This window comes from Dromaius novaehollandiae, chromosome 7 (genome assembly GCF_036370855.1).
Source record: "Dromaius novaehollandiae isolate bDroNov1 chromosome 7, bDroNov1.hap1, whole genome shotgun sequence".
NCBI lineage: Eukaryota > Metazoa > Chordata > Aves > Casuariiformes > Dromaiidae > Dromaius > Dromaius novaehollandiae.
This window is the reverse complement of record NC_088104.1, coordinates 45,081,914-45,135,830: the sequence shown is the minus strand read 5'-3', so window position 1 is coordinate 45,135,830 and position 53,917 is coordinate 45,081,914. Positions and strand designations below refer to the sequence as shown.

At 44.9% G+C, this 53,917-nt stretch overlaps 1 protein-coding gene across 2 annotated transcripts; it reads left to right on the top strand.

Annotated features, from left to right (window-relative positions):
* Positions 1–19,847: 19,847 nt before the first annotated feature.
* On the top strand, positions 19,848–53,711 carry COL6A2 (collagen type VI alpha 2 chain). 2 transcript variants are annotated; one of them, XM_026107434.2, is made up of 28 exons: positions 19,848–20,307; positions 25,400–25,531; positions 26,450–27,048; positions 27,918–27,938; positions 28,717–28,782; positions 29,389–29,442; positions 29,555–29,599; positions 30,162–30,188; positions 30,878–30,904; positions 31,005–31,049; positions 32,375–32,428; positions 32,820–32,882; positions 33,156–33,218; positions 33,453–33,542; positions 34,705–34,767; positions 35,209–35,271; positions 35,729–35,791; positions 36,355–36,417; positions 36,855–36,905; positions 37,791–37,826; positions 38,833–38,895; positions 39,443–39,505; positions 39,812–39,847; positions 40,289–40,334; positions 41,224–41,376; positions 41,658–42,110; positions 42,451–42,489; positions 46,061–47,689. In XM_026107434.2, the coding sequence occupies exons 2-28, from the start codon at positions 25,429–25,431 to the stop codon at positions 46,354–46,356; spliced, it is 2,745 nt and encodes a 914-aa protein (XP_025963219.1). In that variant the 5' UTR covers positions 19,848–20,307; positions 25,400–25,428; the 3' UTR covers positions 46,357–47,689. The 2 variants fall into 2 exon arrangements, with proteins under 2 accessions (XP_025963219.1, XP_025963218.2); XM_026107433.2 differs by lacking the exon at positions 46,061–47,689 and adding an exon at positions 52,072–53,711 and having other exon boundaries at positions 19,871–20,307.
* Positions 53,712–53,917: the final 206 nt, after the last annotated feature.

Genomic DNA, 53,917 nt, shown 5'->3' with positions numbered 1-53,917 from the left:
ACCTTGTGGTTTGCACCACACATGGACGTTCATAGGAAAGTGATCTGTGATGTGCAGCTGTATCTGCCTGCTGCAGCATCACACGGGGATGGAAGAGCACAAAGGCCAGGGGTGAAACGCAATCACTTGCAGTGGAATTTGTGCTCCTGGTCACTTAAATAATTTCAAAAACTGCCAGACTAATGTTTCAGCTTTGCAATTACTAGTGTCTCCCTACTTTTACTTTCCCGCCCATCAAGGCAGGGGGTCTCATACTGTGGCTGTGTCTTGTGGGGAAAGGACCAAAGGCTGCTACAGCATGGAGCATCACTGCCAATGGCCCCAAAAGCCTCTGCAAAGAGGAGGAACTCTGCATGATATGGAACAAAATATACGTATCTAAAACAGCTTTAACACTGGCATGTGAGAGCCCCCATAGCCTCACAGGCACTTACCAGGACCTGGCCCTCCTAAGCACTCAGATTTATACTCTGATCCCTCAGGGAGACATGGCAAATAAAAAAAGAATGCTGGCTCTATATAAGGAGGTCCAAAGCAGACATATGCATTTCATATAGAGGGTTTCTTCATAGTTTTTCTTTTTTGCTTTTTTCTTTTTTTTTTTTTTTTTTTTTTTTGTTAATACCTCCTTGCCCTACATGTGGGGGTAATGGCTCTTTGATGTTCCTTTAGCTTTCCAGAAACAAGCTATTCCTGTGATAAAACTGAGGGATTAACTCCTACTGGAGCCTTAAACCCCAGATGCTGCTGTAAACCAGAAAGGAATTTCTGCAATTGCACAAATGCATTCCCTGATTTCTTGCAGTCAGCTTGAACCACACTTTTTAAAATCAGAGTACAAACGGCTCGCCCCATATTGTGTGGCCTGCTGCCTTGTACCATGTTCAATGCATGTCCAGGGCAGATGCTGGCTAGCTCTGGCAACAGGAGATCTTTGCCCACAGAAGTCAGCCAGCAGTTTCAAAATATGGCTTGCAATAGGAATTGCAGGCAGGCAAGGAGCCTGCACCCCGGCTTTTTGTGTGTTGCCACGGCGTCTGTCCTAGCCTGACAAAGCCAATGGGGAGAGGCTGTGGCAGGACAGGCTGCGGGCAGTGTTGGTACCCCGTTGTTCTGGAGCACCCCATTTTTAAAAGGAGGGTTTTCCACATGGCACAAACCTGGTGTAACATGATCTAAAGCTTGCTCCTGAAGTTTTCCTCTAGCTCTCTTCCTTTCACTGTGACAACCAAATCCAGTACACCTCAACTAGTATTTTTCCTGGCTTAAGAGAAAGCAAACACTGCAAGAATGAGCATGCAAGTTCAGTACCTAGAACCCACAGTTTCTCATTGCTCCTAAGTTTGGAGAAAGGACGCCTCTGTCAGATCCTGGCTGGTGTTTCTTTCCTGGCCCAGTTCTAGAAAGCAGTTCAGACCTTCATAAACATGGACATTAGCTCAAAGTGCTTCTGAAATCCCTGCAAATCCCTCTCTTGCACTAAAGATCCCAAACCCTCAAGAGCATCAAAGCAGCTGCTCCTTCATCTGAATTGTGCTTATTTCTATATAAATGGGAGAGCTTGGCTCGGTGTGTTTCTGAGGATTCTGGATTTCTGATATGAACTCTGGCTATAAAATTCTCTCTGCATCTAAAATTAGACAATGGTTAATGTAAGAGCTAAACACAATTATATATGTCATTTTCCACGGGATCGAAAGTACTTGAGATTTTCAAAGGCAGCCTGTAAAAACAGCATGTTGCTTTTCTGATTTTCTAGGGCAAGCATGTCCCAGGTAAAGATCAGGACATTTGTAGCAGACTGCCGCTCCTCTGCTTCTGAGGGCCTAGTGTGGAAGTGCTGGACACATATTTAACAAGAGACAGCTGACGGCCGCTGGATGAGTCCCATCTGGAACTCCACAGCCTCTCTGAAAAGTGTGTCAAAAAGTGTCTGGCATTCAGAGGAAATGAGAACATGTGGCAGCTTATTGCATTCAAAACCAGCCTTCCTAAGAGCATCCTGGTATGCTAACCTAACTCCATCTCCCAGGACACAGTGGGGTCCTGCTGAAATTGTCATTTACTATGCAAAACTGGCAAACCAAGCAGTGTATTTGACTGAATGGTTCCTACCCGAAGTGTTGCACATGCCTTATGCCCAGCATAGCCCATCCCCTTTCCCTCTTGCCTGCACAGTCCAAGAGCATTGAATATCATTTAACCCAATAAAATGACCAACTTCTCCCTCAAACCACTCTCCAGGTGCAGAGAGTTAATAACACCATGCTAGCTTGCACAGGAAATTGCTACTGATTTTAATAGCCTTGAGAATAAGGATGGAGATCCCAATGCAAAGCAAGGTAGGTTGCAGACTAGTCCTGCGTAATTTCTCTCTGCGACAACCTTGGGTCTTACAGGTCCCTTCCTATGCCAGGAAGACCTTTTCTGGATATTGGAAGGCCATGTGCTCTGCCAGTGCAGGAGGAGGGCTGTGTGTAATGAGGGCAGTATTGCTCTGAGGCCTTGTGTGCTTCAGAGCTTATGTACCTGAAGGTTACATGTAGCTCCTATCTAGCAGCATTAACTTACTGCTTATGCTTACTTAAAGAGGTGCTGGGGAAAAGTGGGAAGATTTTCCATTTAGCAGAGATGAAAGATCAGCAGGAGTTTGTGTGATTTGGCTGAGAGTCTCAGGATCCCTGCAGTTCCCAGTTTCAGCTGATACCTTATGATCTAGCCCATGCTATCCCACATACTATGCAAGCTAGCTATCTTGCTGGCTCATTTGCAAGCACATGGGAGCTGAGAATTCAATGCTATCAAACCCAGCTGGATCTGCTCCACTCTTCATAGTCACATGGGATTTGGGCTTTTCTGAAAATTCAGGGTCCCTTGGGCTCAAAATGTTTTACGTATGTTGGGTCTGGGAAGCCCCTGATGGATGTGGCAAGGCAAGGCATAGCCAAGAAATACCATTCTAATATATGCCGTGCAAATGAGTAGCCATTCAGTTATACGTGACCATGGTATTCTTTATGCAGAATATAGGCACCACCACATCTCAAGAGCTGTGTTGTTCAGGCCGATGCAGTGAAAACAAGCTTCCCAGCTGATGATAGGCTGCTGGCTGGGGGCTCTGGTAGACTCAGTCTGGCTGATAAACACACTATATTTGAGTTATCACTCAAACATCCATGGCAGAAATTGTGCTAACTAGACAGCTTTTCTGTATCCTCTTTGGACTAGGGAAGGGAATTCATAAGCGAAGGCAATCTGGTATGAAAAACTGTATTATATCAGTGTATGGCCTGCATAATAAGGACAGAAACAACCATGTCAGAAGTCTCAAAACTCAAGACTGTCTGTGGGGTCAGGGAGGCATCACACAATTCAGACACTCCTGCTTTAAAATCAGAAAATCAGTTTTTGGATCGTATTGTGCCTGGCCTCTATGTAATGCCAGAGGATACTGAAAACAATGTGGTTAACAAAGATGTCTGTATAATACTTATTGCTTATGATGGATGGTGGGTTATTGTGTAAGGAAAAGAGGTAGAAAAATATTATGGGAGCTATTGTGCAGGTGGGGAATTGCAGAACAAAGAAACGGAGTTTGTTCAAGACCATGCCTCAAGGCTGTGGGAGAGGTAGGAAGTGAACCTTTCCCTCTCATGCAAGAGACTCTGGGAAAAATGCCCTGAGCAGCAGGGAACATAGGCCAAAGGCAGTAATGCATTACAAAGTCAAGCATTTCTGGAATGAAATTAACTGGAGCCTCATCCAACATGCTAGAGGGTGACACATTGGTCCCTATAAGGCCCATTTCTCTGTGCTAGTTATAAATGAGGTTGTAGTGACTGTCTCAGAAGTGCATGGTTATATTACAGACATATTCCCAAGAGCAGACACTACCCCGCAGCTCTTGTAAAGTGTTACTCTGTATTTTTGTCTTATGGCTGGATTTCCCATGAGCTCAGATAGTTGAATCAAGCCTGCAACTGCTATGTCTCCACTTTCTTGCACTCTGTTGGTTTTGATAGCCAAATTAAAAGCACATGTTCACTGTAAAGTTGTGAAATTGGAATTAAAGTGCTCAGCTGACCCACAAACACTATTTTCCTATTGATCGTAAACTAGCAATTGTTTGTTATCCACTGGAAAGGATATATGTGTTGCATTAGTAAAAATGATGTGTTACATTGGACATCTTCTCCAGGAAATTTGCATTAAAACAATCAAAAATTTTTTTTATTCTATTAAAACATTTGAAATGGGGTCTCATATGTAAAAAAGTCATTCAATGAGTAGGTGCCTAATAGTTTTTACTGATGTATTATGAGAAACTTAGTAAACAAGTGATTTTAATAGGATATTGTAAGAAACAGCGTGCCGATTTGCAAACTGTTTTCCAGTCTGTACATTTTTGTTCAACAACATTCTAAACCTGCATTGTTTACTGCCAGAATTAGGCCTATGTCATGAAGTTGACATCAGTTCTGGCTTTAAATTTGACCAACCTGATGTCATAAGTTCTGATTCGTAGATACTTCCAATTGATATATTTGATAACATTGTATTTTACTGATTTCAGTAAAAATTGACTTATTAGTACTCTATACTGCAGCAGGACCTAGGAGTCTTCATTGTGGACTGGAGTCCCCTTTTGGTAGCAGCTGTACATGCCTCCTGAACAAAAGGGAGCATCTGAAAATCTGACCAGTAGGTAACAGAGGCTGGAATTATGGACTACCTGAAATCAGCCTCTTGGCACTGATGGAGATGGTACAGATAGAAAGGGATAAGCTAGGGAAGCACTATGGAAAGGAAAGTAGGTAGAGGATGAAGACCAGTGGTAAGATGCAAGAAAAGAGGTACCAAAGCTAAAGTGTCAGGTTCACTGCAGCAGTGTTCTAGGTGGATATAAACAAGTCAAGACTAAGTGTAGCCAGGCCGAAGAAGCTGATTTTTCAGAAAATGAAATCCAAGGCAACGAGAACCAAGTGAGAGTTTGAAACAGAACATTCCTAGATATTACACCTTATCATTTCCATGCATGGAACAAGAGTTCCCACTAAAGCTGTTCCCACGAGACACAAATTATATTTGCTGCCTTGTGTCAGTGTGAAGGCCAAGAGTAGCCAGTCCCCATTTCAGCCAGGCCCAACAGAAAGCCATCTGCTCTGCTTCCCCCCAGGTCTTTGGGCTAATCGTAATTTCAGAGGAAAGCATTCTGCAGTCACGAGAGACACTACATGACAAAGAGTAAATTAAGAGGGACACTTTCCCCTCTTTATTGCATCCTATCACTTTGGCTCAGAAGGGACTCAGAAAGTTAGAGAAAGCTCTGGGAAATGTTTGTAATTTCTGAAATGATTCCTGTCTTCTTATTCCAAGATAATCATGCTAGATTTGGGACCACCCCTGCTGCAGAGCACCAACAGTCTGATATAAGGAGCCATGCACCCCACCGCTCACAAGCTCCGAGTGTCTTTGTGATCCCGACCAACATGCTGTAGTTAAGGATGATGAAGGAGTAGAATGGAGCTGCATGTTTTTTGTCTATGCGAAACAGCAGCAGCTTACAGAAAGTACAATATCGTGTGCTGCTTTTGCTGCTTAGTCATACTGCAGTAACTGTAACTTGGCAGTTGATCTTACCCCATTCCTTGAAAATGTTTCCATTTATGGCTGGGATTTTTACTTCCCTTTGCCTCCCATCTCTACACAGATGGAAAGTATCCAAAAGGGGAGGCCAAAGATTCACACCAGAAGAAACCAGCTCTGTATATTCATATTATGTATTTCAAATGTCTCTCACTGGAGCACACTACCCAGGATACTCAAGGGAATCATTAGGGGTCATTTTGGCCAGAAGCGGGTACTCTGACTATCTGGTGACGAGAGCACAGATGTCATTGTGGCTATCAATATTTTCCCTGCCCAGGGCTGGGTAAATCACTGTGAAGGAGAGCGTGGCAGCCATTTGATCTGCTGGTATCAACTACCAGCTCACAGCAACTGAGCACTAGGCCTGATCCCTCTGGAAGGCACAGAGAAGAGAATGCCAGCGAGCAGTGCTGGAGCACCCTCACGGCTGTGTGCACCACCAAAGCGAGAGAGGTGCATGTGTCGCAGGGACTGCAGCTACAACACCAAGAAGAGGAAATACTGAATACTCCTTGCTGGCCTCCAGGAAGAAAGGATCTAGTTACAGAGAAACACAACATGTGGGATCCACATTCCCTCCATGTGATACAGATGTGCAGGTTTACAATATTGTGTGTTCAAGCAAGCCTATGGAAAAAGTTTTCCTGCCTTATGAAGAGCTTTAGGGCAGATGAAGTGGTGTCACGGTCTGAGCTGGAAAAGGGTTGTGCCTGCTGCTAGTTTACTGCATTGGCTAGGTTTGGAGTCCCCAGAGGAATAGCACTAGCATGTGACACCCTGTCTCTTGCTCTAACGCCTAGCTCAGTCTCCTTGCAGCTCTGTCTCACTTGCCTGTGCTGTTCCCTGGCTACCATGGATTAGCTGGGTTAAGGATAATTGAGTACAGGGAAAGTCTTTTTGATCACCCAGAGCACTGGATTGGAAAAATAACTGGCCTTTCTGTTAAGCCCAGAATTCAGCAAGGCACTGAAAAGCCAGTGCTTTTTGCTTCGGCTCCACGTGCTTCGGTGGAAATGAAGCACATGCTTAAACGAAACTGGGATTGAACTGCCAGGTGGTGGTTTCACACGAAAGCTGAGCTCCCTTTTCACTGCCCCTGGGAAGATAGCTTAAGAAAGGGAACAGGAATTTAATGAACTGATGGGAAGCAGCTTGTGAAGTCCTGCTCACAAAGGACCAAGTTCACTTGCCATGTTAATGTTATCAAACCAGCCTTTCCTGGGAGTGAGAAATTCACAAGCCTCATTCTGCCTGAAGGCCTGGTACTTTGCAGCCCCTCTACTGATGTCACTGCCAGCTGAGAGCCTAAGCTGAGCTAGGAATCTTTATCAAATGTATATTGGTAGGACCTAAAAGTTGTAGATATGGACCCTCACTACTGCACAAACCCCAACTGAACGGCTGGAGCCTGACCTAAACAATGTGTAGTGAAGACCAGAGGAGGCACATGGTTGTGAGCAGACTGGGGAAGAATGAGATAAAAGCAGAGGGTCTTTTGATCAACATGATAAGCAATCATCTCAGCAGATCAGCAGGATACTGTCAGGTTTTGGCAAGCATCTACCAAAAGAGTTTTTAAGAAAAAACTCCAGGAGGAAAACAAAGCACCTGCTGGGCTCCTTTCATGGATGAGGAATAGGGAAGGGCTTCCACACTGCTTTCTGAAAGAGGGTGTTGGCAGGCAAATGAGCCATTCAGAAGCCCATCAGTCTTTTAGCTCTGAAGGAGATGAGAAAAGGTAAATGGCTCATGTTTGCTGTAATCTACTCGCAGAAGTATCGAAAGGGTGCAAAGATCATGCAGCTGGACTGAAGCATTAAGTTGACACTGCTTTCCCCTGCTCTTCTGCAGTGTATAGATAATGTCTCCATTGTTGAAATTTTTTGCTTTAAATGTTTGTCTCACTTCTGGGTGTTCTGTAGAAAAGAAGATTTCTGTAGAAGCTTTTTGAAAGCAGTGCATTGCTTTTTTCCAGCCAAAGAGTGTAATCTTTGCTGGAGCTGTTTTCTCTATAATCAGAGGATTCAGTTCCTATGACCAGAAGAGTTCTGACTGTGGACAAAACCACCGTGTGAAGAATAAATGTGTTATTATTGCCTGGACCTGCTGATAAAGTCCTGTCTACAGCTCTTGGCTTTTTGGACTATGTTACGACAATGATTCCAGAAAAGAAGGTGGAAACCATTTAAAATCAGCACGTCATGATGTAGCATCACTCAGCCCATGTCTCAGGATGCAAAAATTACGTGCTTCCTATTCTCAAGAATTCAAGCCTGATCCAGTTCTTACTGAAGACAGTGAAATCTTTCTTCTGATCTCAGGAGTTGGATTAGACTGTTTTCCAACCGGAGGGGCATTTCATGCTGGTATAGTTCCTTATTGTGTTGCACATAACACTCCAATATCAGAGCTGGGACATCCAGGAGAGTGGAAAATCTGAGGTAATAGAGTTAGCACTGGAGGCAATGGTGAGGATAATGAAGGGGCACCAGTGGTTTTGGTCTGAGACAGCCTGGGTTCAGCCAGGCTTTACCTTCAGCTGACTGCCAAGTTTGTTGGACATATAAACTGATGTTTTCAGTGCCACTTGGACATTTCTGTCCATCACACTGGGTTCCCATGGAACATATAAGCTTGAACTTTGGGTGGTGAGAAAGCAGCTACTGAAAGTAGGATCCCCAGACTAGCATGATACTGAAAGTGGGACTTAAGCTGTTCACTGACCTTAGCAGCTCAGACTTGCAGAACCTGAGCTTTGATCTTTATTGGCGTTTCTGGTTCAGGTTTCCTCTGATACGCTTGTGCTCCGTAACAGCTAGCTCTAACCATTATTCTCACTGTTGACAGACAAGGAGCATGTACTAGTTTTCTGAGGCAGCTGCAACGTCTACACCAGCCAAAGGCTGCATAGTGGCAAACATAGGCCTTGTGCTTCCTATACTGCCTCAGCTTCTTCCCAAGGATTTCAAAAGCAAAGCCTTGGGCCAGAGAAAAGCTTGCCATTTGTTCATAGAGAAAAAAACATGAGAGAGGTTTTACCAAAACCAAAACCATTTTCTCTCTGCTCCCTGCTGTCTCCTGTTGCCCAATGCTGCCAGGCCTCGGCCCTTTCCCTGAAGAGACTTCTATTCACCACCAGCCAAAGCAGTGGTCTGTCAATAGGATCCATGTGTTCTTGATGAGAGGCCTGAAGATTTTATTCATCCCTGGTCTGGGTTTTTCTATCAAGTACTCCTACAGTCTGCAATTATCTGGATTCCCCAAAAGGAGTGTGGGAGGCTGACTTCCCCACAGGGCTTCCAGTGGCTCTTACAAGTTCTTCTTTCTACATTTCCCTTTTCTCGCCCCTTTTCCACCTTCCAGCCTTTCTAATTGTACTTGTCCTTGAGCCTCTATGCAGGTAGTCTATGGTATATTCTATCTTGATCTCAGGAATGTCTTTTATCTCCATATGTCTTACAGACATGTGTTGAGTAGATAAGCTGACGATTCTGCTTTCATGAGGCAGGGAAGTATGCAAATATAGGCATTTCCCTTTTAAGGATGCTCATGTTTGCCTTTTAAACCTTGAATTTTTCCTGCAGAGAGACTGATGAACATACCATAAGTACCATGATTTTAGGATAGGAACAAACAATGTATCTTGTGACTTACCTAGGATTTGGACAGGGGTTGTGTAGATGGCAGGGCACATTTTTAATACAGTTATACTAGCTATACTGCAGTGCAAAGAGGCACTCAAGGAAGTGACATCAGGCACTTCAGGACCCTTTAGACTGCCAGAGCAATGTAGGAGAAATCCTAATGTGAAGTGAGAATCTGCCGCATGTGTCCAAGAAGATTATTTTCTAAAGAAACAAATAATGCAGGTTTATTTGCTCATTTCTGCTTCTCTCTTTATATTCTCTCTTTGTAGGTGGAGGCTGTTACAGCGTCTGGCTAGATAAGGGGCAGATGAGGAGGTAAAGAACTGTACATAAAAGACAGTGAGTGCAAGCCTGCATTTTCACCTCCCAAAGTTTATTTTATGCTTATCACACACTGAAGCTGGAAAATCTCAAGACTGTTTGGACTGGAGATAAGCACTGAAGTTCCACTGTCAGTCTTCAGGAGATTTAGTTTGAACACAAGATGTTATTTATTGTTTCATATCATGTTGAAGGCTGGACTCACATTAATACTCAGATGAAAAGCACAGGCATTTTGTTATACTGGTAAAAAGATATACCTCGTTTCTGGAAAAAGTCATTGTAACTCCTTTGTGACCCTGATCTCTTGGAGAGGTTTAAACTAGCATCAAAAACAAGAAACCAAAGAAGGATGGAGTATTGCTCTCCTTTTGTACCTGTACATTGCTGATTTCCTCTGCAGAGTATTTGCTTGTTTTGTCTCAGAGGAATATAAGTTACTAATGCAAAGTATTAATTTTACTTTTTAGAAGCACCTTTGAAAACAGTTCACATAAGAATCTTGATACAATTAGATATTAATTATACTACTAATTATATATGCATATAAGAAATCTAATATAATCACATAAAACTCCTATTTAAGTTTTTATGACACTCGTTCAAATGCCATTTTCCTTATCAGCACAGGGGAGCTCTACTGGGATGTTGGATTTGGCTTGAAGGATTCTTTGATACAGAAATACAAATTTCTTCAGAATAAATATACAGCTGCAAATGAAGCAAGGGCCTAAAATATTTTGTGTTAGAGGAAAAAAAATCAGTATGTGGGTAGGGGAAGAGGACGTGATAAGTGTCACGCGAAAAGTACACAAGTAGGACTCTGCTGTACATGACCTGGAGAGCCAAGCCTGAATAGTCAGGAGCTGAAATGCTGTAGAGGGTTCCCTGGATGCACATCAAAAATGTGAAAAGTAACAACCATTAAGCAGTGGAAAAGTTCCGTAGTACTAGCAACAGCAGCTGGGTGGTTGCCCTGGCAGTTCTTCATGCTCCCCTGGCCAGGTGGTGTTCAGAGAGCAGGGCAGCTCCCTGTAGTCAACTACCCAGGCAGACACAAAGAAAAGTTAGTCCCTTGAGGGTTGAAGACGTGCCACATTTTAGCTTCGTGAGTTGGTTGCTGAGGTGAGCTGAGATTTGAGAGGTCAGTATTATTTTGGTTTTGAGGCACATCTCCTGACATAATTGTGGCACCCACTATTAACAAGACTTGAATTAGCTGCAAAATATATTATTAATTTAACCTGTCATAAATTTGGCCTTATTCAGGTCAGGAATTGGGTCATGATGGAAGCCCCTGTTCCAGGACAGCACTCATCATCCAGGGAGTTCAGGAGGGCAATGTTGATATTGAGTAGCTAGAAATAGTTCCTTAATGCTGTAGGAACTCAAGAACATACTACTATTCCATTTTAGTAGTTGCTGTCATTAACCTATGCATTGTCTTTTGCCCCTCTAGTGATGCAAATACAAATAGTGGCTTATCTTGGAGCTTGCTGTCAAGCTTAGGCAGCAGAATAAATGCACAGACTTCTGGTTCATTCCGTATTTTCTGTCTGAAAGCACTAGTGTGTTTCTGTGGGTGCTAGCAAATCAGCAACAGTAAACCTCACTTATTCAAAGGCAACAGAAGACTTGTAAATCTTCGTATTTGTTCTCTTCACCAGGGGATAAACCCTCTACAATGGCTACATCTCTATTACTTTTGCAGTGATTCTCACAGTGGATCCCAGGGGGGTTTTTTGGTCTGTTTGCTTTTGTTGGTGGTACATTGACACTCCAAGGTAGCTGCTGTTCTAAAAGCATACAATATGAAGTATACAGGGAGAGATCCAATAAATCCATTTCATTCTAGTTAGTGCAGCTGGTTCCAATTCGCAGCAGAGAACAAAAGAAAAGCATGGGATCTATTGATCAATGCACGTATCAATCAGATCCTCTTCTAGGCCTTTGCCTTCTTGCTGTCTGCATCCACAATGTCCAATGTTTTTGGGAGAGTTTATATTTCCCTATAACTTCTTAAAGAAAAAAAAAGTAAGCTTACAGCACAGACAGGGAGATACTCAAGAGAAGACTTTTCTGTTGCTTTGTGCACGTAACTGGCCCAGCTGCTCACGGAAGGCAAGCCTCTCTAAGGCAGTGTTGGAGGTATTGCCATGGCTGCACCCGCATGTTGTTGCACCAGACAAACCTTGCCTGCTGCATTCAGTATTGAACTGGGTTCCTATTTGACTGCTCCATTATTGTACTCTTATGTGAAAACAGCCTAGATGGGGTCAGCCAAGCTCAATTCCCAAGACCATCCCACCTCCTGGGGGATTGGTAGGGCCTTTCTGGGTGCTAAAATTAATACCTTGTCTTGCTGAGTGTCTTTAATTACAAGTTGCAACCTTGAAATCACAGACTTTCTCTTAGGACCTGCCTCAAAAGTCCCTAAAGCGCACAGAAAGCATCCCATTGGCTTCAAGGGGGTTTTGTGTATTTCCTCTTTAATTCGTTTTTACCAGCCTACTTGAAATAGGAATTACAGATAATCTGTCCCAAGGACTTGGCTCCATAGAAGTGCTGATACTGAAAACATCCATTTAAGACCCTGGGGCAGCAGAGCAGTGTGGTTACCGAGGAACAAAGCTGGGATTAAAGACAAGACTAGCACTTCAAATAAATCAGCTCAATTGCTGAGCCCTAACATGTCTTTGCCAGGCGACCAGACTCCTGAGGGAAGTCACTCCAATCAGAACGAATCTATTCCCAGCCCAACAGGCCACTCTGTGGTACCCCCACATTAACAGGAAAGGCTTTTTTTTTATCTAATACCTTACTTTCAGCCCCCTCTTTTCCCAGGCAAATGCACTAATTAATTCCTTTCCTTTCTATTTATACCCATTAGTCACTGCAAAACAGTGGCCCCCAGTAGATTTATGGTTAAATTTACTGAATATGTCTTGAGGGAATATTATTCATACAATTAGCTGAAGTCTAACAGCAAAAGTCTATATTATATTTGTAACCCTAGCCGGAGTCATTATTTCATAGGGAGGCGGTACCACCAGGCTCCAGCAGTTAAAAGAAAGCAAATGTTTAGATAGTTCATAGGCAGAAAAGAAGGAAACTGAAATCTCTTTTTCTTAGGTCTGTACATGGAATTAAAGACCTTGGGTGGGGCGGGAAGTGACTAAGTTCAAAAATGTACATTTTTTGAACCATCACTGGGAAAAGGCTGGGGAGGGGAATGAGGTTTCCTCTATAAACTGTGTGCCTTTTTTCTCGTAATTTCATGGAAACACTACTGCAAGATTTTCCTTCTCGTTTCTCTGGAGACAAGAAAATAAAACAAATGCAGCTGGGTCATTCTGCTCTCGCTGTCTTTCACCGACACAAAATGCTTATTTTAACGCTTTTGCTGCCCTGACCTATGAAACTGAAGATAGTCTGAAGCCTCTGCAAAGTTCAGGATTATCCAACATATGCTGCGAATCAGGGAGGCATCACCCACCTCCCTGTGGTCTTGACTTGCCAACAATCTGAAATGCAATTGCCTCACTAAGCAAAGCTCTTCCTACTGATTCGGTAAGGTTTGGGACTCAAGAATCTTGACTGGCTTTATGGAAAAAATGTGCTGCAAGAGATGAAAGCATCTAAAAGCATGGGATTGTGAAACTGGTAAAAGGGAAAATATTCTGAAACACAGGGTTTCAGTCTTTCCTCCCTCTGCGCTGAGTCTGTTCTCTATCCAGCCAGTCTTTTACTTATGGATTGACATATAATTTTGTGTTGCTACTATCTGACACCTCTGGGAGAATCCCAGGCTCCTCAACTTACCGTAATATTGAAAGGGTTGAGCTCAATGCATTCTGATAGAGGAAGGGAAGGTTAGGTGGGAATTTGCTCAGAGTCCCTAAGTACCTTTGCATACAAGGACATAGTTACGTGGGGATTCAGTAATTCATAAATGTTCAGCCAGAAACTGTGAACTCAAGCTGGAGTCTCTAGGGAGGTTGTCCAGCTTATGAAATTTGAGGTGTTGCAGTTAGTGAGTACAAGGATCCTTTCCTACTTGAGAGATTCGTGACATGTTTAGCTGTTCCAGGGAGAAGGACATTACTGGCCTGTCAAGAGGGAGGACCTTCAAAATTGGTAAGCTGTTAACACAGCGTAGTAAGGCTAGCTGTAGAAACTAAGTCTGGATTGAGCAATTCACTATTGATTATGAGGTAAAATATTAACCAATTTGTAAGTAATGTTTCATTTCAAAAGGACAAACTTCAAAAAAAACAAAGAAAGTCTGCAGTAATAGCAGCTTGACAAAGGAGATCAGAAGCCCTGTAATTTCTTTAAGCCAGAGTGCTTCATGTATCAGGAAGCTGTATCTTGAGCAAAGGAGAAATAAAACTTGGAGAAAGGGTCTCCAGACAAGTGAGATAGAAATAACCACCTCAATAAGATTATTAGAAATAATCAGGAAGCCCACATGCATTGATTGATGGAGATAGTTGTACCTTAGGGCAAGAAGAGTTGATCTAGAATGGCACTGATGAAGCAGAGAGGTTTGGGAAAGGAAATCAAATCAGACAAGTAAAAGTCCTTCTGTAACATAAATGAAAGAAAGAAGAAGAAAGCCCAATAGAAAGCAGGCTCGTAGCTGGCTGTGAAAGAAAAGCCTAGACTGGGTGCAGCTTGCAGTTGGGACAGAGAGCTGGGAGCTGGGCGCAAACTATTTAGCAGCAATTGGCAAAAGGAGGAAGCACCAAGCAAGTATAGCCAAAGATGAGTGTTAACCAAATATGGAATCCTTTACATTTCTCTGCTACACAGCCCTGGCCTGGAGACTGTTTTGGAAGTCTCTCATAATGAGAGCTTTGCCATGCAGGGCAATATTGAGTAAGGGTCTATTTTGATTCAGCTTCAGTCTACCATGGCAAGGGTCATTTTTCCCTTTGTGATTCCAACCTTCACTTCTGTTTCCCTCTGCTCCCCTCTCTCCCCATACCAATGCTTCACCCCCTCCTCTGCTCTTATTTCTTCCTTTCCTTTTTCACACCTTTGCTTTCCATGCCTCTGCCTGCACTCCTTCATCCACCCTCACTCAACCTTGCTCTTCCCTGCTGTCCAAGCATCATGACACATGGATGGGACTTGCAGTCCCATCAACATTCCAGGTGCCTGCCCTTGTTATCATGGGAACAACAAAAGCACATTGCATCACATTAATGCCTTGTTGGCGGAATTAAGGGCAGTTCCTATAAGTTTTTATGCAGTTTGTGCAGTGCAGAACCAGCTGAAGGATCGGGGAGTGCCATCTCCATTCCTGGCTGTTCCCTTTCCCACTGAGGTATCTAAACAAAGTGGAGTCTCTGGGACATCATCTTCTAATGATCTTAATCTTGAGTGAAAAATCACAAGGTTACAGATCTAGCCCTGCATCTGGCAAGGCTTCAATAATGCTGTAGGTTGGGAGGCTGTTTAAAATAAAAAGCTAGAAATTCCAAACTTTACTTCTTTATGTGTTAGCAAATAATAATTTATGTGTACACAAATGCTGTATATAAAAACTGGGTGCAAAGTAAATAAGAGCTGTGATAGCACAGAGGACTTAAATGTTAACCCCAGACTATTAAAGTAGGAAGAAGTATGCAAAGCCTCACATCGCACTTCTGTGTTCTCAATGACTCTCTAAACATCCTGGAGCAGCTGGCTTAGTGGCCTAAATCCCAGGAAATTTCACTTAAGTATATGGTATCAAATGAGCATTTGCTTTTCCTTCAGAAAGACTGGCATCTTTCTGCTGCTTTCTCATCTTAGCACAGTTCAAGAATGCCAGATACAGTGGGGGCTGTTGCTCACGTTTACACCTTCTCTGTAGATACACGGTTGTGTAAAGTGGATCATTACTGACTCAGCCATGAAACAGGCTGTCAACGAGACCCATAGAGTGATGTTACCAGGTCCTTGGAGCATCCCACAGCTCTTAGATGAAGCAGATCAATAATACCCTTCTCATTTATGCTCTGGGGCTTTCATAACCTAGGTTAGTTTATGAAAATGGCTTTTTGTTCTTTTGTTTCTTTAAGGGGAAGGCTGGAAGCTTGTGACTTCTAGCAACAGGAGGAGGTTCCCGCTCCACCAGATGGTCCACCAGATCTGCAACTGCAGGATAGGTACAGTGCCATGGGCACCAGTGAGGAGGAACAGGACTTGCTGGAGGTGCATCAGAACCAGCTGATCCTGTGGTATTGACTCCCTCCTCCACGGGACAGAGGCACCTATCCGCCAACCTGACTGGGTGACTCTGGAGGTTTGTTGCTTTCTAGGGACCATGATTGGGGATTTTGCAAAGGGACTACCGAGGCTTATCTGGCCTTCAGACTGTAATGCCTGATTCCCTTCCACCAAGAATACTGCCAGGATAACCTGCAGCATATCAAGAGTGACTGCAGAGCTGTGGGGGCAAAGTTGAAGGGCATGAGGGCCCAGGTGGTGTCTCCTGAATCCTTCCAGTGAAAGGGAATGGCCTGAGCAGAAATGGACTCATCCAGAGGGTCAACACCTGGTTGCATGGCTCTTGTCACAGGCAGGGCTTGGCTTCTATGACCTTGGGACGCTCTTTGAGGAAGAAAGGCTAATGTGTAAGGATGGGATACATGCCAGGGAGGGTTATCATAACCTGAAGAGAAGCAAAGGTCAAGGGACAGAGCAGATGTGTCTTGTCATGACAGCGTGACAGGGGAGACCCTCACACTTTTCTTGTAAAAGCAGCATGATTTGTGGATCACATAAAATGCCTGTACACAAGCCTGCATTGCATGGGGAACAAGCAGGAAGAAGTAGAAATCTATGTGCAGGCGCAGAGCTATAACCTCATTTGAATTACAGAGCCATGGTGGGATAGCTCTCCTGACAGAAATGCTACAGTGGATGGATACAGGATCTTCAGGAAGGATAGAGTGGGCAGGCAAGGAGAAGGGATTGCACTCTATGTAAATAAGAGAGCCGGGGGGAGTAAGGAGTAAAGATCAGAGGACCAATGCAGATGATGATGTAGTAATTGTCTGCTGCAGAACACTTGATCAAGAAGAGGAAATAGATGAAGTCTTCTTTAGGCAGGTGGAGAAATCCTTACAGCTGCAGGTCCTAGTATTCACAAGTGACTTCAGCAACCACAATACCTGATGAAAGGGCACAAGGAGGGCTGGACACAACCACTGTGAGAGGTTTCTGGAATGTATTGAAGATAATTTATTGATGCAGTGATTGATGACCTGACTAGCGGAGACGCTCTGTTGAATCTTCACAAGGAAGAATAGGTTGAAGATGTGAAGTCCAGAGGCAGCTTTGTCTGCAGGGTCTATGAAACCATGAAATTTAAGATCCTTAGAGGAGTGAGCAGTACCCATAATAAAATTACTACCCTGAACTTGAGAAAACAGATTTTTTGCTTATTCAGGAACCTGCTTGATAGGATCCTATGGAAAATTGCCCTGGAGGGCAAAGGGAGAGCTGGTTGATGTTCTAGGACAACCTCCTCAGAGCACAAGAATGGTCCTTTCCAATGTGCAGAAAGTCAAGTAAGAATTGCAGACGGCCAGCATGGATGAATTTGGAGTTCCTGACTGACTTCAAACACGAAAAGGAAGTACACAGAAGATGGAAGTAGGGACAGGCTATTTGAGGGAGAATACAAAGACGCTGCTTGTGTGTGTAGGAATTGAATTCGGAAGCAAGCAGAATTTCAGAAAATGGCAACTAAAAAAGGGTATAAATTCCACTTTTCAGTTTGTAGTCAGTAAAGATGCTGGGATTATCAATCACAAACTTAAAAAATATTTGAAAAACAACTTTCATTGTTTTCACTAAACACTTCTAAAAATCTGGACTGTTTTTGGTTTTCTTAACATGTTTAGAAAACAAGATCCTCACATCGATGTATAATCTCAGAAATGCATGAAGTGAGTGGAATACCAGATAGCTGGGGCACAAAGAAACTACAGTAGCTATTTATTTTCCAGAGAACAACAGCAGTCATGTAAAGTTGTTTCAGATGTAAGTGATTTTGGAAAGTGAAAGGTTACATTTTATTGGGGGTTATAACTGAGATATTAAAAAATGGGCTACTGCACAGCTAACAAAGTAACAGCTAAACATACTGTAAATCACATTTAACTCCACAAGGGAGTGTAAATGAAATAGTAACCATCAGTGCCTGACTGTCTCCTTTATTGCAAACTCTTTACAGAGTCCAGAGTCATAGAGGATAGCAGAAAATCAAGCAGACTTTTTTCTTCTTTCTTTCTGCTATTCATCTTTCCACATTTCCTGTCTCTGCATTGTACATGTAAATGAATATTAAATGGCTGTTCAGTATATGGGATGTACTGTGAGCAGCAATAGTAGTGTGTATGTCAGACATACACAGGATGAGCAACAAATCCATGTCAGTGCACATCCTATGCAGAAATCTGTCCATTGAGATATGCAGTACCACTGGAGGGAGAAAAAAGATACTGAGGCAATTCATCTGGGATTAGGAAGAGGAGCTACAGAGAGAATGACGATACTGGGTGAGGCTCTTATGAGTCGAAGGGAGTGAGTGCCCACCTGGACAGACCTCCATACTGAAGCAAGTGCTAAGCAAAGAAGAGAATCAGCAGAAAGAAGAGTCTTGGTCCCTGTGGACTCCCATTACAAAGAGGCAAGGGGATGCTAGATAAAATTTTGATATTGTCTTGAAAGGTTCCTGCTCCATGATGTTTTTCCTCTAGTGATTCCTATGTTGTCATCCTATTCACAAGAAAAAGAAAATATTACAGAGAACTAGCTCAAGCATTTAATACAAGCATTTTGTTAATTTATAAAAGAAGATTATTACAAAAAAACAAATCAGGAAGAAAATGACATTTTGTTTTGAGGTCTCTTTTTCTAAGTTTTTATGTAAATAAGACATACTACCACTTTGGTGTGTCTGTCTGTCAGATGGTCCCATAATAATATACGAACTGGCTACATGTGGCCATATATGGTAGAGCTGTGAAGATAATACTGCTGTAGGTTTCATGAAAACTGATGTCTAAATGGAGGAAAAAAACCTAAGCAGCAGCAAAGGAGGCAAGAGAAATAGCCCAGTATGTGGTGTGTTAGGCGAATTACTGGAAGGCAGATTAGGGTTATCATAACCTGAAGAGAAAGCTTTTCTTAGACCTCTGGCGTGCCATTAGGTAAATCACTGTGTCATCAGAAGTTGGATCCCTTCTCTTGATAAAAAATATTCAAGAATGCTTCAGAGGAGAAAAGCAGCCTTTCCATTTAGAGCTGCAGAAGTGCTGCTAGAACTGGATGATCCCATGAAATCCTTCTTTCCCTGACTTTGTTCTTCCAGGGAATCTTTGAGGAGTTTCTTGTTCTGTCAGGTAAGCTTATTCTTCAGCAGCCACTTGCCTCAGAATGATTCCTGCTTCTATCGAGGTACTTTGATATGAATAGGGAAACTGGCGTTTAAAATTCTAGCTTATAGCTGAGGTACCTGTCAGTGCTACTTGAGTAATCCTGACAAAGACACTGATGCAGAAGATATTCTAGAAATGTAGCTTTTTAAACACTAGTACCAACACAGAATTGGATTTTTTTGTTGTTTTAAGCTGGTAGTTCAGACATTTTCACATACACAAACAGTTTGAGCAACATGGTCTTATAGATCAGGATTAGCGGTTTAGCAGCTTACTCTGAGGTCTCTCAAGTCAAATTCTTCACTTTTGTAACTATGTGGGAGTCAATACAGTTAAATGGGAGTTAAATTTGGTTTCCCCACGTGAGTTGCCCAGCAACTGTGGCCTAATTTGAGTCCCTTTATACTGCCCATGTGGCTCTAAAGATTGGAGACAGAAAATTATGGCTCAGCAGATAATGTGCCATTTTCCTGGAAGTCCTCGCTGTTCTCCATGTTTTGTTGGGACATATGCCCCTATATTTCATTTACTTGTGCTAAAAATTGCTCTTGAAATAAAAAACTGGAAATGAGTCAATAGAAAGAGGTAATGCTCAGACTTGGATGTCTCGGCAGTGCCGGGGTAAGGCTTGAGTATTTGAAAAGGCTAAGATGCAAATTATTCTTTTCTGAAATGTTCTTATTTTGTTTGTTCCACTCAGGATACGTTACTAAGATGGGAAGAGGAGGAGGAAGGGTGAAAGAAAGAGGAAAACTATTTGATGGTATAAATATGTGGGGCCGCAATGCCAACCACAAAAAGCAGCCTCATCATGGAAAAGTATGACTTCTTCCAGCTTGTTTAAAAAAATTCCTTCAGCTCCAAACATGACAACCTCGCCCCACCCCAGTGTGCACCCTCAGAGGGGGCTAGTACTGGAGGGGTCCATCCTGAGATGTTGGTGGACCCACAGTGACTCTCCGTGGATGTTTGAAGTTATTACAAATTAGGCACTGTCTGACACAGTTTTTAAGGAGGAGAAATATAGAAGGCAGTTTCCTGTCTGAAAGGGAATAGAGGAACTCAGCTGGAGAAGCCTCTGCTACTCCCAACTGATCCTCTTTGCTTCCCTAAAAATACGCACCCAGAACACCCCAAAAAAGGGAAGCCGACCATTCCAGCAAAAGATGCAGAAGCCTTCTTGATACGAAGTCTTCTTCTTGATATTTCTGAAGCTTTTTGGAAGAAATTTTGATGAAGTTGTTTTCCAGGTAGGCGGAATTTTCTTCTTTCATAGCATTCATACAGCTATTGAGGGTTCTTTATATGAGAACAAAAAAAACAGTTTTTGAAATCCCAGCTTGTGCCCTTGCAGGTTACACGGCTATTGCCACTGCTCAAAGATTCTTGAACAAGCTGCTAATTTCAAGCATGTTGTGTTTAGACAGTATCTGCTATAAAAGAGTAGATATTTTTCTGTTCTTTCCAGCTTTTGGATAGTTCAGGCATTTTTCCAAGTGCAAGATTTTTTTTCCAGGTGCAGGTATTTTGAGCCACAGATTCTCGTGTGCCAGGGCCAGAGGTCTAGAAACTCGCTCTCTGAAGACCTGTTGAACCAAATTCTTCCCTAGTGCACTTAATTGAATTCACCACTTATAACACAATTAAGTCATTGTCTGTAACAGTAATAGCATGATGTCTGTCTGTTGCCGAAGCACAGTGACTGATCTGCTATATGACTCTTCTTTGGTTTTAAAAAACTCAAAACTAAAGCTATGATGTATTCCAGATTAGACTAACATGTAATTTGTGTTTCTTACTTATGCTGAATTTCATTTGCAGAAGCTCTTCTTTTTTTTGACTGCAACAGCCTCTTAGCAAATTCCTGCAGAGTTCATTGCGCTTGTTTTTTGGGGTCAGCTATTTATGTAGCTCTTTTTGATTTCTGAACTCTTGCATTAGTGCTGTAAATTGAAGTGTGTATTTGTTTCTGGTTTGCAACTATTGAAGTTCCAGCGGTTCACTGGTGGTTATGAGCATATAAAAGTGGTTGCAATATTCTCCAGCACTGGCATGTGCTGTCCTGTGGAAGGAGACTGTTCTTGCAGAGGGTGGGACAGTATCCGGGCGGAGGCTGTTTCTCCCAGCTGCAACCAACCTTTCTACAACTTTGGCCTCGTTTCCATGCGCCTTACACAGCCTTAAGTCCTGTAAGAATTTCAGTAGGATAGCTGTAAAGGAGCTGGACTCCCTGCAATTGCAGGAAACTGTCCCAATGGATGGTGCGCCCAGGGATTAAAGCTATGGGATGTGTTGGGGTAGAGAGTGTGACAAATATTGAAATTCCTTCCATATACAATGTGCAAATACAGTGTGCATATGAATGAGAAAAAGGATGTGCATTTATATGAACGTTTTTTCCAAATGGGACACACTTTTTTCTGGTTTTATTTTACTTAAAAAATGTTTGAGCAGAGCAGAATGATGTCTAGGCATCTGGATAGCAGCACAGGCCCTACCCATTGGTCATGACCATGAAAAAGTTGGGATTGGGTGAATGACAGATCAGCAGTGCAGTTTTAAAATTTAGTCTACCTAGCTAGTGTAATTTTTCTTTCTTGATAGTGACACGATTTTGGTGGCCTTAAATAAGCACCTTGCAAACAGAGTTATCTTAGAAAGGGGAGCACCTGAATTTTTGTAAATTCAGGAAAACGGTTTCCTCAGCTATAATAGGTGTTGTAGTTTTGAAGGAGAAAGATAAGGTGTACCAGGAGGAACTTCAGGCATATCAGTGTGTGCAATAAGACAGACCAGGGGCCTGCCTGGCCAGGCACTTGAGATGAACTTTCTAGTGCATTAGAATCTGATAAGCTGCCTCTGCTCTCTGGAGCACCTTGAAAGATAAGGTCGGTTGTATTTGCAGGAAATTCCCCCTCTACCTTATGAGATAAGAGACGCTCCCCCAGTGAGATTGTGCAGATAGTCAGTTGTAAAAGTGTGCAACAAACCAAAAGTAATTTGCATGTTTGAAAGAATCATTGCAAGTCATTTATTTGCCATAATATTACCTTTAATTCAGTTATTCAGGGTGGAAAGAGGTATCCATGAGCAGCAAACTTGAGGCCTTCTGCAAGACCACCATTATTGTAGAGCCCTATGTAGATAATTTCATATAAATTTGCAATGGTGTGGGTAGTGACCAGGTCTCCTGGGATCTGAGTGTGGGAGCAACAGGCACATTATAGGGCACTGCTGATGTGTGAGTCAAGACCATACATTTTTCTGCTGAGCGCTTGAGGCATCAGGTTGGGAGCATATCCCCTAAGACAGCCTGATGACCTCATAATCTGTTTAGGGGACCTAAAACCATTGCTGGAGTTTCCCTGGGTTTTTCCTTGCATGCATTTTTGTATATCTTTCTCATGGGGAAAGACATGTATCACTTAACAGTACAAATACTGAGAGAAAGAAATTTTGGGAGAAATCCTTGTGAGGCCTTATTCCTACAGTACCCTGGTCCTGCTCTTGCAAAGGGAGGGAGAGAGGGCAAGGAGGAACAGCATGGGCAAACCCAGATATTCAACTATCATGAGTCCGTTCCCAAAATCACAATATTCAGTTTTCTCTTTCTGTTTTTTTCTGTCCTGTCACTACTCAAAAAATGTCTTCAACGTCCAGAAAATTCAGTAGTCTGAAATACACCCTTTTGTCAGTGAAATCTGAGATTTCCATTCAAACGCTTCACAGCAGGGGCTGGGGCTCTAAGGGAAATGTCAAATGTTATAAGATTTGCCATAGCGTCACAACAGCTGGTCACACTGTGAGGATGGTAGAATAGGCACCGTTGCCCAGTCCAGCCTAGGAGATTCCTTAAATGGAGAGAGAGGTCTCCAGCAACCTTCACCCCCTCCATCCATTTACTTTTATTGAAGTCACCAAGTGGGATTCTGGTACAGCAGAAGGCTAATGTAGCTCCAAGTGCTGAGATCTGTGAACAATTTAAATAATGTGTGGGGAAGGACCTGTGCATACCTTCCAACTGAAGGCTGTGCTCACAGCCCAGTCCTCCAGCTCCTGCTCCACGCTTCATGTTTGAGGAAAGTCTCTGGCACTGCCCTGAAAGCTGAGGTTGAGAAGAGAATGGGTAGGGCTGTGGTGGAAATGACTGCTTGGCTGGCATGAGGGCAAGATGAAATGGGGAGAAATAGGTACTGCTTGAAGGACCAGGATATGGGCATTGACATGGGAAGTGGACAGAGCAGCATGTGCCACTAGGTGGCATGGGCAGCAAAACTGTGAAGAAAAAAAAATAAAAGAGAGAGAGAGAGAGACTGTGCAATATAGTGGAATAAAGAAGACTGTGTGTAATAGGATAGCAAAGAAGTGACGTATGTCCAGTGTTTTGAGATGTAGTTTTTCTGTATTGCTTTTCTGCCTGTGCAGTGGTGAAGGCCATAGTGCTTGACTGATATAGTAGAAAGTCGTGAGAGCTGTGGGCAAGGGCAGTCTTGTGCCAGAGCTGACCCTCTGTGTAGTTTTAACTGCACCCTCTCTAATCCATGTGACTTTGCCTGTAGAGAAGCTCTTCTGCACTCTGCCTTTCTCACCTACACATATGGCAGGAAGAAGGGAGCTGGTTAAACTTGAACTACTTGGGATCTGTGAGTCAGATACTTGGCCAAAACCTCCAGTATTCCCAGTCTCTCCAAAAAGTGATGTGTCCAGCTTCTTGCGTAATCACTAAGCACTGGCTTTAAAATGATTCTATCTAAAGGCACAAAGCTGCTATTTTTTTCAAGAAATCAAGATCTCCTGCAGCTCTGCTTTGTGGAGGACAGATAAGGTGAGAAAAGTCTGTAGTAAAGCCAGAGTGAGGAAGCCTTGATCTTAGCCAAAATGCCCCTTTAACATTAAAATAAGTGTTTTATAATACCTATTCTGTTCTCTGCAGCACAGTAAAAATGAGCCACACTGACCTACACAGGGACTTCATGAGGCCACACTCAGGTCTCTTGTTGAACAGCTTTGCAGCCTCTCTGAGCTCCTTGCTGGAGGGGAAAGGAAAGGACCCTGGGCCAAAGTTCTCAACAGGGGCATTTGGGTGCTGAGCTGGAGCTATGTGAGAGGCCCTGACCATCAGAGATTTTCCTGGGCCATGTGTGTGGGGCACCTCAAGTTGGTGCCACTGAAGCTTCCAGATCTCTATATCTCCCCAGGAGTTCTCCAAAGGTTGTGGGTTCCTTCTTCTCCTACCTAAAATCCCACCTGAGCTTTGGCTCTCTCAGGCTTGTTGGCAAATGCACAGTCCTTAGTAAAGAGGAAGGCTGCCACTGTTGTAAGTATACCATCAGCACTGATAGGAAGAGGCCTTTCCAGCATAAATCAGTTTGCACAATCCTGTGATGCAGTGCAGTTTTCATTATAAACTGAAATGGGACACATCTCACTGCGGAATAGCTGGTCACGAGCTACACAGAGAGGGGGCTCTAGTGAGATGCTGGCAGAGCTGAGCTATCTGTGTTCTTTGGGTAATGCCATTTCTAATGCACCTAAGGCAGCAGCTAGCTGCCTAGTCTTGGAATATCTTTTCAGCTCCTAGGTTCTTGTGAACCCTTGCATGCATCCCCAAGGCCTTTTCAGACTAGAGCACCACTTTTCCTGCCGCTTCAGTTATCATAACCCTGCACAGAATGTACTCACACGCAGCTGGACTTTAGAGACCTAGTGATGTGTTGAATACTAAAGTTATGCTCTTCCTCAAATGTCTGTTTATCCATACTTTGACCCCATGGGTTGTACATGCTACACAACAGCACTGTTAAGCAAGGGATTTTGTACCATTAGGGTAGGTGCAGGATCACTGTGGCAAGGTGGAGGCAGAAGGGGCCTGCTGCACTGCTTCACTTGTGTTCCCACTGAGCAGGAGAAGTAATGAGTGCAGGTGATTACATCCACGTGGGTCTGGGGTGATGTCACTGGAACTGATGTAATTACAGGGCAGCTGGACTACATCTGGAGAGTGACGGTGGAATCAGAAGCTCCTAACATGCTGTCTGCAGCTCCATAATGTGATCCCTCCCCTCAGAGTGACAGAGGAGCTAAAGTACTTCTAAATCGCTTACACCAGACTCCAGCAAAGTAAAATTTTTAAAGTTACTTAGCTTTAAAATCAATATAAAAATCTACATTAAAAACCCAGAGACTCATCCGCTTTTTTGCATCACAGCGATGGAGAGGTCATATATGAATAGAAGGCGCATTGCGCAGGGTTTACAAAGAGCATTGGCTGGCTTTGTGTGTACCCAGCAGAGCTAGGAGGTGGTATATTGTGCTTAACAGGTTACTCGTATTTTCCTACAGGCATTTAAATAGCCGGAGGAACTGCTGAGATGTTCCGACAAGCCTTTTTTTCCACTCTTCTTTGTATGGCGCTAGTTCCTCTCCATGCTCAGTTTGAGGATGCTGGAGACATCAGTCCTACCTCCTGTGCAGGTATTAACCAGATAATTTGGGTGTCTCTCTCTCTCCTTTGTAGTTAGCAACTTTATGGAAAGCTATGACCATCCTCAGTTCAAGAGCCTATTCACAAGGAACTAACTTTGGCATGTTATACTTCACCTGTTCCTTTGCTGCCAGGGCAGCACCCTGACATAGTGATCTGTCATGATGTGGGAAACATCATGTTCAGTCAAAAACCCTCGTTTCTGAGTTTGCATTGGAGTGCAGAGAGTTAGAAAATGAAGAGTTTAGATCTGCTAGTGGTGGATTCTCCCAACTGATGCAATACTAAATACCATTAAGTCTCCAGAACTGAGCTTCATATCTGATATTAAAAATAATTTGATGATTTCAGCACTTTTTAGTTGCAATGTGAAGGAGTTTATTTATATGTCCAGCCTGACTACAGAAAACAGCAAGCAAGCAAAACTTTCAAGATTGATTTAATAGAGAGTAAATCTTAGGATTTTGAAGTCCTTGATACTAAAGAATCTTCTAACCTGAACAAAGATATTACTGCTAGAGCTATTTTTTTTCCAGTATTGCACTTGGGTATGGTGCTTTTGAAACTGTCCACTGCTCAGAGAGAGCAACCAGCAATGTAGCAGTCAGGGCATTCATCTGAAGTGTAGGAGAGCAAAGGTCCCATACTTGCTCTTCTCAGTTCAAATGAAAGACATAATCAGTCTTCTAAATCAGGGACTTAATCAGTTTCCTCCAGTCCAGGTGGAAATAATTTGTGATTAGTACCCTCCAATATCCTCAAAGGAATCTGAATCTCATGCTTTGTGCTGTTGTTTGGTCTGTTCAAAATTCTGTGTACTTTGAACTCTGCAGCCCATGCTTCTGGGGATTAAAGAAGGGGATGCAATGTTACATAAAGTGCTGTGACACATCATTGTCTCCCTGCAGAAAAGAGGGACTGCCCCATCAATGTGTACTTCATCATTGACACTTCAGAGAGTGTTGCTCTGCAGACTGTGCCTATCCAGAGCCTTGTGGATCAAATAAAGCGGTTCATCCCTGTGTTTATCAATAAACTGGAGAATGAGGTCTACCAGAACCAAGTTTCCATCACTTGGAGGTTTGGAGGGCTTCATTACTCAGATGTGGTGGAAATTTACAGCCCTTTAACAAGCAGCAAAGACACATACCTCACCAAGCTGTATGCTATTAATTACCTTGGCCGGGGCACCTTCACAGACTGTGCTATCTCCAACATGACAGAGCAGATCCAGAGCCAGATGGCCCCTGGTGTGAACTTTGCAGTGGTCATCACAGATGGCCATGTAACTGGAAGTCCCTGTGGGGGAATGAAGATGCAAGCTGAGAGGGCGCGAGACATGGGGATCAAGCTCTTTGCAGTGGCCCCCAGTGAGAATGTCTATGAGCAGGGACTACGGGAGATTGCCAACCTGCCACATGAGCTGTATCGCAACAACTATGCCATCACACAGAAAGACACCCTTGACATCGATGTGAACACTACAGAGCGGATAATTCAAGTTATGGTAAGTGCCATTGATCTGTGCTGCCCAAGATGCTCTTTCTTACTTGAATTGGGGACAGAGAGTATAATTGAGGGAGCCAAAATTGTGTGATAGAGAGGGAGGGTTAGAAAGAGTCCTCAGAGTTCGGTGCTCAGCATTAAGCATATAAAAGGGCCCACCAAACAGTGCCAGCAATGAAAAAGGATGAGTCAGTAGTGAAGGTGTGTGTGGCTGAGATGTGGGACACCCTGAGCAGTCATGCAGAGTCCCTGTGTTCCCTCCTGGGGAGCAGGATAGCAGTGTTATGTCACCAGGGAGGGGTGGCAAGAGAAACAGTGCATGAAAAGCTGGGATGCTTTCTAAGAGGCCTTGTGGTGGGTTTCAGCAGAGCTCTGTAGAGCACCTGTAACAGGGGAAAGCCTCCATCTTGTTTCTCTTCCTTTTTTATGTCCTTTCAACAGTTATGGGCCAAAAGGAGTCTTGAATACATCTGATTTCTCTGATTAGGTGCTTAACCAGGACTCCTTGTTTTGCACCTCTGTTCCCCAGCTTTTCTAGATAGGCTACCATCTGAATGATGTCTGTTCCACTAGGTCAGATCTATGCTGCTTCCCAGAAGCCTGGGACCATGTGGAAAAGTGTGCAGAAATGAGATCAGTGAGGGTCCCTGAGCTTCCTGTCAGGTATCAGAATGGTGTTTAAGGCTTCATCTGTGAGACATTGCTAACTGGGGACTCTACTCAGGCACATTTAAAGCTGTGGGACATTTATCACCTTCTTTCCCTGACTGTAACATACATCCCTAAGGGGAGACACAAGGCTGTGATGCTGTTTTTCTCTTGGAGCTGACTGTCTTACTGATTCTGTTTGTTCTGTTTTCTCCTTTGCAGAAACATGAAGCCTATGGAGAGGTGAGTGAGCAGCATCTTTATGCCATTTCCACGAAGCACAGGTTAAAGCTTCCTTGCTTAGAGGAGACCAGCTAGTACCTCAAAAGAGAGGGCCTGATTTTACTCTGAGCTGCATAGGACAGGAGCTCTGCTTGCCTGTGGAAGCCAATGCAGGGCCTGGGGACCAGTCATTTTACCTACTAGTTAAAATGAGATACTAGACTCTTCATTTTCTGCCTCCCCAACCCTGTGATTTCCCTCACATCAGTGAACTCTTCACTTAATCTCCTGGGGGCCTCACCTCATCATTTTGGATTTGGAGAGACATTTGGTGGGTGGTCTGCAAGCTAAAGCTAATGAAAGTCAATTTCATGTGGATAGGCCTTGGCCTACAGAAAGAAATGTATGCAGAATGAGGCCCCAAAATGCATGTGGATTCCACTGAGAGCCCCAGAACATCAGGCCCAGAATGCCTTTTGTTTGACATTTAACAGTCTTGTTCTTTGGGTTTGGGCCCAGACCCAAACCAAGAAGGATGTGCTTGTGGTAACTTTCTGCTTTTAATTTATGAGTAGGATTTTTCAGCATGCTTATTGCTGCCCGAACTGCGATCCTACTGGACTGCAGTTTTTACCAGTTTATCACTGGCAGTTTATACTACTGCAGTCAGTGGAAAAGATGAGTGGGCAGCAGAGAGCCCTGGTGCACACAATCATGCTTTGGGTGCATGCTGGCTCAGAACATGAAGCGAAAGGCACACTGCTGCTGCAAACCTCCTGTTTAATTCGGTGTTTTTCAGTGCTACAAGATGAGCTGCCTGGAGATTGCAGGTCCACCTGGTCCGAAGGGATACCGAGGGCAGAAGGTAAGTTGTCCTAACCTATGGGAACAGAACAATGCCAGCGCCTGTCACAGATACTCTGTGAGTCCTTAATCACCTCACCTCAACTGCAGCAGCCTTCACGGATGTAGCACCCTTGTGGGAAGGAACTCTGCAATGTCTAAGTTGGCCCTGGGAGACTGTACTGCTGCTGTGAGTGGAGCACACACCCAGCACTGGTGTCTCCTCATGACCATGCTGCACCAGCAGCAGTGCAGAGAAGCATCCTAGAATCGGCCATGTTAGCCATGGCCAGCTTGTCCTTTGGCACCTTTGACACATGAGAATCTGTGTTGGGACAGCAGGAGCAAGGCAGAATTTTTCTCTACAGCAGGATGTGCTACTCTAATGTGCAGGGTATCTCATTCTACCAAAACCCACAGCATGCTCCAACCTCTTTCGAGCCAGGCTGTGAGTTCCCCTCCCCATACAGCCTTTCCCCTGCCTTCCCTGGAATAAGGCAGGTCCACTTCCACAAGCACGCTACTGAAGACCCTCTAGGAGCAGCCAAAGAGAGTCTGATGCTACCAGAAATTGTCTTTTATTTACGGTCAACACCAAGCCCTGACTTGTGGTTTCTTTTGTTCTTAGGGTGCGAAGGGGAACATGGGTGAACCAGGCTCCCCTGGACTGAAGGGACGACAGGTGAGTTATGGAAACTCTTCCCTCTGCTGCAGTTAGCAGTGTTCTTCCAGTGTTAAGTGGAGCTGCATCTGTATTGTGCCTTAGTTAATTCTCAATTTCTCCTTTCTTTAAGGGTGACCCAGGTATTGAAGGTCCAATTGGATACCCTGGTCCCAAGGTAAGAACCATGTAGCCAGTGACTGAGCTCTTTGCATTCATTGGTTTTGTTTGTTTGTTTTTTTGTTTTTTGTAAAGCAAGGGGAGATTCAGGCTAATTTCCCACCATTCAATATTGCTTCCCTTCTTGCCCCTCCCCTGCATTACCCTCCCCAACTGAAAGTAGAGGACACCCATCTGTCAGTCCCCCAACTGTGTGCTTGAATGCCACCATCTTCAAAGTCAGGTGCCTGGCATGTCTTTCTCCTTCGAAGTCCTGACTAGCACTCAAGGGGTCGTATAACTCCAGCTGCTTTGATTCGGGCACTTGATATGGCTTTAGGAATTGCTGCCAGGTATTTCTTCTGGAAAGCATGTGCAACATTGGGATCCAACTGCTGCCTATAGGTAGGCATGCGTCTATCCTTGGTGGTGCGGAGAGCTCTGCTTCTCCCTCTCTACCTGCCAATCTCCTGCTCACCTCTGAGTTCCCCTGTGTGTCTGCTGTCCCAGCTGCCTCCACTGCCACCAGTCCCCAAACACTAACAGAGCATTTTTCTTCTTTTCTTTTTGTCCTGCTCTAGGGTGTTCCAGGACTGAAAGGAGAAAAGGTGAGAAAAAAGCTCTAATGGTGTGTCTGGTCATTGGGCCAGAGGGCATCTGTTTGTTGTAACGAAGGGATGTTTGTGTCGGAGTTTAGCCATGGTTGTGGGAATAATAATCCTATTTATAAGTGCTTGAAGAATTGGGGAAAGATTTCCCAGTGCCTCTTGAGGTCTGTGTCCTCCTTCAGGCATTTCTCATGGTCTTGTGACATTGTGATGTTCTTGCTAAGCCACTTGGGAAGTGGGGTAGTGCATTAAATTCCAGCATTTGATGTTCAAAAATATAGGTAGATCTTGCAGCATGAGAGAAGAAACTACACTGAGTGAATTCATAACAAATTAAAGCAAAGGCTGATCCAGTGCTGGTGTAGATCACTCCTCTCCTTGTGACATGAGGGGAAATACAGCACTTTGCGCCAGCTGACGGTCTGTTCAGTGGAGAATGTGAGGCAAGGAACTCTCTGGAGAAATAGGTCCCAGCTTCTTTTTCTGCAGAGTAGAGAATGACAAAGAGATTGCAGTGTCATTTGCACAAAATGCTGTGTCTGAGTATCCACATTCCCCTTACATGCAAATTAAGGAACAAGAAGGAAATTTTGTGTGAGCCTAGCCGTTCTTGCCTGGGACATGGTCCTTTGGCTGTGATGAGCATGATATTGGCAGACCAGCTGACTCCTGTCCTCTTATTTCCACAGGGCGAGATTGGATCTGATGGACGAAGGGTAAGAAAGGACTTTTTCTACCTTGCATGTTGTTCCAACTTTGAACCTTTGAATGTCTCTAACGGATAACTGATCCCTCTTTTTTTGCCTTTGATCCTAGGGTGCTGCTGGCTTGGCAGGCCGGAACGGCACTGATGGACAGAAGGTAACAACACTGGGAACACACTGTAATTTCACTCACATTGTTTCATTTCTTTGTATCCCATTCTCCCCACAGATAGTTTTGTTTCTCCCATCCCACACACTTCCATCCTAATCTCACTGAGGTTTCTAGGAGCTTGTTTGCACATTATTGTGCAATGTCCTGTAGAAATACTTGAGTTGGAGATGTATTTCTTTGGGTCACAGGAGTGCTATACATTCATCAGCAAGCTCTCTACAAGAATATATAACCCAGACTGTGCCGCTGCATCAGAATTTGCTACACTCAGCTCGTCTGGGTGTAGATATCTCATCTTTACTGTTAGTGACCTACATACACCCCTACAGGATGTGTATGCTGTCTTTGCAGGCATTTAGTTTTTACAGGCAGTTTCTCATGGAGTCTATGCTTTCATCTCTAAAGTGTTGCTTGTTCTTACTGTTAAAGCTGTAAGGCCAAGTTCAAGTACCCTGTAACAAAGTCCCTACAATCCTCTGACCCCTCTAAGGTGAGTGCAGCAATAGCCTAAGTTGAGAAAATTTCAGCTGGCCTTGTTTGCTGGCCAATATACATGGGTTTTGCTCTGCACTTTTCTTCCCAGCTAAGCAGAACTGTGAGATAATACCAGTTCTTCCTTCCACATCTAAAATGCCTGCTGAAGCTCTAAAACACAGAAGTCCTTTAGAATTGTGATATCAGGCTGTGGTTTCATCATACAATTAGGTCAACCTGCCAAGAAGGGAAACTGAGCTTCCTCTTCCTCAGCATCAATGAGCTATTAGGTTGGCTTGGTTGTGTCATGGAATTATGCTCCGAGTGTTAGTGAAGAGCTGAAAATTACCAGTAATGTCCCTTATGCAGAAAGCAGTAAATGCTAGCACATGGATGATCTAAGTGTTCGATGGTCACCTTTCCCACCCCTCTCCAGCTGGGGCTAGCTATATAATGGCTGCTAACAAAGCAGTTTTGGAGCACAGAGTTAGGCTGTCATTACTTTAAGATCACTGGTCATGTTTACTACATGCTGAACTACTCTGTTGTAAGACACACAAAAGAGGACCAGCACAACCTTGGACATGAATGACTGTGAAATCCAACTTCAAGAGACATTTTCATAAGCCTTAAGTTACGACCCAGAGCATATGTGCAGGGGGAGTGTGCTTGAATTCCTAGCAATAGCCCTACAGCCATTCAGGGTTTTCCAAGGTGCCCAGACTACTTTATTTGTCTCCATTTCTATCTGCACACCACAGATACACAGCAGTACATTTTTCCCTTCTGTTAACAAGAATTTTTCTGCCTTTTTCCTTTGAATGTTCTCTCTCCAGGGCAAGCTGGGGAGAATTGGACCACCAGGCTGTAAGGGAGACCCTGGTGACAAGGTAGGAACGCATTATTCTTTCCTCCAGCAAATCAGACGAGCAGCCCCACTAACTTTACCTGAGGAATGAGTTACACATGCAGTAAGATATGGCTGACAAGAGAGGTTACTAGCCCATTTTTCTATCTATTGCATAGTCCAATCCCAGGCTTGCAACAGGGAGCACAGCCTGAAATGCCTCCTTTCCATAGGCAGGAAAACTGGCATCCCCCAGTGTCACTCTGTTCCATGTATGGAGAAGCAACTGCTCTTTTCATTAAGAGTAGCAGCAAGGAGAAACTGAGTTTGAGTCACTAGAGAGTGATTTTCTAAGGGTGTTGATTTATTCTGCAAGAAAACTGTACATTGTTGTTACTGAAGAATGTATGGTTCTTTGTTCTTTCCCTCCCTAGGGCCCTGATGGCTATCCAGGAGATGCAGGAGACCAAGGACAAAGAGGAGATGAAGGTGCAAAGGTACGTGTATTCTGGACGGTGACCAGAGAGTATGGACAGAGACCACCAGTAGGGACAGCTAAACACCATTGGCTGAATTTATTCTTAGCTCCATTGGTACTCATGGAGTTGGTAAGCTCTATCCTGCCTCTGGGGCATGGATCCCGTCACCAGAAACAGGAACCAAGGGAAGAGTTTTGCCAACTATCCTCATTGGGTTCCACATGGCGCATATCAGTGGTGTACAATAAAATCCCAATGTCAGTAATGACGATTGCTCTCTGGCTGTTTCAGGGAGATCCCGGCCGGCCTGGTCGCAGTGGACCTCCAGGACCTCCAGGGGAAAAAGGGAGTCCGGTAGGTTCATACAACATTCAGATGTCTGCACTTTCTTACCAGATACTGCTCCATGTGGCACAGATCAGGAGTATTGTCAGCTGTGGAGAGTGAGCCACTGGTCACAAGGCAGCTGTTACACAGACAATAAGGGTTGTGTTCGGATATGTATCTGTTCAAGGATGGACTGTATGAGATAGGAATACAGAAGTGCTCCTTGCTCTGCCTTCACACAAACTCTCTTTCTTTTCCAAGGGTCTTCCAGGCAATGCTGGAGCCCAAGGACCTCCTGGAAGCAAGGGAGGAAGAGGTGAACCAGGACCTCCTGGACCCAAAGGAGAGCCTGTAAGTTTCTGAATACCTCTCTGAAAAGTGTGCACACTGCAGAAGTGTGATCCCGGTACATGGATGAACTTTGGACAGGCTATCAGGAAAGGCAACAGAAACCTATTACCTTGATGTCTGAGCAAGTCCCAGAAACTCCCCCATTAGCCTGCCTGCCTGCCCTGCCTTCTGCATCCCAAAAGATGCACAGGTGCTTATCTCCTTGTCTGCCATTCCTGATAAATCCCAGCGCGAGTGCTAATGCCTGCCTGGAGCTCATCTTAACCTTGACAGCGCTGTGTAAGGACACAGGAGAGTTACTTCCGAGTTTGTCATGGCAGTTTGCACCAAGGATGAGGCAACAAATGGTTGGTATCTGGCAAGTAGCTTAAATTGTCTGCTTCTTGTTTAATTGATTAGGTTTCCTCTCTTTTCTTACAACTGCTTTAGACTCTTTTCTTCCAACTAGATATTATCCAGTCCCCTTAATTGCAAGGAAAACATTAAAAACATGAAGCCCAAGAAACACCTGAGCTTCTTTCAGCACCTGAAACACAATCCTCCTCATCTTTACAGAGCAGTACCTGCATAATTCTAAATTTGATGTCTTTAAGTCAACGCCATTAACCATTTCACTTAAAACACTTCAAAGAAGCATCCCATATTCCCACATGACCACACATGCCTCTGTGCTCACCCTTTGACACTTTGACTGTCCTCTAGTAAGTTCTCCAGATCACTGGCTTCTCATAGAAGTTGGCTGAAGACAACATCCCCAGGAAGAATAAAGCAGCACAACTCCACTAGTATCAAGAGGCCAGAGCCTACCTGGTACAGATTAGTTGATGTGTTTGTGCAAGATCCGATGAGGGAAGCTAAGACAGATGAGCTAAAAATAAAGCAGCGTATTTAATGCTGAGGGGATGAACCATGAGTGTCAGTGTGGACACTACAACAATGACCATCCCAAGAGAATAGTTTGGTTCTGACTTCCCAAGAGCCTGCAAGCAGTGCCTGGCATGGACACGCATGTTCCCCTGCTGCCGGGCACATGCTCCTAAGGGGGGACAGGAGACATGTTTCCTGAGCTAGGAAGGAGAAGGCAGAGGCAGCCGAGCATCGCTGTTCAGGTAGCATCTGTGTTTGCATCCAGTTTACGTGATCGCTTTCTGTGTCTGTCAAGGGTCGACGTGGAGATCCAGGGACGAAAGGCAGTAAAGGGAGCCCTGGGGCCGAGGGAGAACGGGTGAGTAAAGCAACTGCACACACCATTGCAAACGAGACTGAGATGTGTAGGCCTGCATGATGCGCTGCTGCCCAGCCATGGAAGTGCCCAAGGCCAGAGCTGGGAGTTGCAGATCCCAGTGTTGCATGTGGGTTCTGCTCCCATTGCGCCTGGTGCCTGCCCTGACCTCAAGGAGCCATGACAATAAGCTCTGAAAGGAGCAGGTACATCCTACTCTACCAGGATTTGATTCAGAACTGAGTGAGGATGAAGGATAGTAATGCTCAAGGCTGAGAGCTGTGTACAGAGGGCACCCTGCCCTCGCATCCTCTCTTGAGCTGGTGCTACGAAGCACCAGATTTGAGAACAGCATCACCCCTCCTCACTGCTCAGAGGACTGCCAAGTACACAAATGAAGCTGGGAGACCTGCCTGACAAGGGATGCCTTTATCTTCATCACAGGGAGATCCTGGTCCAGAGGGTCCTCGTGGCCTGCCCGGAGAGGTTGGAAGCAAAGGAGCAAGGGTAAGCAAGTAGTGGATCACAGTAGCCAGTAGAGAGAGTGCTACTGCCCCAAGGACAGCTCACCAGCTCCCACCACCAAATGTGTACCTGATGCAGCCACCCCCTCCCTCTGACTGAGCAGTCCTCACTCTCCACATGTGCTTCTGCAGAGAGAGGGCTGGTCCCACAGCTGGGTGGTGCCCACTGCACAGAAAGTGCAGCTGGGGGGTTGTGGTTGGAGAGAACTGTCTCTCCTCCATGGGACAGTCACTTAGACTGCTTGCCATCAAAAGAGGAGCTTCATGCAGAATGGAATTTCATTCAGAGAGGCTGAAATGCGAGGCTAGGACTCCATAGTCCCCAGAGGAATCATTCTGGTGCCAGAGCACTTGCCCAGCCTAGCACTGAGGCCATATGGCTTAGAGGAGTATGTCTGTATCTGCTCCTGTATATTCTCAATTCTTACTTTGCTTTCCAGGGAGACCAAGGACTGGCAGGACCTAGAGGCCCTTCAGGTGCTGTGGGAGAGCCAGGCAACATAGTAAGTTGTCTTAGGACATTTTCGTGACCCTCTCCTCCCTCTGTGGCAACAGCTTGTCCTACTGACTTAAGCTGGCTGCACTGTCATCCCCAGAGGGGAGACTGCAAGACCTTCTTGCAGGGAGTCTCAAAAACTAGCCCAGAGGCCCACTGCTAGTCCTTATCAGGATCAAGGAGAGACTGAGCTAAGCAGTGCTCAGCAAGGTTACTTCTGTGTCACTCCCATCACCCAGGTGTTCCCAAAATAATGTGGGAGGGAACAGCATCAGAGCAGAGCACTTGGCTAGGGGAGGTGGGGCTGCTCCAAATGCTTGTTCAGCCTAAATTTGCAGTTAATCCAGTACCCTATTTTGACAGTGGTGCCATGACATCTGGGTAGCTCTGTGGGATGCAGGAACCCAAGTGATGAATTAGTCACTGTTGCAATAACCACACTGGGAGGGGAGATGGTCTTGCTGCATCATCTTAACAGTCAGTTTCCCCAGCATGATCCTCCATATGGCCAGGGAGCTACAGGAAATATTCTCATACGCTCTCTCTACTCTCCCCAACACTATCCCGCAGGGATCGCGTGGGGATCCTGGTGACTTGGGCCCAAGAGGTGATGCAGGACCACCAGGACCAAAGGTAAAGTCTCTGAATGCAACTCAGTGCCTTTAAGAGCGGCTTTTTTTTAAAAAAAAGTCAGTTTCTGTTGCAGAAACTCTTTGACCTATTTATGTGCCTTGGAAACAGCAATGGCTCAAACCTAGTCTTCTCTGTAGGACCAAGACTTAGGCCTTGTTCTGGCCAAAACAAAGCTGGTTACATCCTTCACCCTGTAAGGATTCAGGGATGTCCCAGGCATATGATGTCCCCAAGATCCTTTCAAGCCTCACTCTAAATGGCTGCTCCCAATGTTTCAGAGCCCAACTGCTGGGAGAGAGGGCTGTGCAGAGGCCATGGCTCTTGGTGGTTTCTCTTCCCTGCGGAGTGGATGAAAAATGGCCTTGGCTGTCACTGGCATCACTAGGTCAGAAAAGGCTGGGTTTGGTTGCTGACTTGTCATTTCTTTTCTACTAAAGGGTGACAGAGGCAGACCTGGTTTTAGCTATCCTGGCCCCAGAGGACCGCAGGTACGTGTGGTTCATGCAGTGCAGGTATGTGTACTAGAGCAGCTCTGGAAGTAGCCTGTGTCAGTGGAGGGGTTAACACTGAAGCTGAACGCCTTCAGGAAAGACGAAGGGAGGAGGGAAATATGATGAGATCCATGAGAAACTGAAGTCTGTAAAGAGGATCAGGAAGCGGTCTTTCCGTGCCAGTTTTCTGCCCCCTCTGGATTGAGGGGAGAGGGATGCTTCATTCACACATGACCAAAGAGCTCCAAAGAGGATTCCCTGTCAGAAAGCTTTACTATTCCTCTAAGAAATGTTGGACATCAGATCTGTTCACTGCCCTCTGAAGCTAGGTTGAGAAAATTAGCATTCCTGTCCCATACCCACTGATTACTGCAGTCAAAAACTGAATGGGCAATGCAAGGCTGGGACTTGCTACAAATGCAGACCTTTCTTCTAAAGAAGCTGGAGTGAGTGTCATTCTACATTTACTGCAGGCCACGGTGTCCTTCAGACTAACTGCCTAACTGCCTGTCTGTGGTCAAGGAGAGCAGGGCAATAATTCTTTGACTCACCAAATTCAGCTGGTAAATTTAGAGATTCAGATATGAGCCTTTGGACATCCTGGCCATGGTCCAAAACCTGTCCCTGTGAGTAGGAAGATTCCCCTTTTGCTTCACAGAGATTGAGCCCAGCCCTAGCTCCTTCAGCTCCGTGTCAGAGGCACAGAGGGCTCCAGCCTTGACTGAGGTGACAAGGAGGTGCATGGGCCCACAACCCCAACTGTCAGTCTATAGTTTCACTGGTCATTTAGCTTTGAGTCCCTGATTATAGCCTTCAAACATAGGCGTGCACTATGGGGCTCCATTACCGGTCAGATACTGACTCACTCCTCTCTCTTCCCAGGGTGACAAGGGTGAGAAGGGGCAGCTGGGACCAAAGGTAAGTGTTTTTGCCCCTTGTTGGTCTGTTTTTGGCCTGACTGCTATGCAAGGTAGTTGTTTCCTGGCTTTCTGAATTAGTGGCTCAGGAACCTGTATTCCTGCAGCAGCTTTTCCTCTTCCTTGCAAACAATCTTCTCTCGGTTTTCTTCTCCCCACCATTTCATACGCTGTACTTCGTAAGCTGATGTGGGACTAGCAGCGAAGATGGCTTCAGTCCTTCAGGTTAGGGCTAAGTAGCCATAAAACAAAAAGTAGGCACTGAACACTCTTTTCAGACAGGAAAACTGTTTCTGGTCAAACTATTTTTAAAAAGACAAGAGAAACAGCTTAGCTCTGTGAGAAGGTGACTGGGGGAAATGGTTTGTTTCTCCATCTTCACATGATCTGCTAGCCCTTTCGTGGGAGCGGTGCAGGCAACCTGAGTTTTGGTTGTGCCAAGTTGTAAGGCCTTTTTTCAAGTGTTCAGTGTTTTCTCTGGGGTTTTCTGTGTTCTACTTCCGAAGCTCAGTCACTCCACTCCAGGGTGACAGCACCATGCCAGGGACAGCTGCTGAAGCCTCCACTTTGTGGAACAAACCCTCTCTGAAGTAGCCTGTAACCACTGCATGTCCAAAGTGTTACTGAGCCCACAGCACACTCCAGGCTTTCTCTCTAGATCTGTGTGTTCCCAGTCTGGCTGTGAATATTAACTGTACAGAAGGAAAAAGATGGGATAGCTCTGTAGGTGACCAGCCTGACTCTGGGTACAATTTCCAGGCTTAACTCCTTGTGAAACAATCTCAAATATGTTTTGTAAAGCTTCTTTATTCTTCAGTCACTGCCTGTTAGAGTGGCCTATGTAAACATTATTTGCTCTGTGCTGAGCTGCTGGTTTAAAGGGTGCCCTTTGGGGATAGATAGGCCAGACACATGTGTGTTTTTGATAGATTCACTAGCAGTAATTCATCTGTCTGAGTACATCCATATGTTCTCTATGCTGGATCTGTTTCTCCCTTCTTTCACAGGGAGGAAGAGGTGAGCTTGGACCAAAAGGAGTGCAAGGGACAAAAGGAGAGAAGGGGGAACCTGTAAGTACACTTTCAGTACTGCTCGCAGCTTCAGCTCAGGAAAGGCATGCATGCCCTTTCACACCTTTGCCAAAGCCCCTGCAGAAACTGAGAATCAAAAGCAGGAGCTGGTGGGTTTTTCCCCACTTGGTGACGCTGGGTCGGGGTCTTCCAATAACTGGCTCTTTATAAGGACTCTTGCGCTTGTGAAGGTCAGTCAGGTCATGCTAAAACAACACATGGGGACTGAAAGAAAGGGGCAACTGTGTCACCACTAAACACCCCATTGTAAACGCTCTGGAAATGTGGGATTTATAGCCACCTTACATGCTAAGGAGTTGTGCCAGAGTACATAGTTTGCTCTCCCATATTTGACCAATATAGCTGCATACTGAAGAGGGCACTGCTAGCCATCTTTCCTGCCCCATGTCTCTAAGCTTGCCTGTCGCAGGCTGGTGACACCACTTAGCAGATCTGATGGGCTGGTCAGGAGAAGCCCCTAACACTAGCAGTGTGGGTTGTGAGCCTTGTCACGAAAATGTTTGACTCTTCTTTGTTTCTTTCTCAGGGTGATCCTGGCCCAGGTGGTGAGCCTGGACCCCGAGGCCCAACTGGTGAACCAGGCCCTGAGGTACGGTATCATGCCATCATGTCTGACCAAATGCTTCAACTTCTCCTTCTTCTCCCCACTTCTCCCATGTGCCTGCTGCTCTAAAGCTCAGACCGCCCTAGCAGGTCTCCCTACAGCAGGACTTGCTGGAGGTGACTTACCGGGCGTTCCAGCTGTTGGACACATCTGATGGCTACCAGAGAGGCTTTCCTATCCTTCCCGTGGCAGACCGTTCCAAAAAGCCAAGTTCATGATTGCACTAGTGTCAAGTTCCCAGTGGGGACTCCTAGGAAATTTGTGCCTAAAAGCACTGTGTTCTTCTTACAGGGAATTCCCGGCCCACCAGGAGATCCTGGCCTAACTGTAAGTAGGACTGTTCTCCAGATCACCCAAATGTTCTTCCACCTAGGGGCAACCAGCAGGGCTTGACTTTTGCGGGGTTTTTTTGTTTGTTTGTTTTGGCAGCATGCAGCCTGAGAATGAAACAGGGTGTTAGATACTTAGATAGTATCTAACAGTTAGATGCTGTTGCTGCTCATGCAGAGATAGGTCTTGGAAAAGAGCTGAGTGCCATCATCCTGCAACAGGGCAGGACTGAAGCCATCTTGTCAAGGGCAGGGCAAGGGATCCGTATCTTCCAGTGGGAGCTGAAACAGTCTCAAGCTGAGAAAAGAGTGGGGCTTACTGGGTAGGAAGTGAAAGGAGAGCCTTTCGCTTCAGAGGGTGAAGGCAGGGCTGCCTGGTTGCTTTGGAAGGGAAGGGATAGCACTCACCCTGAACCCTGCCTCTCTGCTTTGCTGGCAGGACTGTGATGTGATGACCTACGTGAGAGAAACATGTGGATGCTGTGGTGAGTTGACTATTGCTTCTATTCTGAGTTGTAAGCCATTTTTTAGGCAGGGGGATGACAACCAGCCAGGTTTGGAAGGAGGACAGGCAGACCACTTTTGTTTGTAGGGCAGTTCTGCCTCCTTGTCACTTGAAAGGTTGCCTGTAAAGGAGCCTGCTTCTGAGCAGGAGGCCAGTAAAGGCCTTCTCCATCCTTTGGGCAGTGTCTCCATGGAGGTGACTACGGGCAGGGATGCTGGCCTCCTTCCTAGACAGCATCAGCAGGCAGCAGAGCAACTGCAGATGGACAGTCATCCTTGAAGGAGCTCTGGCCCTGTGAGCTCAAGTGGGTGGTCAAGCAAAATACAGAGGGTCTCGGTGTGAGACAGAGATCCAATAAGTCCCATACACCTTGCCTCCCTTTCAGAATGGCTTCTGCTCTGCCCTGTACATTGAGCCACTGGCACACTGAGGCTCTTTGGGTTCTCTGTGTAATGCTGTCCCCTGTAGATGAGGTAGCAGGGAAAGACACCATAGGAAAATCTCACCTGCTCACTCAAGTCTAAGCCCACCACTGAGAGTGGCACTGTTGGGGCTGCCTGCTTTATGTCCCAAATTCAGCTCTGCCATTACAGGAGTAGTGATCTGTAATCAAACCGCATGATCCAAATGATACAATAGAGTGTAGTACATGATAGGATTAACAAGGTTTCTATGGACACATGTCAACAGAAAGATGCACATAAAATTCTCCCTGCACTGCTGGCTGTGGGCAGCACAGCAGGCCCTTTGAATCCTTGGAGTGATGTTAAATGTCTCCATCTTCCTATATATGGTCTCTTCTGCCATGATGGCTCTTGTTCCCACTGTCCTCGACCTCTGAGATTTCTTCCTTCTGTTCCTCTCCCCAGACTGCGAGAAGCGCTGTGGTGCCCTGGATATTATGTTCGTCATAGACAGCTCGGAGAGTATTGGCTACACCAACTTCACCCTGGAGAAAAATTTTGTTGTCAATGTGGTCAGCCGGCTGGGCTCTATTGCCAAGGACCCCAAGTCAGAAACAGGTCTGGAGTGGGGGGGGGGGGCGCGGAGGGGGGAGGCTAGAGGGGCATGTAGCAGGAAGAGAAGAGTCTTGTTGTGTCCCTCCAGCTTCCACATATGTCTGTAGCTGCCCTGGCGTGCAATCCATCTGCTGTGCATTTCTGTAGTAGTTTCTGCTCCTTCCTCCCTCCCCTTCCCTGTCTAATAGGCCATTTGGGCAGCTCTTCACAGATAGAAAGCTTGCTGCCTTTCTCAGTTTTTCCCTGAAGATGCCATGCCAAGTAATGTGACATGTCATTGTTAGGTGCCCGTGTCGGGGTGGTGCAGTACAGTCATGACGGGACCTTTGAAGCCATCAAACTTGATGATGAACGCATAGATTCACTGTCAAGCTTCAAGGAAGCAGTGAAACGCCTGGAGTGGATTGCTGGGGGCACCTGGACACCATCTGCTCTTCAGTTTGCCTACAACAAGCTCATCAAGGAAAGCAGGCGAGAGAAAGCCCAGGTGTTTGCTGTGGTGATAACAGATGGGCGCTATGACCCCCGAGATGATGACAAGAACCTGGGGGCTCTTTGCGGTAGAGATGTGCTTGTCAACACCATTGGCATTGGGGACATGTTTGATCAGCCAGAACAGAGTGAGACCCTGGTCTCCATTGCTTGCAATGAACCCCAGCGAGTCCAGAAGATGAGGCTCTTCTCAGACCTGGTCGCAGAGGAATTCATTGACAAGATGGAGGATGTGCTCTGCCCAGGTCTGTACCTGTCCCTGAACTTCTCACAGGAACTGAAGTTTCCTAGCCGCAGGGGTTGGAGTGGGAGTGCTTTCCAGCAATTGCAGAGCTGCTGTGCCCAGCAAGTTGGCCAGTAGCACATAAGTTGGGTCACCCATGGTGGGGGGGGGCTGACCCTCACCTGGTGGGGTTATGTAGCTCTGGATAGACAGTCCTTCCTCAGAAAAGGGACAGCCTCTCGGGGCCATCCTTAGGTGTCCTTTCCCCATGTGAGAGGCCTGGACCTGCTACTCTGACTGCTCAAGCAGTAGAGAGGGGTGGCAGTACATCACTCAGTTTTCCTTGTTTCTTTTCCTTCCAGATCCACAGATTGTCTGCCCCGAGCTGCCCTGTCAAACAGGTAAACTTTACAACTTCATGCCATCTGCATAAAGTGGTAGGTCCAGGGGAGAGTGCACAAGACTCAGGACTGGGAGGGAGTGTTCAATCCTGTTCATTCGCTTGGCATGGCAGGGAATTTGGGAAATAGTATTACTTTACATCAGGCAAGGCCCCCGTTTTTCATCTCCTGCTCTTTTCCTGGCTCTTTGAGCTCTCTTCACAGGTACTAGTGCATCGTGTTAGTGCACGAGCCTTGCTCAGCTCTGCTACATCTCCCTGTCCAAGTGCAACAGAACTTTACTTAATTTCCAAATTCCTGGGAGCCACCAAGTTTTGACCTCCAGCCTCAGTAATGAATTTCTCACTTGCTCGTTGTCTCTATTATGTATCAAGTCCTTGCTAAACTTCCCAACCAATGTGACCTTTGAAATCTAGAGTTATATCTGCAGCACTGAGCAGGATGCTCTGTGTGAATGATGAGGGCAGAGGAGGAAGTAGGGACAGTTTGGAAAATGACACTGTAGTGGACTGAAAGCTTTGGCTTTTCTAACACTGGCTGTATTTTAATTAACAATTAACTCAGGGTGTTGGATCAAAGGAAAAAGGCTGTAAGGATCCTCTGATATAAAAGAGACAGCTGCTGCTTGCTGCAGGTAGCTTTACTTGATCATATTTTGCTTGTTAAGGGGCAGATCTGCAGTCTGAATTTGTAGAGATACTGGCTGTCTAAGTCTCTATGTCAGTTTAAATACAGTAGATACAGTATTTTCTGATACATGCAAAGCATAAAAGGGACAAAGTTTTGCCATTTCTTGTGATTTTTATCCCAACTTTTGGCATGATTGGGTTTTTCTGAAAGTCCCAAGCTTCAGCTCTCAACCTCCATTTTCAAAGAAGTCCCTTTCTTTTCCACACTGAAGGAAAGGTCCCAGAATGGTCAGAAAAGTTCCAATTATTCCTGTCTACAATCTGACTTTTACACTAGTATTTTGAGTGTTTGCATTTGGACATGCAGAGAAAGCAACGTCAAGCTGTGGTTTTGAGCTGTCCAGGCACACTCTTCTGTCATGTACTTTGAAGAGCTGTGTCCTGTGGATCCGTGCATGAGGAAGCAACTTTTCCATGTCACGCTAGTGACTGCCTGGGTATCTTTAAAGGTTTTGGTCTTTGCAGCCTCTCCCTTTCTGTGGAATACTTCAGGAGAGAGACTGACCTGAGCAGTGGCCCATTCATGTTGTTCTGGGTCTGGGCCATCATAACCCTCCAAAGCAAGGTGAACTTGGCTGTCCTTTTACTGTAGTGCACTTGGGTATTTCTGTTCCTGTTACAAGGTGAGAATGGTTCACTTGTACCTGACATGCTTGAAGACCAGAACAGAAATGACAGCTGTGATATGAGGAGGCTTCTAAGGAGATTCCCTCTCGAGTAATTCCCTCAAGCCATGCCGTAGGTGGGCAGAATGCTGTGCAGGCCCTATGCACCTGCAACCCTATAGGATATGGGAGTTGGAATGATGTGGCATGCTAGGCATGGCCCTCCTGCGGAAAGTAACAATACACCATCTCAACATGGGCGAAAGTTGTCCTTGTGTGCAAGGACCTGTGCTACGCCTGATAGACTAAGTGGATTCTGAACGATGCCCAGGCATTCAGGGGCCTTTGCCCAAAGCACCTTCCACCTGCTGTGCTGGACTATCCATGATGTGTTTTCATCTAGAAGGATCTGCAATGATCACACCCACATGGCAGTAAGGAAACGTGTTGGATGAGAAGTAAAATAAGGAATGTGATGGAGTTTGCAGATTCTCAGCTGCTATAAAACCATGGCAAAGAATTATGCATCAGTGTTCAGCTTCCTCTTGCTCTCTGAGAATGTTTTCAAGAGCTGATGCTAAGCCATATGCAAACCCTTTGGATGGAGATGTTGACCTTTGCAGGGTATGTGGGCGAGCTTAATGCATACGCAATGAATGTGTCCAAGTGGTAGGCAGGCCAAATAGATTCAGTGAGGGAGCTATACTCGGTCCTCTTCTTTGCCCTTAGACTTTCAGAACTGTAGTCTTGGCACTTAAAGGAACAACCAGAGCTCCAGCCTGAATATTGTCATGAGAATATGGAGAGACACATGTTACATCAGGAGAATATGGAGAGGGACAGGTATTATATCTCAGGTTCCTCTCTGCTGCCTTGCAGAGCCGGACGAGTCACCAGGTTTATGAATTCTCGTCTGCAGATAGAGGAAGCCAGGAAGGCATGCCACCTTTCAGTGCTTTGTCTAAGGAAATCCAGCTTTTCCTGTTTTAGGGACAGACCTATGTCTCCTTATCACCTCTCATGGTGGTTCTTACAGGATACTGGAGTGTTTCTTGACATGGGGCCCAGGCAGGATTAAATGCTGAGCAAATCCGAACTGACCAATTGCTTTGACAGAAACCGCATGACGCTCTGTGAGGCTTTTTCTAACCCATACAAAAGGCTTTGAGGCTTTGCTTTGAGCTTTGGGTTTTTATTCAAATACAAGCTCAGTGCAGTCAGGTGGAAACCAAGGTTCTTAGGATCCTGAATCGCCGCAGACATCACACAGGAGCATTATACAGAACAGAGTATTAACTCTAGCCAAAGTGCAGAGGGCTAAGTGCCAGGCAAGGAGTTTATGTAATGCTTTCCTTAGATGTCTTTCCAGCTCCCCAGCTGTATAGCATCATGTGTGCAGTTTGCATGTAACAGAGTTCAAAGCTACTTGACAGCTGATATCAACCAATTCCATATGCAGAAAAAAAGTTGGACCCTCTGGCCTTCTTCCTGAATACTGCTCTTCCTCCATCATAAATATGCTAGACTAGTTAGAAGAGACTGGGAAGTTACGTTTTTGTGTCATTTTCTGAGGACTCTTGGTTGATGGGTGTGTGATATCAGTAAGAATCCCGTAGTTCCCCAAGCAAATGTGGTATTTGCCCTGTCATTAAATCACCAAATGCTGTTCATTCTCTCAGATGTTGTGTGAGATAGTTATCTGGTCCATAAGTTAATGCAATTCATTTCCCAAAAATAAGCAACTGATTGTCTTTTCTTAATTATTCTGTGTTTCCAGTGCTCTTCAGGATTTAGTAATACCTAATTCCACAAGTCAGATGCCCCAGGTGGAACATCCATAAAATATAAATAACTGCTTTGCCCCCAACCTGTAGAAGTGCCAGTTGCAGTAGGGTCTGTATTCCCCTCATCTGGCCTTGCTGGGGTAGATCTTTCCTGAATCACTAAAGAGCTGCTCGATCCTAGGTACCTTTAAGGGCTGTTCTGCAAGCCGCTGGCAGTTTTCCCTTCAGCCAGTTGTCTCTGGCTCCAGCCTTTCTTGCAAAAAATATGGGAGAGCTTTCACCACAGGAGCCACATCGAGCCCTGGGACATGTATTCTAACAAGGCTGTTGAGAATTAGATCTTGAAATTTAAAGTCTTGCTTTGTTCTTTACTCCTCTGTCCCTTGTTAGCTCTGTTCTCATCTGGTGCAGTGTACATAGAAAAGCCAGGTAGCATTCAGAGAGATCCATTGCTAGAAAGCCCTGAAAATATTCTTTTGACGCTCACTTACAGATGGCAGGAACCCTGGGAACGTAAACCCACTTATTTTCCGCCCCATGGAAGAGGGAGTCAACATAGATTTCCCCAGCACCATACATTCGATCGCCCAGTTCCTAAACGCCACGCGGGAAACCCAGGACCCCAGCATGTACACCCAGCTGGTGGCCACTTTGGCCTATACCGCCGAAAAAGCCAAGTTTGCCACTGGAAATGAGCGGCAAGAGTGGATGGACCTGTTCATTGACACCTTCAAAATGGTGCACAGCGAGATTGTGGGGGACCCAGAAACCGTGCTAGGGCTTTGCTGACATCTCCATTATAGAACACATGAAGTGGGTGGAGGCAGAGGCTGAGGGGAGATGGGAGAATCATTTGGACCTGTAAACATCTTTCCTCCAGTGCCTATTTGGCAGAGAGGATGGGTGCATTGGTAGATGCTTTTAGTTTAGGAGAAACACGGGTAGTGAGACAGCTTGGTTACACTCAGCCAGGGATGTGACACAAGGGGTGGATCTCTCCAGCTTGGCTGGCTGATGAGCATGGCGGCTTTCTCCTTAGATTACAAGTGATGCTTTTGCTTTACCTACTGCTTTTCTGCAGAGGAACTTCCAGCCACTAGGACAGCTGCTCTGCCTTGGTCTCTGAATCAGCCAAGCTGCTCCCCCTTTCACCTTCCCAACGCCCCCTCTCTATGGGCAAGCTAGTCTGTTGCAGGGTGGAAGACTGTCGCACAGTCCTCAGCCACACACGAGTGCAAGGCTCCATTGATGAGACTGCTGGCACACGTGTGACTGAGGGCAGGAGTGAGCCCTTTGTTTGCAGAGAGCCTAGTGATATGCTTTTCCCGCACTTTCCTACGTATCTTTTCACTGATTGCTTCTGAAGTGTCTTCTGTGCGCTCTTATCTTCTGGAAAACTGGGTGCTGTCTTCAGGTTGTGCAAACCATTTGTGTGGCAAGACTGGCAAAGCAAGATGCATCTCCTTTCGCTGCAGTTAGCGTTTCTATACGACCATTCAGTAGACAGTTTATGATATTAGAGGGAAAGACCAAGCAGTGAAGGGCATTCCTGGCTTTCCATCAAGAGTACCAAAACCTGAGGAGTGCTTTTGTCAGAACATATGCTTTGTGTGCTTTTTGCTCTGCTTGTATATTTGTTGTGGTTTTTTTCTCTGTCTTAAATAGCAACGTATAGCTATTCATAGCCAGGAGATACAGATTATGTAGGACCAGGAAGTCCAAAATCCATGACTGTGCAATCATAACTGTGTGATGCATTAAGATGTTTAAAAGCACATATTTAAACATGATGTAGTATAGTCCATAAAATCCATTACCAGTTCTAGTCTTGGTTCAGAGAGACTGTAGGCCTACCACTTGTGCTGTGGGAACATTTGCTTAGACAAGGAGTGATACGTCCATGAGTTCAGCTACCAATGGCTTTCACAAAAAGTTAGGCAGATGACTGCCATTTGTGCCTCTAGAATAACCATTGCCCTGTGAAGCTATAAAAAGAGAACACAAGTATTGAGTGTACAGATGCAAGAGTGGAAGTATTTAGTCCTAGCAAGTGAATTTTGCAGCCTCTCTAACTGACATGGTATTATTGCAATAAAGTCTGCTGAGCAAATGTACTATTTAACGGGCAGAATGGAGATGTACAGTCTTCAAATAATGTGTTTGGCCTATTATGAAGTCTGTTTTCAGGTATGTAAAGTGGAGCCAGTTACCAAACTGTAGCCAAGCTCAGAAATGAGAATTGGAATGAGGAATTTGCCTACCTTGAACAAATTACTAGGTTTTATTGCAACTTTGTTCCAACATCTGGGGCTTGCCAAACTAGGCTAGAAGTTGTCCAGCAACAGGCACTCGGAGGTGTTCGTGTCGTTCAGCTCATGATCAAGCCAAATACACTACACAAAGACAATCTTTCTCTCAACATTTTAGCACTTTTTTGCTCCTGGTCTGTACAATACCAGGGAGTTCAGAGAATTCCACTATTGGAATATAATGGGAAAAAGTCCAAAGAACTCGTCCTAGCTTTAAATGGTTTGCTCAGAGTTTTAGGCAAAGTTCTGGCAGAAGGATGAGGATCTGTCTGTATCTGAATCCATATGCTAGCATCTTATTATAATCCATATACGGACGGTCTTTGCAAGGCCAAACTGCCTACTCTGTTTTGATTTTTATCCTAAAATTAGCATGTGATTTAGCCCGCTGTGGTGCATCTGAGAAGACTAAACTCAAAGTAATTAAGTTGCTCCAGTCATGATGCTGAAAAGAAGTCCTTGAGCACAGATATGACTGGAAGCCCAAAGGAGATGCTGTTTTGAAAGGAACATCTCAGGGCGAAACTGTCTTTCTGGGCAAGATTGGAATTCAACAAATCTTTAGGAAAGTGAGTTTAGATGTCATCACACAGTGGCTGTTTATTCCATTTCTATTGGAAATATTTCCAAGAAAAGCAGTGCAAGCATTGGAAACAAACTTTTTTACCTCTAAAAAATCTTCAGTTAACTATGAAAAATATTTATGAGAAAATGTCTCTTTGCCTGAGCAGTATTTGCATTCACCCTTATTAGACTAAAGCAAGTGGATGTACTAGTTTGATAACATAATTCTTGTGAATGTCTCTGACAAAACCAGATAGATTTCAACACAGCAGCGGTTCCTGCAGTGACTTGCTAAAGTTCTCAGGTAAAGGAAGGACACACATCAGAGCTTGGGGAAAAGAAAATTCCCACCACTCAGATGACTTGGGAGGTTGTGAATGGGGAAGCCCAGGAAAGGTCTGGGAGGCCAGTTCACTTGTTCATTATTTCTTTCATCTCTACTGTGAAATGTTAGAGGAAATACAAGTTACCCTGCTGCAGGAAAAAGCATGAGCATTATGTGAATGGGTGGGATTACCTTGCACATGCGCATCATTAGTTGGTTTTCTAATGGCAAAAAAGTTGGATGGTATTTCTGCAGTGCTGCTTCCTTTAGACTGCCTCAGATGTTTCCTAGCATACACTTTGTAGTATGGTGAGCTACAGGCCTCACTGTAAGCTGCATGAAAAGGGTTGGTACTCCAATTAAAAGCACAATAGGAAGAGATTATTTGGCCTAATTCATGGTGGTGCATCCAAGGGCTTATCTCTCAGGATCATCTACAGTCCAGAATGAAAAACTCAAGGCCCTTGGAAGGTGGAATGCTCTTTTGTCTCACCTAAATTCTTCTCTCTGTTGGTAGCAGGCATACTGAGGAGCATAATTTCTGTACGTATTTCCATATGCAGAACTCTTGGTGCACTTGTGTCAACATCCTCCCAGAAATTAGAATAAGGTACAACCAAAGCATGATACAGAATGGAACAGAATCCGTGGTTTCATTGCTGTTGCACTGTCATTTATGTTAGTGTTCTCATGGGATAATTCATGCATAAAGGAGTTTAATCTATGACATGACTCAAAGGCAGCCCTCTCCATCCAGGATGACTGAGCAGTAAGAGGAGTTTCTCTGGGGGGGGTGATCTCATGCAGTAGACATCTGTAGAGCAGCTCTTCGGAGAGCTAGCCACACATTATGCTCTTGCTGAAGCTTCATGGACTGATGCTGCGCTCTGAGTGGCAATCTGCCGCTGTCTGCCTAACTAGGATCTCTTAAAGCTCACTTTAGGTCCGTTGTGGGGAAAGTTCTTGACTGTAATCACCAGAAATGTGACTGCATATAGACAAGCACCAGGGGGAGAAAGACCTGTAACACTTCTTTGGCATGATATGCAGCCCTCACTTCCATTCCCCTTTTGCAAAGCCCTGCTTAAATATCAGATTATGTGGTTGAAAGGGGCATGCTTCTCCCCTTTCATGGCTACATGAAGCATACACAGAGCACATAAGGGCCCGGAGCTGACTGGTGCAGGTACTGCCAAGGTAAAATACCCTTCTGGTAGCAGCACTTGTGTATTGGTAACTACGATATGAATGCACATTTAGACAACATTTTTCTAAGAAAGTCAGTCAGAGGTGAGTACATACCTTTATTGCTTTGAAAGACTGGAGTATTCAATTGAATTTGGAAATGTGATATTATACACAGCTCATGGAGAAATATCCACTGCTTCCAACTGGAGATGGCTTTCTGCTTAAATCAGAACTGACAGTCCAGAAGCCCGTTGTTAGCAGTAAGTCAGTGTATAGTAAGCACCATTCGAGACATGGCATCACTATAGATAGGTCTTAAAGTGTAGGCTAAGAAGAAATGCAAGGCTGTAAAGTCAGTGAACGTGAAACATAAATGCAACTATGAACCTTTGCCATGCCCAGCAAATTAGGGTGAACTACAAGTACCAGAAGCTGCTGTATCAGGTATTACTGTTTTATCATGGATTGAAGTGGTGTCAAATAATCTGCAAGTACAACAATACGTAACATCAGTGTTTCTGCTGCATTTGGAGCACAGTCCCAGGCTGTCGAATTCGTGTTGCACACTGGCCCAATAGTCTCTTGAGTGGTTGTATCTATTTTGCCTAAAATATTTTACAAATTTGCCCTTCCCTGAATGTTGACCATATATATGGAGACGGAAGTGGAGTCAAGTTCTGTGTTCAGTCACCTGCAGTTACCTGTGACTTTTTAAATGCACTGCATACCTGCCAAGTTTTATGTTGTGTTGGTCACTCAAGAGGCATTCATTTTGTTCAGATCATATGAGGAATTACAAAATGCTTTGCTTCAGCACCCCACAGTGCTGAATCCAGCCCCACATATAACAGCATTCAGCACTGAGTAATATGTCAGCCAGACGGATTTGTTCGTGATACTGAAATTCAACTTCATGTGAAACTCATGATGAAAGTTACCCTTGCTGGAAATGGATGTTCAGGTTGAAGCTGCCCCAGAATCCTCTGAAACTTGCTAGTCATGCAACACAACATGACATCTGTTCCGTTTTTTTCACCTTATCCCTTTCAGGATTCAATCTTAGAGTGCTCATCACAGAATGGCTGGACAGTGCATAGTATGGCTATTGCTACCACAAAGGTGGAATACCTCAGGAAGTGGCCAGTCATAGCATGTACATCACAAATGAATACTGCTGTTGTAATCATTTTCCTGGTTATTGCTTTCAGTGGAGAAGAAAACTCAAAAGAATTCTTATCTAAAAATGGAATAAAATTGAAAAATGCAGAAATTGAAATGTTTCATAGAGAAGCAATGCATGCAGAAGAACATCAAATGCAACACAGCTGCTGCAAGGGGACATAAGAATGACTTAAAACTAACAGCTGAGTCTAAATATTGGTGTTTTCTTCTGCCTTTTCTTTTTTTTTTTTTTCAGTTCAATCACTGCATATATTCATATGCCTACATGCCTCCTTTGTGGACCGGTACTGATCCAAAAGACTTAAGAACAGTTTCCCACCATGTTTTATTCAACTATTGGTCTTCGTTACAAAAGCTGTTTTACTACATACAGACGCACCAAAAAGAATAGTCTTGTTTTTCAACCACATGACCCAACCTTTATAAGCTCTTCAGGAATTAGTGATTACTGATGAAACAAATCTTGGCACAGTGTGAAATCAGCTTCCAACCAACAGATCTGTGTATGAAGAATTGCTCCAAAAGTAAACCACACTCTAAATATAACTGAGAGGTTTGCAAATACCACCTGCCATTAATCTCTAGCCATCCCATTACAGAAAGGGGTTGGGCTGTAGTATGAAAAGGTGGTATAATTCCAGGGATGAAACGCAGAAAATCTACAGATCTGTTTAATGTCTTGGGTGCTTGTGGTGATCTGTCATAGGCCTCAGAATTAATGCCCAGGATTGATTAATTAATTAATTAATTAATGCCAGTGCCCAGGAGCTGAGGAAGTCAGAAGCAAAGATCCTGCTACCAGCCACCAACAGCTGGTCCTTCTTTAGGCAAAAATACACAGCAGCTATTCCAGCCCACACTGCACAAGGGAAGCCCCAACCTTATCTTGCAGGCTTTCTTACACTCCCAAATGTTATTTTTCTCTCTTTCCTGCAGAGCTTGCGGTGGCCCAGTGCACGCAGCGCCCTGTTGATGTCGTCTTCTTGCTCGATGGTTCTGAAAGGATTGGGGAGCAGAATTTCCGGAAGGCCCACAACTTTGTGGAGGAGGTAGCCCGACAGCTCACGCTGGCCAGAAGCAACAATGACAACATGAATGCCCGGATTGCCCTTATGCAGTATGGCAGTGAGAAAGAGCAGGATGTGGTTTTCCCGCTGACGTACAACCTGACCGAAATCTCCAATGCCCTGGCGCAGATCAAGTATCTGGATTCATCATCCAACATTGGCTCAGCCATCATTCACGCCATCAACAACATTGTGCGCAGCCCTGGGGACACGCAACGAGTTGCCCGGCGCAATGCTGAGCTCTCCTTTGTCTTCATCACTGACGGCATCACAGGAAGCCAGAACCTTGAGGAGGCCATTGACTCCATGAAGAAACAGGACGTCATGCCCACAGTAGTGGCTCTTGGGAGTGACGTAGACATGGATGTCTTGCTGAAGCTTGGCCTCGGGGACCGGGCAGCCATCTTCCGGGAGAAGGACTATGCTAGCCTCTCCCAGCCCGGCTTCTTTGACAGGTTCATTAGGTGGATATGTTAGTTGAAGGGAGTGCACATTTCCTCCTCTCACCAGTATACACACCCCAGATATTACTTGTTTTATTTTCTTCACTTTGTATGGTTGTTAGCCACCCTGAGCTGGCCCAGAACAGTTTGTACACAGCTACCCTCTGGGTTCCCCTTTCTAGCCAAAGTTCAGAGCTCTTATTTGATTTTCATGATGAAGTCATGTATCTTACATTTATGGTGCTAATTAAAACCAAGATCAAAGCAGGATACAGAGCCATACGAAGTACTTCTGTAACGCTTTACACATACTAAGCCATTCCTTTGTGTATGTACTGTAATGTTAGGAGGGCTTACCAAAGAAACAGGAAACTTCTCTAGTTCAATAGAACAAATGATCATCTCCAATCTTCAGAAGCTCTTGCTGTCCCTTGCCCTTTTTTGAGGAGTTTTATGCTTGTGACATCCCCAGTTCTTTAGCAAGCTCTTTTCTCAATCACTTCCTCATCCTTTTTCTTCTCTCAGTACTTCTGCCCCATGAGAGCACTCAGGAGTGACTTCATTGACAAGTCACATGCTTCTTGATACGGTCAGAAATGTGCTTTCTTTTTTTTTTTTTTTCTTTTTTTTTTTTTCCCTTTGTCCTTGGTTGCTTGTTCCTTTTTTCCAGGAGTGATGGGATGGGGCATCAGCCTAACTTAGAGGTTTTGCTGTCTTCTGCAGTTGTCTGCATATGCTTCTTTCGGGGATCTACCAATCCCAGATTTCACAGATCAACTTAGAGATTTTCATTTTCCTGTGAGTCATATCTCCCTTGCTTCCTTCTGCCATTCCTACCTTCACCAGAACCTGTTACAGTACCCAAAATCCAGCCTGAGAGGTCTAGCATGCCTCCCAGCATCTCTCAAAATACCAGGCAGCATATGGAGTTGCCTCACCCTTTCATCCCAATGTGCTCAAAATAACCATGGTGCCTTATTCCAACCAGCATCTGCCAAGCAGTACCCAGATTTGAACTTGAATTGTGCTGTCTGCAAAAATCAACAAATAAACTCTTTTCACTCTATCCTGAAAAGCTTCTGTAGGTTTTTTTGTGTGTGTTTTGGTTTTTTTTAATGAGCAGCTGATTCCCCTGATGTTAACTGGTTTGAGTTTTCTTAGAGTCCACAGAGCACCATTCTGTAAATCAGCACATATCTACAGGAGTCAGAGTGAAGTCTGCAGTTAGTCTGGCTCAGCCTGTAGCTCCAGCCTTGGGAATGTTCCTAGGAA

Coding starts and splice junctions, on each gene's coding strand:
- COL6A2 (XM_026107433.2), top strand. CDS start 25,429: ATGTTCCGACAAGCCTTTTTTTCCACTCTTCTTTGTATGGCGCTAGTT. Junction 29,600..30,161: donor TTGGATACCCTGGTCCCAAG/GTAAGAACCATG, acceptor GTCCTGCTCTAG/GGTGTTCCAGGACTGAAAGG. Junction 39,848..40,288: donor CAGGAGATCCTGGCCTAACT/GTAAGTAGGACT, acceptor CTTTGCTGGCAG/GACTGTGATGTGATGACCTA.